Raw genomic sequence first — 60,948 nt, forward strand, 5'->3', positions numbered from 1 at the left:
CCCCACATGAGATCCTCCTATCATATCCAATCACCAATCAATACCACTAATATCTGCACATCCCCTCCCCCACATGAGATCCTCCTATCATATCCAATCACCAATCAATACCAGTAATATCTGCACATGTAATTGTATGAAATCTTTATGGAATATTGCGTGTTCCTTGCAGGGCGAAGGGGGTGTACCAGCCTGTGAAGTCCTTCTTCCATGACATCCTCCACACTCCGTATCGAGCGGCCACAGATGTCTACGCTCTCATGTTCCTGGCCGATGTGGTGGACTTTGTCATCATCGTCTTTGGCTTTTGGGCCTTTGGGGTAAGTGACCTAAGGGATGGAGAAGAATAATTGTTGCCCATAGCAACCAGGCAGACAGTGCAAGTCAAAAAACAAGTGCTTCCATGATATGGATTGTAAGTTCCTCGTGGGCGTGTCTGAAGGCGGGTGTCCTCACTTTTGCTCTGTGTGAATGTAGAAGGCCTCCTTCTCCTCGGTGCCTTCTGTCCTGACCTCCTATATTGTGTCCCTTGTCCTAGAAACACTCGGCGGCTGCGGACATCACCTCCTCGCTGTCTGACGATCAGGTCCCCGAAGCTTTCCTGGTTATGCTCCTCATCCAGTTCTCCACCATGGTGATCGACCGCGCCTTGTACCTCCGCAAAACCGTCCTGGGGAAGCTGATTTTCCAGGTGATCCTGGTGATCGGGATTCACGTCTGGATGTTCTTCATCCTTCCAGCGGTGACTGAGAGGTGAGGAAGAGCGGAGGACCCCGATGACTCTATCCTACGTATATGGGCCGAGTCCCGGGACTCTATCCTACGTATATGGGCCGAGTCCCGGGACTCTATGCTACGTATATGGGCCGAGTCCCGGGACTCTATGCTACGTATATGGGCCGAGTCCCGGGACTCTATCCTACGGATATGGGCCGAGTCCCGGGACTCTATCCTACGGATATGGGCCGAGTCCCGGGACTCTATCCTACGGATATGGGCCGAGCCCCGGGACTCTATCCTACGGATATGGGCCGAGTCCCGGGACTCTATCCTACGGATATGGGCCGAGTCCCGGGACTCTATCCTACGGATATGGGCCGAGTCCCGGGACTCTATCCTACGGATATGGGCCGAGTCCCGGGACTCTATCCTACGGATATGGGCCGAGTCCCGGGACTCTATCCTACGGATATGGGCCGAGTCCCGGGACTCTATCCTACGGATATGGGCCGAGTCCCGGGACTCTATCCTACGGATATGGGCCGAGTCCCGGGACTCTATCCTACGGATATGGGCCGAGTCCCGGGACTCTATCCTACGTATATGGGCCGAGTCCCGGGACTCTATCCTACGTATATGGGCCGAGTCCCGGGACTCTATCCTACGTATATGGGCCGAGTCCCGGGACTCTATCCTACGTATATGGGCCGAGTCCCGGGACTCTATCCTACGTATATGGGCCGAGTCCCGGGACTCTATCCTACGTATATGGGCCGAGTCCCGGGACTCTATCCTACGTTTATGGGCCGAGGTCTAGGACTCTATCTTACGTATATGGGCCGAGGTCTAGGACTCTATCCTACGTATATGGGCCGAGTCCCGGGACTGATATTGTTTCTTTTCTCTGATTTTCAGGATGTTCAGCCAGAACACGGTGGCTCAGCTTTGGTATTTTGTAAAGTGCATCTACTTTGCTTTGTCGGCCTATCAGATCCGCTGTGGATACCCAACCCGCATTTTAGGCAACTTCCTGACCAAGAAATACAACCACGTCAACCTCTTCCTCTTCCAGGGGTGAGAAGATCGCGGGGCGTCTGATTTCATTATCATTGCAACCTCCGGCCTCTTCAGAGATGATGGTTTCAGGCCGGGGGAGGGGGGGGGGAGAGGGGATTACAGAGGACGGAAGGGTCACTTTGCTGGGACAGAAAATGACGTTTATTTCCCAGCAGCCTCCTGTGAAGTGTCATTACATCCGTGTTTGGGAAGTTGGATCATCTCTGTCTATTGTAATCCTTATCAATGGGGGGTCGGTTAAAGCTGCTACCTTGCTTAGGACCCCATTTTTGAGCATAGGTGTGCATTAAACCTCTAGAGGACCCCAGCCATGTGATGTAGTTGCCCCAGCCATGTGATGTAGTTGCCCCAGCCATGTGATGTAGTTGCCCCAGCCATGTGATGTAGTTGCCCCAGCCATGTGATGTAGCTGCCCCAGCCATGTGATGTAGCTGCCCCAGCCATGTGATGTAGCTGCCCCAGCCATGTGATGTAGCTGCCCCAGTCATGGTCTCTTTCCTTCTGTAGCATTAATTTGAGTCATTTCTGTAATATAAAAATAGATGAAATGTTAACTATTCGCATTCCCTTGGAATTGCTGGGAGTGGAGTGAGCTGTAAAGCCGCTCTGAGATTCAACCACCCGGCCCACACCCAAAGCTGAGAAATACGTGGCAGGTGGAGTGTTCCTTTAATTTTGCATCCTCGGTATATATGACAGTTGCTTGTATTATTGATGGTTTTCTAGATGGTTCTGATACTGTTTTTATGTTGCAGATTCCGGCTGGTCCCCTTCCTGGTGGAGCTGAGAGCCGTCATGGACTGGGTATGGACTGACACCACCCTTTCCCTTTCCAACTGGATGTGCGTGGAGGACATTTATGCCAACATCTTTATTATCAAGTGTAGCCGGGAGACAGAGAAGGTAGGAAAATGTCTCTGACACCCGGAAAAGTAAAGAGGGCGACCATCCTCTACACAGGCAGAAGCTACATATAGTTACATAGTCAGTCAGGTTGAATAATGACACAAGTCCATCTAGCTTGACACAAGTCCATCTAGCTGAACCCACGTCCACAAACCCACGTCCACAAACCCACGTCCACAATCCCACGTCCACAATCCCACGTCCACAATCCCATATCCACATATGATCCAGAGGAAGGCAAAGCATGATCCAACCTGCTACAGCAGGGGAAGAAATTCCTTCCTGATCCCCCCGAGAGGCAATCAGATTTTTGCTGGATCACCTTTACCTATAAATGTCAGTACCCATATATTGTATACAATGTATATAATGTATACCCGTTTATATTATGTGTATCTAGGAAAGAATCCCGACCTTTCTTATAGAAATCTCCTGATCTGGTCAGAACCTCCTCTGCAGGGAGTCTATTCCACATTTGCTCAGCTCTTACTGTGAAGAAACCTTCCTATGTGAGCTGAAGCTGTTTTTTGTTCTCTTTTTCAATCGTTTTTTATTGGAGTCTCCAAATAGGTAGTACGGAGAAAACTACCGCAGACAAGAAGAGAAGTACCACGTACATTATGTGCCCTCGGGTATATAACCACTTACCACAAACTACCACTAAAGAGGGAGGGGATCCGGCCATTATATCATTTCAGAAACATAATTCCATGAGAAGTGTGAGTTGTATGAGATCAGCCATCCTTGTCCCACCAATGATCATCTAATAACCCACCATATGCATTTGATGATCCCAACAACTAAAAAGGAATAGCGATAAGGTGCAGCAAGTCAGGTAGGGCACACCTCTCCTCATGTACCTAGAGGGAAAGCCTTCAGCTTGGATCTGATGGCCACATCATCGCTGTACCAGGAGATGGCTGAGGAGCCCATGGGAGGCGTCTGCTTCATGTCTTTATCACACGGCTTTCCTTCTTACAGAAATATCCTCAGCCCAAAGGTCAGAAGAAGAAGAAGATGGTGAAATATGGGATGGGCGGTCTGATTATCGTCTTCCTCATCTGCATCATTTGGTTCCCTTTGCTCTTTATGTCCTTGGTGCGCTCTGTGGTAGGCGTGGTTAACCATCCTATTGATGTGACCGTGACCTTCAAGTTGGGAGGATATGAGGTAAGTAGGACAATAAGTGGGAAATCCTTATTTTTATATTGTCAGCCTTTCTTCAGCATTTACCTCACCTCATGGTATGTTCTTCCAGCCTCTGTTCACCATGAGTGCCCAGCAGCATTCCATCCAGCCCTTCACCCAGCAACAGTATGAGGACCTCACCTATGAATTCGAGAGACAGCCAGTAAGTACCTGATAGAGAATGAAAGGGACACAACGGCTGCTGATCACCAGAACATTCACCACATAGAGGCCAAACACACTTCCTGATCAGGTCTGATGATGAGGAGACACGTGAGGGTCGGATGATGAGGAGACATGTGAGGGTGTGATGATGAGGGACACGTGAGGGTGTGATGATGAGGAGACACGTGAGGGTCTGATGATGAGGAGACACGTGAGGGTCGGATGATGAGGAAACATGTGAGGGTCGGATGATGAGGGACACGTGAGGGTCGGATGATGAGGAGACACGTGAGGGTTTGATGATGAGGAGACACGTGAGGGTGTGATGATGAGGGACACGTGAGGGTGTGATGATGAGGGACACGTGAGGGTGTGATGATGAGGAGACACGTGAGGGTCTGATGATGAGGAGACACGTGAGGGTCGGATGATGAGGAGACACGTGAAGGTGTGATGATGAGGGACACGTGAGGGTGTGATGATGAGGAGACACGTGAGGGTCTGATGATGAGACATGTGAGGGTCTGATGATGAGGGACACGTGAGGGTCGGATGATGAGGAGACACGTGAGGGTCTGATGATGAGGAGACACGTGAGGGTGTGATGATGAGGAGACACGTGAGGGTCAAAGGGTGAGGAGACACGTGAGGGTGTGATGATGAGGAGACATGTGAGGGTCTGATGAGGAGACACGTGAGGGTCTGATGATGAGGAGACACGTGAGGGTCTGATGATGAGGAGACACGTGAGGGTCTGATGATGAGGAGACACGTGAGGGTGTGATGATGAGGAGACACGTGAGGGTGTGATGATGAGGAGACACGTGAGGGTGTGATGATGAGGAGACACGTGAGGGTGTGATGATGAGGAGACACGTGAGGATCTGATGATGAGGAGACACGTGAGGGTCAAAGGGTGAGGAGACACGTGAGGGTGTGATGATGATGAGGAGACACGTGAGGGTGTGATGATGATGAGGAGACACGTGAGGGTGTGATGATGAGGAGACACGTGAGGGTGTGATGATGAGGAGACACGTGAGGGTGTGATGATGAGGAGACACGTGAGGGTGTGATGATGAGGAGACACGTGAGGGTTGGAGGGTGAGGAGACACGTGAGGGTGTGATGAGGAGACACGTGAGGGTCTGATCATGAGGAGACACGTGAGGGTTGGAGGGTGAGGAGACATGTGAGGGTCTGATGATGAGGGACACGTGGGGGTCTGATGATGAGGAGACACGTGAGGGTCTGATGGTGAGGAGACACGTGAGGGTCTGATGGTGAGGAGACACGTGAGGGTGTGATGGTGAGGAGACACGTGAGGGTGTGATGGTGAGGAGACACGTGAGGGTGTGATGATGATGAGGAGACACGTGAGGGTGTGATGATGAGGAGACACGTGAGGGTCTGACGACGAGGAGACACGTGAGGGTCTGACGACGAGGAGACACGTGAGGGTCTGACGACGAGGAGACACGTGAGGGTCTGACGACGAGGAGACACGTGAGGGTCTGACGACGAGGAGACACGTGAGGGTCTGACGACGAGGAGACACGTGAGGGTCTGACGATGAGGAGACACGTGAGGGTGTGATGATGAGGAGACACGTGAGGGTGTGATGATGAGACACGTGAGGGTCTGATGATGAGGAGGCACGTGCGGGTGTGATGATGAGGAGACACGTGAGGGTGTGATGATGAGGAGACACGTGAGGGTGTGATGATGAGGAGACACGTGAGGGTGTGATGATGAGGAGACACGTGAGGGTCAAAGGGTGAGGAGACACGTGAGGGTGTGATGATGAGGAGACACGTGAGGGTCTGATGAGGAGACACGTGAGGGTCTGATGATGAGGAGACACGTGAGGGTCTGATGATGAGGAGACACGTGAGGGTGTGATGATGAGGAGACACGTGAGGGTGTGATGATGAGGAGACACGTGAGGGTGTGATGATGAGGAGACACGTGAGGGTGTGATGATGAGGAGACACGTGAGGATCTGATGATGAGGAGACACGTGAGGGTCAAAGGGTGAGGAGACACGTGAGGGTGTGATGATGATGAGGAGACACGTGAGGGTGTGATGATGAGGAGACACGTGAGGGTGTGATGATGAGGAGACACGTGAGGGTGTGATGATGAGGAGACACGTGAGGGTGTGATGATGAGGAGACACGTGAGGGTGTGATGATGAGGAGACACGTGAGGGTTGGAGGGTGAGGAGACACGTGAGGGTGTGATGAGGAGACACGTGAGGGTCTGATCATGAGGAGACGCGTGAGGGTGAGGAGACACGTGAGGGTTGGAGGGTGAGGAGACACGTGAGGGTCTGATGATGAGGGACACGTGGGGGTCTGATGATGAGGAGACACGTGAGGGTCTGATGGTGAGGAGACACGTGAGGGTCTGATGGTGAGGAGACACGTGAGGGTGTGATGGTGAGGAGACACGTGAGGGTGTGATGGTGAGGAGACACGTGAGGGTGTGATGATGATGAGGAGACACGTGAGGGTGTGATGATGAGGAGACACGTGAGGGTCTGACGATGATGAGGAGACACGTGAGGGTGTGATGGTGAGGAGACACGTGAGGGTGTGATGATGATGAGGAGACACGTGAGGGTGTGACGATGATGAGGAGACACGTGAGGGTCTGACGATGATGAGGAGACACGTGAGGGTCTGACGATGATGAGGAGACACGTGAGGGTCTGACGATGATGAGGAGACACGTGAGGGTGTGATGAGGAGACACGTGAGGGTGTGATGAGGAGACACGTGAGGGTGTGATGAGGAGACACGTGAGGGTGTGATGATGAGGAGGCACGTGAGGGTGTGATGATGAGGAGGCACGTGAGGGTGTGATGATGAGGAGGCACGTGAGGGTGTGATGATGAGGAGGCACGTGAGGGTGTGATGGTGAGGAGACACGTGAGGGTGTGATGGTGAGGAGACACGTGAGGGTCTGATGGTGAGGAGACACGTGAGGGTCTGATGGTGAGGAGACACGTGAGGGTGTGATGGTGAGGAGGCACGTGAGGGTGTGATGGTGAGGAGACACGTGAGGGTGTGATGGTGAGGAGACACGTGAGGGTGTGATGGTGAGGAGACACATGAGGGTCTGATGGTGAGGAGACACGTGAGGGTCTGATGATGAGGAGACACGTGAGGGTCTGATGATGAGGAGACACGTGAGGGTCTGATGATGAGGAGACACGTGAGGGTCTTTCTAACCCTAGGACTGCGCCTTCCTTTAACACTAAAGCTGGCCATAGACGGTGTGACTTTCTTTCCTGCGACCCGTAAATCACTCGGTGTTGATGGGGGAATCAGTGATCATTGCGCGTGGCTACATTCTCCAGCAATAATCGCATGAAAAATCTAACATGCCGGTTTGAACTTTCTATGGCCAGCTTTACACTGTGCCCTCCTAACCCTTACACTATACCCAACACTCCAACCCTATCCTTCCCTATAACCCAAATTTTACCCCAAACACTAAACTTCCTTGTAATCCCAAATCTTCTACGGACCTTCCTATCCCCTTTTTTTCCTTACATCTCTCATGCCCAAAGACTAATCCCCAATAATCCCACCACCAGAATGGACGGTCGTCTCTACCATGGGCATATAACGGGGTCATGTTGGGCTGTTTTGTATGTTACCAGGAAGCTGTAGTGGGTGCAAAATGCTTCTCCCCTCCCTGCAGTTGTGATTGCTGTTGGTTTTTATGGACACTTTTATAATAAAGGTGGTTACAGGAGTGCGAATATCTGGGGTGAATGTAATCCATGCACAATTCATCCACAAGGGGGCGCTATCCTTTGTCTGACATAGAAAAGTGTGTATATTATTGGATGAGATTACTTGTCATGTTGTTTCTTTGTAGACGGCGATGCAATTCATCACTCTGTACAGTTATGAGGACATTGTGACGGCGAGAATAGAGGGCAACTCGGGATCTATATGGGGAATCAGTCCTCCCAGCCGGGATCAGATGAGGGATGAGCTGAGGAATGGATCTTCGGAGATTACACTTCGACTCACCTGGAACTTCCAGAGGTCAGAAAATGTCTGAGAAATAAATAATAAAAATATATAAATGATTGTAACATTTGGAGTGTTTTCTTGTAGCATTCTGAGAAATCCGCTGACCACCAAAATCGCTGCAAATCTCTGTATTAGGTAACGATTCTACAGCGATCGCCGCTGGGTGCCCTTCCCATGCTGAGTGGCTGCGCTGCTGCATTGTGAACACAGGAGGTCGTTCACTCGGTACGGTGCCATTTGGAGAACAATGAATACAAAGTGTTCTCTGTATGAGGTAGAGGGGTGGAGGACGATGATGTCATGATCTCCACCTGGTCCAGGAAAACACTCTGCGTTCAGTAAATGGTGCCCCTTGGGTGGGGGGAGGGGGAGGACAGATAATGTTTATTGATCTATTTGATCATTGATTATTTGTAGATTGCATGCAATGTTCTGTTTGATGGCCGCCACACATTTCATACAATGGCTGACATCTACCACTGCCTGTAATGTCCGTGTACCCAGACTCCCTTGTGTCCAGAGTCAGTCAGTTGTTGTGTTTCTGGTATTGTCGTTCCCCGTAGGGTATTGTTGTGTTTCTGGTATCGTTTTTCTGGTATTGTCGTTCCCCGTAGGGTATTGTTGTGTTTCTGGTATCGTTTTTCTGGTATTGTCGTTCCTCGTAGGGTATTGTTGTGTTTCTGGTATTGTCGTTCCCCGTAGGGTATTGTTGTGTTTCTGGTATTGTCGTTCCCCGTACAGTATTGTTGTGTTTCTGGTATTGTCGTTCCTCGTAGGGTATTGTTGTGTTTCTGGTATTGTCGTTCCCCGTAGGGTATTGTTGTGTTTCTGGTATCGTTTTTCTGGTATTGTCGTTCCCCGTACAGTATTGTTGTGTTTCTGGTATTGTCGTTCCTCGTAGGGTATTGTTGTGTTTCTGGTATTGTCGTTCCTCGTAGGGTATTGTTGTGTTTCTGGTATTGTCGTTCCCCGTAGGGTATTGTTGTGTTTCTGGTATTGTTTTTCTGGTATTGTCGTTCCCCGTACAGTATTGTTGTGTTTCTGGTATTGTCGTTCCTCGTAGGGTATTGTTGTGTTTCTGGTATTGTCGTTCCTCGTAGGGTATTGTTGTGTTTCTGGTATTGTCGTTCCTCGTAGGGTATTGTTGTGTTTCTGGTATTGTCGTTCCCCGTAGGGTATTGTTGTGTTTCTGGTATCGTTTTTCTGGTATTGTCGTTCCCCGTACAGTATTGTTGTGTTTCTGGTATTGTCGTTCCTCGTAGGGTATTGTTGTGTTTCTGGTATTGTCGTTCCCCGTAGGGTATTGTTGTGTTTCTGGTATTGTTTTTCTGGTATTGTCGTTCCCCGTACAGTATTGTTGTGTTTCTGGTATTGTCGTTCCTCGTAGGGTATTGTTGTGTTTCTGGTATTGTCGTTCCCCGTAGGGTATTGTTGTGTTTCTGGTATTGTTTTTCTGGTATTGTCGTTCCCCGTACAGTATTGTTGTGTTTCTGGTATTGTCGTTCCTCGTAGGGTATTGTTGTGTTTCTGGTATTGTCGTTCCTCGTAGGGTATTGTTGTGTTTCTGGTATTGTCGTTCCCCGTAGGGTATTGTTGTGTTTCTGGTATCGTTTTTCTGGTATTGTCGTTCCCCGTACAGTATTGTTGTGTTTCTGGTATTCTCATTCCTCGTAGGGTATTGTTGTGTTTCTGGTATTGTCGTTCCCCGTACGGTATCGTTGTGTGTTTTGGAACATTAGATTGCACGGTTTGTTGCTTGTACCGCATTCATTGTCCTGAATGGACTCACATGTAACTCGGCCTTCAACTTCAAGTCATGAATGTTTGAATTGTGATGATTTTGTTCCATTGATATTATTGTGTCCGGACTTCTCCTATAATAATCTCTTGGTTGGGTCGAACGTTTACCTGATAGTTACAATGTCAATGCTGGTACCCCCTGAGAGCGTCCTATTGGATGAAATGAGGGGGGGGGGGGCGGGGGGATGCATTCGGGATCAATACAGATATTGGTGGCCGTAGAATTTCCACATGCGTGTTCCTCATGGATTATTTTGCCACAGATTGAGTTCTGTATCTTTGGGGTTTTATTCTCTGCAGAGTGATTGGTGAATTTGTCAGAATGCTACAAAAAGAGCTTTTGAAGTCTCATTCCAAGCGCTGCAATTGTCTATATAGTTATGTAGAGGATTGCATGCTGCTATTATATATATATGAAATCGGCTCCGGCTTTTCTGGATTTGTATTTTTCTGTTTAGTGAATAGGCTGCTCGGTGTCCGGTGATGTATCTTCCCTCGTGCCGCATACATAAGGATGAGAAGTGCAATGTGTGTGTATAAAGTATATAATGTGTGTATATAAAGTGTATATAGTGTAGGACACGTTTACTAACATGTAACTTATATATACAATAAGGGAAAAGGATCGAATGTAACACATGTGATGGATAAACTAGTCATTGTGTCTTTTGGTTATTTTAGGGATTTGTCTAAAGGGGGCACTGTGGAGAACACGTTTGAGAAGCACACCAAGGATCTGGAGCCGGGAAGTGAGGTGCGGATGCAGCTGGCTGATCTTCTGGAAGGGAAACGTTCGGCCCCAGTGTGAGTTCCTCTACTTCTGTCCTCGCCTGTCCTGTACGCATCACCCTGAATGTATTCCATGTGATCAATGTGGGTGACAACCCTGCGAGGTCACTGCATGCGTGATCAGTGAGGGTGACAACCCTCTGGGGTCACTGCATACGTGATCAGTGTGGGTGACAACCCTCTGGGGTCACTGCATACGTGATCAGTGTGGGTGACAACCCTGCGGGGTCACTGCATACGTGATCAGTGTGGGTGACAACCCTGCGGGGTCACTGCATACGTGATCAATGTGGGTGACAACCCTGCGGGGTCACTGCTTACGTGATCAGTGTGGGTGACAACCCTGTGGGGTCACTGCATACGTGATCAATGTGGGTGACAACCCTGCGGGGTCACTGCTTACATGATCAGTGTGGGTGACAACCCTGTGGGGTCACTGCATACGTGATCAATGTGGGTGACAACCCTGCGGGGTCACTGCATGCGTGATCAGTGTGGGTGACAACCCTGTGGGGTCACTGCATACGTGATCAGTGTGGGTGACAACCCTGTGGGGTCACTGCATGCGTGATCAATGTGGGTGACAACCCTGTGGGGTCACTGTATATTCTACAAGAAGAGCACAGGACACAATGAGGACTGGATAGAAGGACCCCGGAATAGTCTGGGGGACTTCTCTGGACCCGCTCAGACTTGCTGCTGTTTGAATATCGGCGCAGCAATAACATTTGGTAACGAATGCTAATTAACCACTTGCTAACCAGCCGCTGTCGCTGTCATACTGAGGCAGGTCGGCTCGATCCCACGAATTGCTGCAGCTGTACATCACTCTGATGTACAACTAAAGCAAGCACACGTGGGGGAGCTGATGTGCGTGGCCACTATGTCCACCTATCACCCGCGATCGTGGCGCCAGAATGGGGATCTGTCAATGTAAACAAACAGATCCCTGTTCTGACAGAGGAGGGAGAGATATTGGTTGGTACATATTGGTATACGTATCGGCCTAAACTGGCTAGGGGGAGTAGAAAATGTCCCGGCATCAGTGCCCCTTCATTGGTTTTAATGGAAGGAATAGTGACCCATTGATGGGGTTGGTTGGGGGAATGGTGACCCATTGATGGGGTTGGTTGGGGGAATGTGTGACCCATTGATGGGGTTGGTTGGGGGAATGGTGACCCATTGATGGGGTTGATTGGGGGAATGGTGACCCATTGATGGGGTTGGTTGGGGGAATGGTGACCCATTGATGGGGTTGGTTGGGGGAATGGTGACCCATTGATGGGGTTGGTTGGGGGAATGGTGACCCATTGATGGGGTTGATTGGGGGAATGGTGACCTATTGATGGGGTTGGTTGGGGGAATGGTGACCCATTGATGGGGTTGGTTGGGGGAATGGTGACCCATTGATGGGGTTGGTTGGGGGAATGGTGACCCATTGATGGGGTTGGTTGGGGGAATGGTGACCCATTGATGGGGTTGGTTGGGGGGAATGGTGACCCATTGATGGGGTTGGTAGGGGGAATAGTGACCCATTGATGGGGTTGATTGGGGGAATGGTGACCTATTGATGGGGTTGGTTGGGGGAATGGTGACCCATTGATGGGGTTGGTTGGGGGAATGGTGACCCATTGATGGGGTTGGTTGGGGGGAATGGTGACCCATTGATGGGGTTGGTTGGGGGGAATGGTGACCCATTGATGGGGTTGGTTGGGGGACCCATTGATGGGGTTGGTAGGGGGAATGGCGACCCATTGATGGGGTTGGTTGGGGGAATGGGGGACCCATTGATGGGGTTGGTAGGGGGAATGGGGGACCCATTGATGGGGTTGGTAGGGGGAATGGTAACCCATTGATGGGGTTGGTAGGGGGAATGGTAACCCATTGATGGGGTTGGTAGGGGGAATGGTGACCCATTGATGGGGTTGGTAGGGGGAATAGTGACCCATTGATGGGGTTGGTTGGGGGAATGTGTGACCCATTGATGGGGATGGTAGGGGGAATGGGGGACCCATTGATGGGGTTGGTAGGGGGAATGGTAACCCATTGATGGGGTTGGTAGGGGGAATGGTAACCCATTGATGGGGTTGGTAGGGGGAATGGTAACCCATTGATGGGGTTGGTTGGGGGAATGGTGACCCATTGATGGGGTTGGTTGGGGGAATGGGTGACCCATTGATGGGGTTGGTTGGGGGAATGGGTGACCCAGGGGCCAGATGAAGTCAAGCAAAGGGCCACATTCGGCCCCTTGGCCACCGCTTTAGGGCATTTTATTTATTTAGAACATGCAAGTTTTTGAATCTTTCGGGTGCAATGTATTCTGGGTATTGGTCACATGATTCTGTTTGTTTTACAGCTGCGTCTCACACTTATTTCCAAAATATATTCGTGCCCCCAATGGCCCGGAAGCCAACCCTGTGAAGCAGCTGCAGCCAGGTACAGTCAGAATCTTTCATTTCACTTTCCTCCCATGTTGTGATGTTTTTGTTGTGTTTGAAGCAGTTTGTGACCCAATATTGCTTTAGATTGACATCCCATAATGCTCCTCCACCTTCCATTTGAGGATGTCCCACAGATGATCAATAGGGTTTAGGTCTGGAGACATGCTTGGCCAGTCCATCACCTTCACCCTCAGCTTCTTTAGCAAGGCAGTGGTGGTGTTGGAGGTGTGTTTGGGGTGGTTATCATGCTGGAATACTGCCCTGCGGTCCAGTCTCTGAAGGGAGGGGATCATGCTCTGCTTCAGTATGTCACAGTACATGTTGGCATTCATGGTCCCCTCAATGATCTGTAGCCCCCCAGTGCCGGCAGCACTCATGCAGCCCCAGACCATGACACCCCCACCACCATGCCTGACTGTAGACAAGACACACTTGTCTTTGTCCTCCTCACCTGGTTGCCCCCACACACGCCTGTCACCATCTGACACCAAATACCTTTATCTTGGTCTCATCAGACCACAGGACATGGTTCCAGTAATCCATCTCCTTAGTCTGCTTGTCCTCAGCAAACTGTTTGTGGTCTTTCTTGTGCATCATCTTTAGAAGAGGCTTCCTTCTGGGATGACAGCCATGCAGACCAATTTGATGCAGTGTGCGGCGTATGGTCTGAGCACTGACAGGATGACCCCCCCCACCCCTACAACCTCTGCAGCAATGCTGGCAGCACTCATACGTCTATTTCCCAAAGACAACCTCTGGATATGACGCTGAGCACGTGACCTCAACTTCTTTGGTGGACCATGGCGAGGCCTGTTCTGAGGGGAACCTGTCCTGTTATACCGCTGTATGGTCTTGGCCACCGTGCTGCAGATCAGTCTCAGGGTCTTGGCAATCTTCTTATAGCCTAGACCATCTTTATGTAGAGCAACAATTCTTTTTTTTTTCAGATCCTCAGAGAGTTCTTTGCCATGAGGTGCCATGTTGTACTTCCAGTGACCAGTATGAGAGAGGGAGAGCGATAAGACCAAATTTAACACACCTGCTCCCCATTCACACCTGAGACCTTGTAACACTAACGAGTCACATGACACCGGGGAGGGAAAATGGCTAATTGGGCCCAATTTGGACATTTTCACTTAGGGGTGTACTGACTTTTGTTACCAGCGGTTTAGACATTAATGGCTGTGTGTTGAGTTATTTTGAGAGGACAGGAAATTTACACTGTTATACAAGCTGTACACTCACTACTTTACATTGTAGACAAGTGTCATTTCTTCAGTGTTGTCACATGACAAGATTTACACAAATGTCACTGAGCGGTGTACTTACTTTTGTCAGATACTGTATATCTGACAATCCACCAATCCTGATATACTGGCGGCCTGAAAACACCAGGACAATAGAAATTCCCCCGAATGACCCCTTTTTGGAAAGTGGACAGTCCGAGGTGTTTAGTAAGAGGCATGGGGAGCTTTTTGAAGTTGTATTTTTTCCACCACAATTTTTTAATAGAGAAATTTTAAAGTTCACAATTTTATTTTATTTTTTTACACCCTGTCATCATATAACTGGTGTGATGGTGATCAAGATTACTAACTGCGACCAGAGCAATACAGTGTTGCCATAGTAACAATGTCCTATAGGAAGTGATCAGGATTTTTAAACTTAAAGCGGGAGTCCGCCGGGACTCCGCGTTTTTTTTTTTTTTTTTTTTTTTTTTTTAAGTCAGCAGCTACAAATACTGCAGCTGCTGACTTTTAAAATAGTGACACTTACCTGTCCAGCGCGCCCGCGATGTCGGCACCCGAAGCCGATCTCTCGATCGACACTCGAGTGCTGCCGCCGCCATCTTGGGTATGGGAATCAGGAATTGGAGCCTTTCGTCTTCATTTCCCGGTTCCCTACTGCGCATGCAGGTCCCCGCTGCCTCTGGGATCTGTGTGTTTCCCAGCAGGCAGCGGGGCACTTGCGGAAAGGGGGCGGGCACTTGCGGAAAGGGGCGTAATGTACGCCCCTTTCCGCAGAGAGCTAGCCCGGAAGTGGGTGCAGTTACCTGGATTATCCAGGTAACTGCACCCCCCTCCCCCCTGAAAGGTGCCAATTGTGGCGCCAGAGGGGGGGAGGAATCCGATGAGCGGAAGGTCCATTTTAGGGTGGACCTCCGCTTTAATTTTTTTTTTGCACATTATGATGCTTATACCACTGAACTTCACCGCCATAAACCACCGTTTTTTCTGAGTGAAATTGATTCATTCAGTGCGTATTTTTGTGATTGGTCCTGTCTGTACCATGCGATCACTGTGACCAATCACAACTAGCAACACAATTGTACACAATGAATGACGTGGTCATAGCGATCACATGGTACCGGCACAGGGATCTGTCATTAGACACGACTGGTAACCGATCGTTCTGGGAGGATGTCATATGATGTCCACCCAGAATGGTGAAGGTCCTGTCTGGGCCTCATCTGACTATAGACTGGGCGGGAACTGCTAGAAGAGAACATCGCTAAAAGTCAAGTTATCCTTAAACTGCAGTCAGAACAACTGAAATTTGATTGGGTCCCACGGATTACCTGTTCCTTGTATACATTCAGGACAATTTTATTTTCTCATACATGTATTAATAATGCTGTTATTTTCTTTGTGTTGGGCAGATGAGGAAGAGAGTTACCTCAATGTGACCGTTCAGCTGAATCGCAAGCTTATAGGAGATGGAAGGGACAACAGCAGCTTCTTGGAGTGGTGGGTCATCCACCTGGAAGGGTGCAAGAAAGACTGTGACATCCTTCCCATGGTCATATTTAATGACAAAGTCAGTCCCCCAAGTCTGGGCTTCCTGGCGGGATATGGGTCAGTACACAATTGTCGTCATACCTTTTATTAACATTTTAATTTACAGTTTGTTTATTGTAACTTCTTCCATGCTTTATTGGATACCAATATTCACATTAGGAGGGGCTCAGCAGGGCTTGGCTTCTATAAAGCACAGGCTTCCCTCCCAGGTTCCCCTCTTAGGTTTCTCCTCCTAGGTTCCCCTCCCCCCTCCTAAGTTCTCCTCTTAGGAGGGGAGGAGAACTTAGGAGGGGGGGAACCTAAGAGGAGAACTTAGGAGGGGGGGAACCTAAGAGGAGAACTTAGGAGGGGGGGAACCTAAGTTCTCCTCCTAAGTTCCCCTCTTAGGTCCCCCCCCTAAGTTCTCCTCTTAGGTTCCCCCCCCCCTCCTAAGTTCTCCTCTTAGGTTCCCCCCCCTCCTAAGTTCTCCTCCTAGGTTCCCCCCCTCCTAAGTTCTCCTCCTAGGTTCCCCCCCCTCCTAAGTTCTCCTCTTAGGTTCCCCCCCCCCTCCTAAGTTCTCCTCTTAGGTTCCCCCCCCCCTCCTAAGTTCTCCTCTTAGGTTCCCCCCCTCCTAAATTCTCCTCTTAGGTTCCCCCCCCCCTCCTAAATTCTCCTCTTAGGTTCCCCCCCTCCTAAATTCTCCTCTTAGGTCCCCCCCCTCCTAAGTTCTCCTCTTAGGTTCCCCCCCCAAGTTCTCCTCTTAGGGTTATCTTCTTAAGTTTCCCCCTCCTAGGTTCCCCTCTTTGGTTTCCCCCTCCTAGGTTCCCCTCTTTGGTTTCCCCCTCCTAGGTTCCCCTCTTTGGTTTCCCCCTCCTAGGTTCCCCTCTTTGGTTTCCCCCTCCTAGGTTCTCCTCTTTGGTTTCCCCCTCCTAGGTTCTCCTCTTTGGTTTCCCCCTCCTAGGTTCTCCTCTTTGGTTTCCCCCTCCTAGGTTCTCCTCTTTGGTTTCCCCCTCCTAGGTTCACCTGGTTCTCTTCTTTGGTTTCCCCCTCCTAGGTTGGACATGGGGGGGGGGGGGGGAGAGAGAGAGAGAGTGTGGACATGATGGAGGGGGGGTGGCTGTGGACAGGATGATTTGTTGAGAAGACAATACCAAACTGGGAAGATGTTGCATGAGGCTGGTAGAGATCAATGTTCCCATTACAGAGTGCTGAGGGCCATTATATATACTGAAGGGCCACATAAGTCCCTCAGGGTGCAGGTTGGGCACCAGGGGTCTAGATTGTTTATGGGGTCAGAGGGTAAGAGATTGTGAAGATTCGAGCAGCAAAGCTGACGGTGAAGGTCGCCCGGTACACGTCGGTGACACGACGCTCAGAATTATACACTTGGTACATGAAGTGGTCATGGGACCAAACCATTTTTCCCCACATATGTAAGATTGTTGAAATCATGGGGGGGAAATGTATTTTTTAATGTGATTAGATATGCAATGTTCAGCAAAGTCGGTCTAAGTTTAACCCTCGTGGTCTTGCAGTCCGGATATTTTTCATTGTAGATGGGGTTTACTTTGTTGCTTGTACCACATTTTAGGTCCAGAATTCCACCTTCTGCTCTCACAGATCGGTAAAGAATTCTTAAAGCCCAAACAAAGGCTTTCCCCAATATGAGCGATATTTGAGAATAGTTACCTTTTTGCTGCTGTTGCCCTGATGGGGAGGTTCGTCTCACTTTTTGGGTGGTTGCCTGGACAGGAAGTGAAGGCCAATCTCTCCAATAGGGACACACAGAAGTAAAATAAGTAACTGAAGTGCCGGCACCTCTCTACCTATACAAATCATGGGCAAGGTGAGATTTTGGGTTTCCAGCCAAGTGTATGAATGGACTCCCTTTCACGTAGTGATGTCCTCTCAGCCTGGCCAATAAAAATGGCCAAATATGAGTACCCAGAAGCAGACCTTAGGAAGATGTGGGTTGGGTGCGGGAAACTGCAGCGCTGGAGTGAAGGTGAGTAGTTTGTTGTATACTTTGAGTGTATAGCCAATGGCATCCTATTGTCAGGCAGGCTGCGTAGTTAGAATTGAAAATACTGAGTTTCTACCTTTTGTTTTCTGCACAGGATTATGGGACTTTACGTTTCCATTGTCCTCGTCATTGGGAAGTTTGTGAGGGGCTTCTTCAGCGAGATCTCCCATTCCATCATGTTTGAGGAGCTGCCGTGTGTGGATAATATTCTCAAGCTGTGCCAGGACATCTACGTGGTGCGTGAGCGTGGCGAGCTGGAGCTGGAGGAAGAGCTCTACGCCAAGCTCATCTTCCTGTATCGCTCACCAGAGACAATGATCAAATGGACTGTGGAGAAGGACTAAGAAGGTGCTAAGCAAGTATTGGAGCAATAATTGTGCTGGATCTGAGATGCTGGAGCTGCCTGGAAGCCGGAGCAAGTGACATGAAGTAAGAGGAGGATCACACGTCCTCCCAGGACTAGAATTATTTATGATGTTTGCAGAATGAAGACACTACCGAGTCGGTGGAAGGAACGCTACGGGTGAAGTCACGGTAAATGTTTCTTCCGGAAGCACTGACAGGATCCGTGTGTCTGAAATGTAAATCCTTCACCAGAAAAGTACTGGAGCCAACTAGAGACCTTCTAATAAGGATCTCCTGGAACCTCCTCTCTACAATGCTGCTCAATTCTGACAAGTTACACCGCAAGTCTTAATGGGATCAGAACATCGCTGAGGCGATACCTCATACACATGATTATTTTTAATTTAAAGAAAAAGTAAAGTTTGGAACTTCCAATCAAAGTTCTGGTTAGTGGAGATCAAACAGCTTCTATTTATATACTGTTACAATGTTGACTTTAGTGACTGTGGAAGATGCCTTGGTGTGTAAAGTGCTGTGTACACTACCGAGAGGGCGGGGCCAACCCATCAGAGGGGGAGGAGGCCTCTCACCAACTGTGCTGATCTGATACTGTACCGGAGAGCGGCTCCTGATGTGCAATAATGCAGCGCAGGAAGACCGCCAATAACGCCCGCCAAGGTTTCTCTTCTGTTTTCTGAACAAAACCAAAAAAGTGCATTTTCAAAAGCAATTTTTTACTATTAAAAAGTCATCTGTGAAATAAAACTTCTTAGTAACTCGTAATTTCTGATTAAGAAAAGTCCAATGTGGTTCGGGAAATATTTCATTGCCATTGATTATCTCTCCTGAAAAGGTAAAATGTCTTTCTGATGTACAGACCGGCCACATCGGCGCTCACCGATACCGACTGACTACCGGAACGTTTGTCCAACTCCACAATGATAAATTCCTTCAGATAGAACATATCCAACCTTCTAGATCTGATCACCATTCAGTGATCCTCTGAGACACCCCATAGGGCTCCTCTTCTCTCCTTCCCACACACGGTCAGACATTCCGACAACAAAATCCGAAACTTGTGTTGCATACACACGGGTTGGACAAAGTTGTTGGAAAATCCGATCGTACATAACGTGATGGCGTTATTTTGTTACGACGGGACTACGTTCAGGCTAGTAGCCAATAGCTTTGGTCTAGGAATTTGATCTGAGCATGCGTGGCACTTTGTCCCATCGGAATTCTCTACACACAATCAGACAAAGTCAGATCGGATCATGTTGTTGGAAAGTTTTATAGCCAAGCTCTAAAACTTTGTCCGTCGGATATTCAGACGGAAACAGTCCGATGGAGCCCACACACGGTCGGATTATCCAACAACGCGGTCCAATCCGACATTTTCCATCGGAATGTCCGACCGTGTGTACGAGGGCTAACTCTCTATATTTATCCCATATGTCCATCAGGCCGCCGGGATTGGTGCCGGTCAGTTGGGGGGGTCTGGTGATACCATCCTTATGCTGAGTATTTTGCATTTTCACCTATTTATAAACCTACTGCATAAAGTAAACGCTCCATTGTTGTCATATGTTTAGCGGTCCTTGCTCTCGGTCACTATGTAATCTGGATTCCCTCAATCAGAGCCTTATGAATAATACATTGTGCCGAATCTGAAACGTACACACCATATTCTGCTTAGTCTGTTTTATTGCATCTGATTTTTATCTGCTTCACATGCAATGTTAGAGTCAGGTTGAAAAAAATAAAAAAGTCCATCTAGTTCAGCCAAAAAAAAAAGAGAAATCCTACAATCCCATATACACAATTCTATACCCACAGTTGATCCAGAGGAAAGTGAAAAACCCCAGCAGAACATGATCCAATTTGCTCGAGCAGGGGCAAAAATTCCTTCCTGATCCCCCGAGAGGCAATCAGATTTTCTCTGGATCAACATTACCTATAAATGTCACCCAGTTATATTCTGTACATTTAGGAAAGACTCCAGACCTTTCTCATAGCAATCCACTGAGCCGGACAGATCCACCTCTGCAGGGAGTCTATTCCACATTTTCACAGCTCTTACTGTGGAGAAATCTTTCCATATTTGGAGATGAAATCTCTTTTCCTCTAGATGTAAAGAGTCCCCCTTGTCCTCTGTGATGACAGACTCAACACCAAGTTCACTATATGACAATAAAAATGCTAGTGCTCAGGATATTGGTATAAATAGTGGACAATAAAAGGACAATTATTCTAGAAAGTCGGGGGCGAGGGGTTTAAGATCAAATGAAGAGGGAGACGCACACTGAGGGCGCAGCTTTACTCTGAGTGAAGCTCTGAGTTACAACATAAGAAAACCCAGAGAAGCATCTCTGAGTGGAATGTTTAACCCCCCCCCCCCCCCCAGCGGTAATCCTGAGTCTGGCTCGGGTTAGGAATTTACCGATAGGAGCGGTAACCCCGAGCCAGACTCGGGATCGCTTCGCTGGATGCAAGGAGGACACAGTGAGACTTACTTACCTTGTCCCCTGGATCCAGCGATGTCCCCCACGCTGTGTGATCGAGTTGTCCTCCGCTCGATTCACAGTGCCAAATGCCGCCGAGCTCTGTTCCCTGCGACGTTGCGGCGCACGGGAGCGGAGAACGGCGCCAAATTCAAAAAAGTAAAAGTACACAAAACACACACAGCACTGTAATCTTACAGATTACTGTATTAAAAAATACACACACCCTTTGTCCCTAGTGGTCTGTGCCGTGCCCTGCATACACTTTTATATTATAAATACTGTTTTTTCTGCCTGGAATTTGGAAATTGTCCATAGCAACCAAAAACTGTCTTTTTCAGAGTCTGCTAGACTCTGGTTTGAACATATTTAAGAGAGTTATTCCTAAGAATTACAGGACTACAATATAAGACGCCAAATTTCCATGCAAAATAATTGGACCGCTTTCAGCACCTAAATCCAGAACTAATCATCCCGTCAGGGAGGTTAATGTACAATAAGAGGTAGTTATAAAACACTTCCATAAAAGGGAAGATTGGCTCATCTGGGGCTGAGACCCTCCGGGGCGAATCTTCAGCACGTCCTGTATGAGGACGAACCCGCCACGGTGACTCAGGAAAGCAGCAAGAAAGTCCCGCGTTGTTCCAGGAATGCCCGATGGAACCTGCTCGGAGCGCAGTGCCAATAGGCGCGCAACATCACCGGGGTGAGGAGAGAATGCTGCGCTCGGAGCACATTCCATCGAGAATACCTGGAAACAGCACGGGACTTTCCTGGGTCACCGCGGCGGGTACGCCCTCATACAGGAGGTGCTGAAGATTCTCCCCGGAGGATCTCAGCCCCGGATGAGCCAATCTTCCCTTTTATGGAAGTGTTTTATAACTACCTCTTATTATACATAAAACATTCCACTCCAAGGTGGTTTATTATATGGAATCTCTGAATGTAATAAAATAATTCACAAGAAAGCAGGTCCTCGCCCCAAAGTCCATACCAAATCCTTAGCCAAGCATGCAGCCTGAGGTCAGGAAAGCAAGTGACCACCCACATCTCTCACCCCCTCCACCACCATACCAAGCTGCATGCCCTCAACATGGGGGGGCGCTTTGGGACTCTTCGCTCCCGCCCCCCCAAAAAGCACCTTGTTCCCAATGGGAACAAGAGCCTCTCCCTGACAGCCCTGACCAATGGTTGGCTGGTGCCTTTTTTTTTTTTTAAATAAAAATAAAAAACCCAGAAGATCAAACACCACCAAAAGAAATCTCTGTAGGGAAAATAAAATGTAGGTTCTATTCGGGTCTCACACCCCTGCAATTGTCAGTTAAACGCAGTGCCGTATCACAAAAAAAAGCCTGGTCATGGAGGGGGGGGGGTAAATCTTCTGGAGCTGAAGTGGTTAATAGGAACAAGTTGTAAAATGAACTTTATTCTGGAAGGTACAGAACACGATAAAAGGTTACAATGAGTCTATAAATAAATATCTAATTAAAATAGAAACACATTTTTATCTTGGCCAACGTCTTTAAAAGTAATAAATGTGTGCAGATGGAGGAGAGTGGACCCTGGGGGGAGGGGAGCCTCACATGACGGGAACGTCTCCGGGGTCGTCATCCAGCAGAAACTCTTCGATCGATTTTCTTATATCCAGTCTGGACAGGCAGATAGTCAAGGAAACAAAACAAATGGAAAAGCAATGAGGCTCTGCCTGGATTGGATGATCCCTGCCTAGCGGGGGAGGGGCACTATATCACATCAGATTGGGACAGCAGTTGGGGGTTTGTGGTGAACAAATAATCAGGGAAAAGTGACTGAATATTACTGGGAATAAATAGAATAAAATATATAAAATGTCACTACAAGCTGACCAGACCGTCCCATTGGAAAGAATAGATTCCGATATTTTTACAGGAGAGCGCCAAATCTGATGCAGCTCTGCATGGGAGCCAATCAGCTTCCAGGATTTATTATCAGCTTCACTGAAGAAGCTGATTGGCCGCCATGCACACCAGATTCTGCACTCTCCTGTTTTAGTAAATCTCCCCCTTTAAGTCTACAAATCTGCCCCAAAGCCCCCCCATCTGACATGGATGATGCTGTACCTGCGACTCCGGAGTTCTCCCTCCTGTAAGATGTAATTGGGCAACTTATCCACAGAATTCTGTCAGGAGAAGAAGATTTACCATCAATTGCCAGCAAAGGATTGTGTGCGACACAGACAGGCAGAGAAAACTTCATCATCGGTTAAAAAAAATAAAATAAAAAATCTGCCTAGACTTTGCTTAGAACCCGGACCGGTGACTGGATCCGCCCGGACCGGATCCGAGTGACGAAATGATTGCTCACCAGATCTTTGATGGTCAGTCTACAGCTGTAGCAGAGGAGAGGCACGAGGTCCGGGGTGTCCGTAATCCTGAGAGGGAAATAAAGAGCGTGGTTATCATCCATCTGTACAGAGACCGGGGGGAGGGGCAAACATGAGGTGAACCCAAATTCAAAATGTAAAGAGTAACTCCACTTCCCCCTCCCCCTCTGGATGATCTCTGTACATTGCAGGGAATAAACCCATCCCCCCTCTGGGTGGGGAAGGTGTGGGGCGGGTCTCATCCCCACCCCCTCGGGGGAGGGTGTTCTGGGACAGAATGATGAAGGTAGCAGACAATACGATCGTTACCTGTGTGTGGGGGAAGCCGCTTCCTCACTGCACTGCCCTCTGCCGCAGCACGGCTTCCCAGAATCCTTTGCAGGAAGGACACATCCCGAGGATTTCTTCCCGGACAATCGCTCAGACACTTGTGTAGCGGAGAAGGCGGAGGAGGGGCCTGTCATAACGAGAGATCTGAAAGTCACCATTTATAAAATGCTGAGTTCTCAGAATAACGAAATCCGAACTCATCATAAGGAAATAAATCCCGACCCCCAGCGGGCGGAAATATCCCGCGCTCTATACAACCATAGAATAGAACCTTCATAAATGTGCTATGAAAATATAATAGTAAATATCAGTGAAATACAAGACAAGACTTCAGGGAGTGACCTGAGGAGAGAAAACAATTCATTAGAAAATAACACAAAAATCAAATCCAAAGTATAAAGAGAGAAGGGATGGGGGGATGGGTGGAAAAAATCTGCAGTGTAAATAAACATCAACCCCTTTTGGGAGGAGCCGGTGATGTCACTTCTAATCGAGGCCGAGACCCGGACGTTCTGATATCGATCGATGCGGATTGTTCTGTATCTGAATGAGAGAGGAGAGATCGCACTCGGGGGGGAGGGGGGGGGGGAGGAGAGATCGCACTCGGGGGGGAGGGGGGGGGAGAGGAGAGATCGCACTCGGGGGGGAGGGGGGGGGGGAGGAGAGATCACACTCGGGGGGGAGGAGAGATCACACTCGGGGGGGAGGAGAGATCACCACACTCGGGGGGGGGGGAGAGATCACCACACTCGGGGGGGGGGGGGAGAGATCACACTCGGGGGGGGGGAGTTGAGGCACCATTTTCAGAGTTAAAATGCCTGGAAAGAGCCTCGTGTGAAAGGGGTCCCAATTAAGAAGATTTCTGGACTTTATATTCTGGTTCTGTATACAGCACAGGATATTTCTGATCACTGCTCATCATGAGAAGTTAGTATTTCCTTATCAAAAAGGTTTATTGATTACACAATAAAATGAAAGCCCAGTCCTTACATGTACAAGGCTGCAGTGAACAATAATATATATTAGGTGTATATAGGTCGGGTACAATAATATATATTAGGTGTACGGGTCGGGTGATTGATAAGTTGTATTTCTATTCTCAGCACTCGGTGAGAATTCGGTTGTATTTCGGGACACATCGGAGGGTCCGGTTGCCACTTTGTTTCTTTATTATTTTTACAGATGTGTTGTTTGTGCACAAATTATCCTTTTCCTGAACATCGATCATTTCTACTCATCTGATCGTATCGCCTTGTAGTACTAGCGGCAGGCATAGGCCGTCCTTTATTATATAGAATTATGGACCAACTGCTGTAAGCCGGGAAGATATTGAGGGTGGGGGAAGGGGTGCTCAACCTTTTGAAGAGCGAAGGGCCACCTAAATGATTTGGTAACCGGGGTGTGGGCGACAATGAACTGTGTGGTTTTACTGCCCCCCAAACTGCAAAGGAGTCCCTACTGTCCTGCGCCCACTATAAGATGAGATGCAGTTTACCTGAACCACACCTATGACTTTCCTTCCACTTATCTGCATTTGCCAAAGATTTCTATCCTGTGGCTGTGCTTCTCTTTCTGAAAGCCAGCAGATATAATAGAGGTCTATGGACAAGTGCAGAATAGAGGTCTATGGACAAGTGCAGAATAGAGGTCTATGGACAAGTGCAGAATAGAGGTCTATGGACAAGTGCAGCAATCCTGCAGGATACAACAGAAGTCTATGGATAAGTGTAGCAAAGCTGCAGGAGTACTGCGCTGCACCTGCGGGTCAGTGTGAAAGCAGCCGGAGCCTCCGCTCACAATCGGGCTGATTTGAGATGCCAAATCGGAGCCCAATGCCGGCAATGGCACCATCCGACTTTGCGGTGCTGCACCGATTCCCAAAAGTAGTTCCTGTAGTACTTTTGGTGACTTCGGAGGCGATTTCAATAGAGATCTGTGCAGGAACCCGCCCACATGTCTCTGAAATCGCTCCCTGAAATGCGGGTTTGAATTCGGGGAGTTCCGCTGAACACGATTTCAAACTCGCCCTCAGTGTGAGCCCAGCCTCCTAGTTGGCACTTTTATAGGTTCCACTTTCCCCATTACACAAGCTATGAAGCCCAGCGCATGTTTATTACACGGACCTCCTCCTGCTGCTGCCGGGATCGCTCTCCAGGCTGCAATGAAGAATTAGAGGCGGAGGACATTTGGTATTACTCTGGGATAAGAGGAAGAATCGGATTATAAGGCCCCCGGCTCCCTCTGCTGCCGGCACTCTGATGTTCTGGGATGGAGAGTCAGCAAGATTGTGATCAGCGGGTTTCTGCCCCCAGGCATGCACTTCCATGGTATGAGGTCGGGGGCCACAGGTTAAGCACCCCTGTATTAGGGCAAGAAGGCAGTAATAAAATGTATACCCTTTATGCACACGGACATTGACAGACACTAATGAAGGAGCGTGGCCTGTGCAGACCCGACGAGGAGCGCACAGTGACGTCACTGCAGGATGGGAATACAAATCTACAAATTTGTATGTGTGTGTACACACACACACACACACACACACACACACACACCTATATACAAATGGGGGAGATTTCTTGTCACACAACAAAACCAGATCTGTGAAATGATGAATAGCAATCATCCGGTATGAATCTCACCCGTGTGCGTGTCCAATGTGCACATACACAGCACACATCTCTCCTCCCGGATCTGCTCCCGCCTGGCGTCTGTCCTGGAGGGGTGGAGCTTCTCGCTGGTCCTAAGGTGGTTACATCCAATAGAGAACGGTCAGGTGGTTATATTGTATGTAGGGACAGTTGTGCTCATAAGTTGATAATAAACGGCTTCAGCCGAACACCAACCATGAGAGAAAGAAAAGATTTTGTGTTACCATTTATATTCTCTGAAAAATGGCCAAGAAATCATCAGTCCTGCCAGGGTATGTAAACTTATGAGCACAGCTGTATGGTATGTATGATATGACACGACACGTGGTAAATGCCCCCCCCCCCCCCCCCCCCCTCACCTGTACAGTGTGCTGACTGTGGAGGGGAAGTCGGCTTGTAGTTTGGTGATGAAGGATTCGGACAGATTCTGGATGCTGCTCTGCGGAGCCTGGAGAGAAAACCGAGGAATTAAACTAAAACCTTGTTTATTACCCAAAACCCCCAAACCAGATCCCCTCCCCCACCCCACATGGAATGGAGAAGAGATTCTTGAGAGGGGATATGATTTCAATATATAAAATACCGAACTGGTGACCCCACAATATACAAATACCGGACTGGTGACCCCACAATATACAAATACCGGACTGGTGACCCCACAATATACAAATACCGGACTGGTGACCCCACAATATATAAAATACCGGACTGGTGACCCCCACAATATATAAAATACCGGACTGGTGACCCCACAATATATAAATAACCGGACTGGTGACCCCACAATATACAAATACCGGACTGGTGACCCCACCATATATAAATAACCGGACTGGTGACCCCACAATATATAAATACCGGACTGGTGACCCCACAATATACAAATACCGGACTGGTGACCCCACAATATATAAATACCGGACTGGTGACCCCACAATATATAAATACCGGACTGGTGACCCCCACAATATACAAATACCGGACTGGTGACCCCACAATATATAAATACCGGACTGGTGACCCCACAATATATAAATACCGGACTGGTGACCCCACAATATACAAATACCGGACTGGTGACCCCACAATATATAAAATACCGGACTGGTGACCCCCACAATATATAAAATACCGGACTGGTGACCCCACAATATATAAATAACCGGACTGGTGACCCCACAATATACAAATACCGGACTGGTGACCCCACAATATATAAAATACCGGACTGGTGACCCCCACAATATATAAAATACCGGACTGGTGACCCCACAATATATAAATAACCGGACTGGTGACCCCACAATATACAAATACCGGACTGGTGACCCCACCATATATAAATAACAGGACTGGTGACCCCACAATATATAAATACCGGACTGGTGACCCCACAATATACAAATACCGGACTGGTGACCCCACAATATATATAAATACCGGACTGGTGACCCCCACAATATACAAATACCGGACTGGTGACCCCACAATATATAAATACCGGACTGGTGACCCCACAATATACAAATACCGGACTGGTGACCCCACAATATACAAATACCGGACTGGTGACGCCACAATATACAAATACCGGACTGGTGACCCCACAATATATAAAATACCGGACTGGTGACCCCCACAATATATAAAATACCGGACTGGTGACCCCACAATATATAAATAACCGGACTGGTGACCCCACAATATACAAATACCGGACTGGTGACCCCACCATATAAAAATAACCGGACTGGTGACCCCACAATATATAAATACCGGACTGGTGACCCCACAATATACAAATACCGGACTGGTGACCCCACAATATATAAATACCGGACTGGTGACCCCCACAATATACAAATACCGGACTGGTGACCCCACAATATACAAATACCGGACTGGTGACCCCACAATATACAAATACCGGACTGGTGACCCCACAATATATAAAATACCGGACTGGTGACCCCCACAATATATAAAATACCGGACTGGTGACCCCCACAATATATAAAATACCAGACTGGTGACCCCACAATATATAAATACCAGACTGGTGACCCCACAATATATAAATACCAGACTGGTGACCCCACAATATATAAATACCAGACTGGTGACCCCACAATAGGGAGGACATTTTTTTGCAGAAGGGAGTTTAACAAGACTCGTTGCCACTCATTAAAATTAGAAGAAAAGGAGGTTTAACCTTAAAAAGGGTTGTAAAGGTTTTTTTTATTTTCTAAATAGGTTCCTTTAAGTTAGTGCATTGTTGGTTCTCTTAACTTTTCCTTTAATTTCCCTTCTAAATGTTTTTTTTCTTTGTCTGAATTTCTCACTTCCTGTTCCTCCTCAGTAAGCTGTTCTGGGTGACTAAACACCTCTCGGATGATGGTGTGAAGTTTACTGAGGAGGAACAGGAAGTGAGAAATTTAGACAAAGAAAAAAAAACATTTAGAAGGGAAATTGAAGGAAAAGGTAAGTGAACCAACAATGCACTCGCTTAACCACTTTGCACCGGGTGGACGTCCTAGACTTTCAGTGGTTATATCTGAATGATGCCTGAGGTTACAGACGTCATTCAGATATCGGCATTTTCAGCCAGCGATTCCCTGCGGCATAAGAACGATCATAGCGGCAGTTCCACTGCTTGATCGTTCTTACGGGCGGAGGGAGGGGACGCCCCCCCTCCCGTCACCCTCCGGTGCTTCTAACGACTCAACGCTTCCATCGGTGAGTCGGTCACAGGATCCGCCGGCCCCCAGATGATACCATAGAGATTTCCGGCGGACCAGATGGTCCCCGGAGTCTCTATGATCGTTCGGAGACCGGGCGCGATGTTATGACGTCACTCCCCGGCCTCTGCATTCAAAACAACGGCGCCACCTTGGCTGGGAAGCCAGGATCGTTTTTTTATTTTATTTTATTCTTCCCAGCCTAGAGGTGAGATGTGGGGTCTTATTGACCCCCCATATCTCACTGTAATATGTCCGATCATGCCATATTCCTATTACAAGGGATGTTTACATTCCTTGTAATAGGAATAAAAGTCATCAATTTTTTTTTTTTCTTTTTTTTTTTTTGTGTGTCAAACTAAAAAAATAAAAGTAAAATTTACAATTAAAAAAAAAAAAAAAAAAAATGTAAAGCGCCCCTGTCCCCGTGAGCTCATACACAGAAGCGAACGCATACGCAAGTCCCGCCCACATATTAAAACGGTGTGCAAACCACACATGTGAGGTATCATCACAAACGTTAGAGTGAGAGCAATAATTCTAGCCCTAGACCTCCTCTGTAATGCAAGACATGTAACCAGTAAAATGTTTTAAAGCGTCAACTATGGGAATTTTTCAATACCAAAGTTTGGCGCCATTCTACGAGCGCGTGCAATTTTGAAGCGTGACATTTTGGGTATCCATTTACTCTGCGTATCTTCATCTATCACATTATGCAAAAAAAAAAAAAAATTGGGCTACCTTTACTGTTCTGTTTTTTGTTTTTTAAGCATGAAACTGTTTTTTTTCTGAAAAAAAAAAAAAAACGCAGTCGAAAAATTGCTGCGCAAATACCGTGTGAGATAAAAAGTTGCAACAACCGCCATTGTATTCTCTAGGGTCTTTAAAAAAAAAAACATATATAATGTTTGGGGGTTCTATGTAATTTTCTAGCAAAAAAAATTAGGAATTTTACATATAGGAGAGAAATGTCAGAATTGGCCTGGGCGCGGATTGGTTAAAGGAACCTATTTAGAAAATAAAAAACGAACCTTTACAACCCCTTTAAACTATGTAGAGGGTTCTTTAGGCCGGATTCACAGCTTTTGGCCTTTTTTGTGCTTTTTGCACTACAGATCGTGTTCCATAGGAAACCATGCTGAATAAGACCGTTTTTGGAAGCAACTTCAGATATCGGGACGTGGAACATTGTATTATGTATTGTATCCACAGTACCGCTCTGTGTTTGATGCGACATTCTTTTTTTTTTTTAAATAACCAAAGGAAACCATGTTAAATGGACCGTAGCGCAAATCTGTAAAATGCAAAAAGCACTAAAACTGCCATAGGTGCGAATCCAGCCTTACTGTAAGAGCGGTAAGGATGTGGAATTCCCTTCCACAGGCGGTGGTCTCAGCGGGGGGCATCGATCATTTCAAGATATTATTAGATAATCACCTGACCGACCACAACATACATGATATACAATGTAACACTGACATATGAAAGTCATGCTTCACCTTCCTAGAACTTCCTAGGTAGATCCAAACTAATAGACAAACTTTTTTCTACAGAAATGATCTCTTACACCCCCCCCCCCCCCCGGATCCTTCAGGGGAAAGCAAAAAGTCATTTGGATCTCTCCTATTTCTGGGGGGGGAGGGGGGGTCTCGGTATTCTATACCATGTCTGTACCTTGGTGTCCAGCGCTGGGATGAAGACAGACGGTACATTGAAAAGTCGGTTATAGAAGGAAATTTCTTTTAAGGAATATTCTCTCATTGGACGGACGACAACAACATCCCCATAACGATGATCAGAAAAGCCCTGAGTGGAGGAGGGGAAAACCAGGTGAGTGATGATCATATACGATACAAAATTATATCTCATTATATAGAAAACTTCCTACAGTCAGCATTTTACTTCAATATATAAAACGATCTACAACTCCAGAGAAGCCGCCAGTCCCAGCATGAGATCCCATTCCGGCTCTATGATGGGCTCAGACCTGCCATAGGATCCCATATTCTCCCAATCACTTGTGAGGTGATGTGACCCCCCCAATTTCCAGGAGACACCAAGATCCGACAAGGGAGCAGAACCCTCATCATGGCTGTACTGTGTCTCCCCCACCCCACCAATACCAGTCAGGAGGAGCCCCCCCTTCCCCCAATACTACCAGTCAGGAGGAGCCCCCCCCCCCCCCCAATACCAGTCATGAGGTGCCCCCCCCCATCCCAGTCAGGAGGAGCCACCCTCCCCCCCCCCAATATCAGTCAGGAGGAGCCCCCCCATACCAGTCAGGAGGAGCCCCCCCATTCATCCACCAATACCAGTCAGGAGGAGCCCCCCCTTCCCCCACCAATACCAGTCAGGAGGAACACACACACACACACACGTCAGGAGGACCATTTTGGATAGAGCAAGGGAGGGATTATAACCCCCATCAGATTTATTTCCCATTTTGCCAATTTCCCTTCACTTTCTGTCCCCGTCACTAAACAGGAAGTGAGAGGAAATCTCTGCACATTCAAATAATTCCTTGGGGCCCCCCCAAATCACCAGAACTAGTGTCCCCATCTGAAGATTTCCCCTCCATTACTTTGCTGGGCACAACCCAAAATGTGGGATTTTCTTTTACTTTCAATAATGGTAACCAGGAGAACAAGAGAGGAAGAATCTCCCTTATGGAGGAGCAGAGAGCAATAAAAACCTGACAGGGGATCTCATCCCTCCCCCTATGAAGAAGAAAGAAGAAGAGAGAAGACGACGTTTTGCCTCCAGTTATACTTTTTACAGTCTAAATCAGCGATTCCCAACCCCCGTCCTCAACTACCCCAACAGGCCGCTCCGGGAATTTCTCTTCCATAAAATAGCCGTACAAAATACCAAACCACCGACTCCGATATAAAGCACGACAAGAACTTTGTAAGTAAAATGATCAGAAATAAGAATATTTCTCCCTCAGACCCCCAAATTTCACCCACACCTCCAGGAGACCCCCAAATCTCACCCACACTTCCAGGAGACCCCCAAATCTCAGCCACACCTCCAGGGATCAGAATTTTAGTTTCTGTGTTGAGAGAGAGAGAGAATATATATATCTGAGTAAGGGGCCCATTCTCCCCACCGACCTCCACCATCGGGGGCCCATTCTCCCCACCGACCGCCACCATCGGGGGCCCATTCTCCCCACCGACCGCCACCATCGGGGGCCCATTCTCCCCACCGACCGCCACCATCGGGGGCCCATTCTCCCCACCAACCGCCACCATCGGGGGCCCATTCTCCCCACCAACCGCCACCATCGGGGGCCCATTCTCCCCACCGACCCCTAATGGAACAGTTTTAGCAGGGATTTCCCCAAGACCTGTAAATGATTGTATGGGTTTCTTCTGGGGTGAAAGGTTGAGATTTGGCATCAGACTGAACAGACTGGAGATTCCGGCTTTCTCTTCACGAGGAAGAAAAGGTAAAGCGTTACTCTTATGCCGCGTACACACGACCGGACATGCCGACAGACGAGGTCCGACAGAATCAGTCCGTCCTGTGTGGGTTAATCTGATCGTTTTTCATCTCAAAAATCCGACGGACCTAGAAATAGAACGTTTCAAATCTGTCCGACTGACTCAATTCCTATCGGGAAAACCTTTCTTCTGTGTGCTGGTCCAACGGACCGAATAGGACACAAGGGCAGCGATTGAACTTCCTTTTTTTAGTCTCGTCATCACATTCAAATCGAACGGACTTTTGAATGGGGGACAATGCTGTCCCTTGGGGTTCTGTGTAATGGGGGGGACAATGCTGTCCCTTGGGGTTCTGTGTAATGGGGGACAATGCTGTCCCTTGGGGTTCTGTGTAATGGGGGACAATGCTGTCCCTTGGGGTTCTGTGTAATGGGGGACAATGCTGTCCCTTGGGGTTCTGTGTAATGGGGGACAATGCTGTCCCTTGGGGTTCTGTATAATGGGGGACAATGCTGTCCCTTGGGGTTCTGTGTAATGGGGGACAATGCTGTCACTTGGGGTTCTGTGTCCGTTCATATGTGGGCAAGTCAGTTCGTTCGGAAGTACCGTCGGGAAGACCGTAGGACCTAGTCTGCCGGAAAGTCCGGTCGTGTGTACGCGGCATTAGTGTTCTCTGCATTCTAAAACAACTTTCTCCTCCGTCACAGAATGAAGTCTTCCCATTGGCCGGATATCTGGCAGGGGGTTCATATGTCTACTCCGTGTTACACAGACTGACCAGCAGAGGTCCCTCTAAATCACTTACTGTATCCAGAGGCAGAAAGGCTCCACGTCCCAGGGAAATATTGCTGAGCAGACGGACAGCCAGGCGGGTACAGCTCTCTCCACTCATCACCTTGGAGTACCCGTTCGATCGTGCCACATGCAGAATTAAATGGTTCCTGAAAAACACAAAATACTTGGAAAACCCAAATATTTACAGTATGAGTTAAGGGAATCTCCCTTCATTGTATAGGGGCCGTCTATTATGTGTCCCGGCAGGGGATGGCCTGTCCTTACAGATCCATGCATGGAATAAAGCTCAGCCATGGGATTGTACGGCGGGGGATGGGCAGCTCCCACTGAGCATCTCTGATTTAATAAATTGTATTTAATGTCACGAGTCCGGGCATAGGAGCACTTTAAAGGAGAAGTTCACCTTCTGTAACATGCTACACCCATATTCAGGATGTAACAAATGCTTCGGACAGGACAGGAGATCCCCAGACCCATACAATGTGTCAGGACAGGAGATCCCCGGAGCCATACAATGTGTCAGGACAGGAGATCCCCGGAGCCATACAATGTGTCAGGACAGGAGATCCCCGGAGCCATACAATGTGTCAGGACAGGAGATCCCCGGAGCCATACAATGTGTCAGGACAGGAGATCCACGGAGCCATACAATGTGTCAGGACAGGAGATCACCGGAGCCATACAATGTGTCAGGACAGGAGATCACCGGAGCCATACAATGTGTCAGGACAGGAGATCCCCGGAGCCATACAATGTGTCAGGACAGGAGATCCCCGGAGCCATACAATGTGTCAGGACAGGAGATCCCCGGAGCCATACAATGTGTCAGGACAGGAGATCCCCGGAGCCATACAATGTGTCAGGACAGGGAGATCCCCGGAGCCATACAATGTGTCAGGACAGGAGATCACCGGAGCCATACAATGTGTCAGGACAGGAGATCACCGGAGCCATACAATGTGTCAGGACAGGAGATCACCGGAGCCATACAATGTGTCAGGACAGGAGATCACCGGAGCCATACAATGTGTCAGGACAGGAGATCACCGGAGCCATACAATGTGTCAGGACAGGAGATCCCCGGAGCCATACAATGTGTCAGGACAGGAGATCCCCGGAGCCATACAATGTGTCAGGACAGGAGATCCCCGGAGCCATACAATGTGTCAGGACAGGAGATCCCCGGAGCCATACAATGTGTCAGGACAGGAGATCACCGGAGCCATACAATGTGTCAGGACAGGAGATCACCGGAGCCATACAATGTGTCAGGACAGGAGATCACCGGAGCCATACAATGTGTCAGGACAGGAGATCCCCGGAGCCATACAATGTGTCAGGACAGGAGATCCCCGGAGCCATACAATGTGTCAGGACAGGAGAACCCCGGAGCCATACAATGTGTCAGGACAGGAGATCACCGGAGCCATACAATGTGTCAGGACAGGAGATCACCGGAGCCATACAATGTGTCAGGACAGGAGATCACCGGAGCCATACACTGTGCCAGGACAGGAGATCACCGGAGCCATACAATGTGTCAGTATAGGAGATCACCGGAGCCATACAATGTGTCAGTATAGGAGATCACCGGAGCCATACAATGTGTCAGGACAGGAGATCACCGGAGCCATACAATGTGTCAGTATAGGAGATCACCGGAGCCATACAATGTGTCAGGACAGGAGATCACCGGAGTCATACAATGTGTCAGTATAGGAGATCACCGGAGCCATACAATGTGTCAGGACAGGAGATCACTGGAGCCATACAATGTGTCAGTATAGGAGATCACCGGAGCCATACACTGTGCCAGGACAGGAGATCACCGGAGCCATACACTGTGCCAGGACAGGGGGGTGGGGAGGTGCTCCAGTGTAAGTTCACCTCACAGATTTCCTGTAAAAGGTGAACTTACCCTTTAAGGATTGTCAGTGGTGACTATCTGTAGATGTGAAGCTCACCGGAGGGAATGCAGCAGCTCCTGCTTGGCGGTGAGTGTTGCGATGGAGGTGAACATGTCTCTCAGTGCTGCGGTGTGCTCTGCAGGGGGGCGGGTGAATATTGGGCATTCAGCCAATGGTATGTCAGCAGTTGGATTTGGTGTGACAGCCGCACAGGATATCCCATCCTCCGCCGGTCTTCTCTGCTGTCCCATAAAACTGCCCACCGCCTGCTTGTAGTTCCCGTCCTGCTGAGGGAGATTTGCCTGAAGTACGGATTCCGGCAGAGAGAAAACCTGCAAATAAGAGAAGAATAAACCGACCAATAAAATCATAAACCAATCGTTTCTTTGTCACAAAATTAGTAGCCAATCAAATACTTTTCCCCCTCACTGTATAAAGTGGGGGGGGTCCAGACTCACCTGCTCCATGCTCAGGATATGATATGGTAAGGAGGTTCCCTTCAGAATGTTCTCTATTTCAGACACGATCCGTTCTCGGTCCTCCCAGCTCTGGCCGCACACGGCACCTTCTATAGAGAGGAGACATCCTGAGTGCGGGGGTTGGGAGGGTTCATTTTATAACTGCCACTCACATACATCACAATACTGAAATCTGATTGGTTTGTACTAAAACTTCTATTCCTTCAGGAAGAAGACAGGGGAACTCTTTTCCCATCCCGGGGACACGGCGTGAAGAAAGGAAAACTTACAAAATGGGGACATTACCAGCCATGAACACCTTACAGAGAGTCCAACCCTCCCCCCCCCTCCACCAATCAGAGTGCAGAGATTGCTGTCAGTGACCCCGATGGAGAGATTCGGCTCTCTTCCTTTAATGTCTGGCTGCCGATTTCTCTGCTTACTGACCACAGAAGGAGAAGGGGGGGGGGGGGATGGGTTTATCTGTCTGAACTAAGAAGAGAGTCTTGTGATTCCTCTTATCTGCTTTCTTTACTTTGTATTTGCAGGATTTCCTTCATAGACGATCAGCCGAGTGAAACATGAAATAAAAATCCCGTCATTGTCACATTTCTGACGTCCCTTCTGAGCTCCGCTGACCAATGGCGGCGCTCTGAGAGTTCTCAGTGATCAATATTTTCCCGCTTAACCCAAAAAGAGGAGCGGCTGGTCTGTGACCGATCGATATTCCACCTACTCACCATCAATATATAGAATGGCGGGTATGAAGCGCAGCTTCTTAGGAGCATCGCGACTCCGCCCCTGGAAGATACAAACCGCGGTCAGCTGACAGACATTGTAAAGGGATTATTTCTATTATAAATATCAATCATACTTCCCGGCTCTGTGATGCAGCCCCAATCCTCCTCTTCTGGGGTCCCACGCCGGGGCTTCTGGCTCCTCCCCCTCACCAAGAGCCCACCATAGCAAGCCACGTGTGTGCTTGCTCCTCAGTGTGGCTTGGCCCCGCCCCATTCCCTCCTCATTGGCTGTGACTGACAGCAGCAGGACCCAACACATCCCACTGCTGCCTCTGAGCCAATGAGGAGGAGAGAGAGTAGTAAGGGACACCTTACTGGATGGAGATGGGGGATCAGGTAAGTATGGGGGTTGGGGCATACAGAAGTTTTTTTTAACTTAATGCATACAATGATTCTGACTTTGGAAAGATGGAGGAGGAGCGACATACACCGTGCAATGAACCTCCGTGTATTCTACATACAACCTACAGCAATGTAGACATGTCCCGGCCAGGACACGGATGATGAGATCACACACACGTCTCTAACCGATCCATCTACTCATGTTGGGGATATTCCCGATTTCTCATCTTCCTCGCTCTGTCCAAAGCTGCCCAGAGTTTCTTCACCTTCCCCAGGAAACGCCCTCTACAGATAAAAACCAGCTCTGTCCTCTCCTATGGGTGGAGCCTGACTGGAAAACCTCCCAGGGTGTAAGTCCGGCCCCCGGCCATTACTGATCACCGTCACAGGAGAGAAAGGGAGAGGAGTCAGAGAAACAGTGCCCCCCTGTGGTGGAGGAGGTGGAGCAGCAATGACTGGGCTTCACATCATCCTGGGAGGTAAATGGCTCCACCTATAGCCAGTAGGGATCGGGCAGGAGGGTTGGGACTAGGAACCCGAACACGCCGGAGCCCATCCCTACTCTGAGGAGGGGGGAAGGGCCGCACACCGGAACAAACAACCCCAGCATTAGGAGGGGGGCGCCATACACCTCACATGGTCTTCACACAAAAAGGATTTTTATGGTCATTTTACCTACAAAACGTCAGTTATTGGAGGGACACTTACCTCCTGAACCTGCTGGATCAGAGCGCTAGAGGACGGCCCGCCGGAATACGCCAAGAGAACCTGAAACCAGCAGAAGATCAGACAGCGCTCGATAAATTCCTGTCCTGGAGGATCGTATACTACAGATTGGGGGTGCACTGATAACGGGACTAAGGAGCGGAACCAGAATCGCTTCTCGTGCAAACGCTCCAATACACGACACCTCTCCTTCTCCCCACACCCAATCACTGGCCAAATCCTTCTGCCTCCTAACCTCCGCATCATCCCCAGAATTCCACCTTGCCGACTAATCACACCCCAGCAACTCCTTTACTACAACAACTCTCTCCTTATTGGCCGACCCTTACACAGGCTCCTCCCCTCTTCAGTCTATTACGAATGCTGCTGCCAGACTAATAAACCTCACTAATCGATCTGTGACTGCCACCCCTCTCTGCCAATCCCTTTCACTGGCTTCCCCTCCCCCACCGTATAGGATTCAAAATACGAACCATAACATACAAGGCCATCCACAACATTCCCCCCCCCCCCCAACATCACCAACCTCATCGCCCAAATCGTCCCCTTCGCTTCTCCCAGGACCTCCTGATCTCTAGCCCCCTTGTTACCTCCTCCCATGCTCGCCTTCAGGACTTCTCCAGAGCCTCTCCCATCCTCTGGAACTCCCTCCCCCGGTATATCCGATCAGCCCCTACCCTGTCCACCTCCAGGACTTCTCCAGAGCCTCTCACATCCTCTGGAACTCCCTCCCCCGGTATATCCGATCAGCCCCTACCCTGTCCACCTCCAGAGCCTCTCCCATCCTCTGGAGCTCCCTGCCCCAGTCTGTCCGATCAGCCCCTACCCTGTCCACCTCCAGGACTTCTCCAGAGCCTCTCCCATCCTCTGGAGCTCCCTCCCCCGGTATATATCCGATCAGCCCCTAACCTGTCCACATTTAGGAGATCCTTGAAAACTCATTTATTCAGGGAAGCCTCCCCACCCCCCACCTAACTGTCCTGAGCCACCCCCATCAGATCATCCCCCATATCTATTACCTTTTGTACCACCACCCCCTCCCTTTAGAATGTAAGCTCGAGGAGCCGGGCCCTGCAATTGCGTTATCCCCCCCTTTTCATTTTAAAGCGCTGTGTAAACTAGTGACGCTATATAAATTGTGTATAATAATAATAATAATAATAATAATAATAATAAAAAACAGATGCTGTCAGCGGGATTCCCCCATTGATGGCTGAAATGTAACAAAAAAAAAAAAAAAAAAACACCCCATCACCCAGCAATTATGGGGTGTGAAGGCCGCATTGCCCCTAACAACCAATGACTCAACAACAGCTGTCAGGGGGTTCACTGAAATCCTGGCAATTGGAGCTGCCAAAAAAAAAAAAAAAAAAAAAGGCGGATGAGAAATATCCATCAAGAAATGGAGAAAGGAGAAACATTGTTTTTTTTTTTTTTCGTATGTTTCCGTTTCTTCATCTACAGATCAAAGGGATGAACTTCAATCTGCAGATGAAGTCAGTTTAAAGCAACGTGACAAGTATACAATATTCCTGTTTAACCCCTTATTAACCCTTCATTTACTTGAATCAGCCCTAATTAACTCCTTATTCTCCTTCTCCATTTAATTATTTTCCTGAATTTTTTTTGTTCTTCACTTCCATTTTATAAACTATTAATAAATTAAAAAAATTTTTGCTTGCTTTCATCAATAATATTTTTACACCTTAACATATATTTACATGTTTCACATTTTAAAAATAAAGTGCAAAATGGAGAGGAAAAAAAACAAAAAAAAACAAAAAAAAAAGGGTGGGGGGGGGGGGGGGGGGTATTGGTGTGTGCCTAACTACAGATACTACATGGCAGCAGTTCTACACTGGCCAGCCCTGTGGCTGGATCCTAGACCATGGGAACACCGGCTGCTGGTGACCTGTCAGAAAGCCGCTACCCGTCAGAAAATGTAACGGGTATGGAGTTCAGTTGTGGCCATCTTGGTACACCTCACACTTGCCTGCAGTAAGCCTACAGTCTGAAGGTGGCAAGTGGCCATCTTGTTACACCCACCGGAGTTTTGTATTTCACACTTATTTTTACCAGTAAGCTGACCTTATATAGTGATATACAGGATTTAGAAATCCATGAGACTGTTTTGATGTTGAGTTTTTAAAGCAACGACGAGCCTTCTGATCTCACAGAACACCGCTGATTTTATAATTCAACATCAAAACAGACGGGTTTCTAAATCCTGAATATCACTATATAAGGTCAGCTTACTGGTAAAAATAAGTGTGAAAAGCCAGACTCCGGTGGGTGTAACAAGATGTCCGCCTTGTGACCTCAGGCATTACGATTACTGCAGACGAGTGCGGGTGTACCAAGATGGCCACAATGGAACATCACTTCAGTTGCACTTTCTGATAGAACACCGGCAATGGGCTGAGCAAAAGCATTCAGTAGCAAAAAGAGGCTGAAACTAGACATGGGGGGACGGGGGGGGGTGGGGGGTCCTCATACCGGGACTTCTACACAGCGACTGAGAAAAGCTTTACTCTCCTGCAGGATTTTATTATTGATGGAATTGTGCTGTGAGCCACCTTATCCCAGCCCTGGGAGCCTCAGTGATCTTCTCTTCCTGTGATTGGCTCAGCAGTCTCCCCAATACACCCCACAATCTGCATCCAATGATAACCTAGCGTCTCCGCTCACCTTCTCTCCCGGGAACACCACTCTGTTCTTCCCCAACGCGGCTCGGAATTTGTGCACAAAGTATTCTTTGAAGCATGACCTGGAGAAAGAGAGATTTACTGACACAGAACAATCAGAATTGTGATATCGAATTAAATCATTAATCATCAAATCTGACTGTGGAAAATGTTGCATTTCATTTGAAAAATCGCAGGCCCAGAGTCTGGAGGAGGAGTGGCGAAGGCCCAGAGTCTGGAGGAGGAGTGGCGAAGGCCCAGAGTCTGGAGGAGGAGTGGCGAAGGCCCAGAATCCAAGTTGCATGAGGTCCAGTGTGAAGTTTCCACAGTCGGTGATGATTTGGGGAGTCGTGTCCTCTGCTGGTGTTGGTCCTCTGTGTTTTATTAAGTCCAAAGTCAGAGCGGACCTCCACCAGGAAATTCTAGAGCTCCTCATACTTCTCTCGGCTGACCAGCTTTATGGAGATGCCAATTAAATTTTCCAGCAGGACTCCCACACTGCCAACACTACCAATACCTGCTCACATGATCATGGTATCACTGTGCCTGATTGGCCAGCAAACTCGCCTGACCTGAACCCCATAGAGAATCTGTGGAGGAAGATGACCCAACAATACAGAGGAGGTGAAGGACCTGGACTTCCATAACACCTCAGCAGTGCCACAGGCTGATCCCCCTCCGTGCCACACCGCACTGATGCTGCAATTCATGCAAAAGGAGCCCCCCGACCAAGTACTGAGTGCATACCAGGGTGGATGTAAATCAATGGTTCATAAAAAATAAAAAAATAAAGTTTATCTTTTATTTTTATCCAATTTATTTAAATAAAATGCATTTGAAGTAAAAATAGATCTACAGATAGTTTTCTAGTTAAGATACATTAATAATTTAGTTTATTCAGCATGAAATGGAGCTTAGTTATGTAGCATGAGGCTGTATATTCTGCAATATTTACATTTTCCATAAACTCATTCAATGAATCCAAGCTCTGCAGGGTGAGATAACATGCACTGCATTCACACAATGTCACAGTAACCATGAGATAAACCCAAGTTCAGGAATATTCCTCTCTGTACACTACAAACTGTATGATTCTGATGTCGCTGTTTTACTGACCTGACAGCTTATTATTGTAAATATGAAACCTTCATTTTGTTTGCAAATATTAACAGATTCTAATTACCAACAAGAATGAGTCCTCACATATAAAGAGCACCTGTCATGTCAGATCCATTATGGAAGCGCTTGTTAGCCGGCATCCAATCACCTACTGCCGCCACGTGCCTCCCCTAGTGTCACCACCCCATCACCAGCCATCCCATTAAAGTGAATGGGACTGGTGGTGAGTCACCAGCAGGGTCAGAGGAGGAGGAGGAGGGAGCCAACAGCGGCATCAGAGGAGAAGGAGGAGCCGGGAGCCAACAGCGGGGTCAGAGGAGAAGGAGGAGCCGGGAGCCAACAGCAGGGTCAGAGGAGAAGGAGGAGCCGGGAGCCAACAGCGGGGTCAGAGGAGAAGGAGGAGCCGGGAGCCAACAGCGGGGTCAGAGGAAGAGGAGGAGCCGGGAGCCAACAGCGGGGTCAGAGGAAGAGGAGGAGCCGGGAGCCAACAGCGGGGTCAGAGGAAGAGGAGGAGGGAGCCAACAGCGGGGTCAGAGGAGGAGGAGGAGGGAGCCAACAGCGGGGTCAGAGGAAGAGGAGGAGGGAGCCAACAGCGGGGTCAGAGGAGGAGGAGGAGGGAGCCAACAGCGGGGTCAGAGGAGGAGGGAGCCAACAGCGGGGTCAGAGGAGAAGGAGGAGCCGGGAGCCAACAGCGGGGTCAGAGGAGGAGGAGGAGGAGGGAGCCAACAGTGGGGGAAGAGGAGGAGCCGGGAGCCAACAGCGGGGTCAGAGGAAGAGGAGGAGGGAGCCAACAGCGGGGTCAGAGGAAGAGGAGGCGGGAGCCAACAGCGGGGTCAGAGGAAGAGGAGGCGGGAGCCAACAGCGGGGTCAGAGGAAGAGGAGGCGGGAGCCAACAGCGGGGTCAGAGGAAGAGGAGGCGGGAGCCAACAGCGGGGTCAGAGGAAGAGGAGGCGGGAGCCAACAGCGGGGTCAGAGGAAGAGGAGGCGGGAGCCAACAGCGGGGTCAGAGGAGGCGGGAGCCAACAGCGGGGTCAGAGGAGCCGGGAGCCAACAGCGGGGTCAGAGGAGCCGGGAGCCAACAGCGGGGTCAGAGGAGCCGGGAGCCAACAGCGGGGTCAGAGGAGCCGGGAGCCAACAGCGGGGTCAGAGGAGCCGGGAGCCAACAGCGGGGTCAGAGGAGCCGGGAGCCAACAGCGGGGTCAGAGGAGCCGGGAGCCAACAGCGGGGTCAGAGGAGCCGGGAGCCAACAGCGGGGTCAGAGGAGCCGGGAGCCAACAGCGGGGTCAGAGGAGGAGGAGCCGGGAGCCAACAGCGGGGTCAGAGGAGGAGGAGCCGGGACAGAGGACTGTTGGTACATACTACACAGACTTTTCACCAAGACAACATTTCTGTATTATTTATCGGTCTTGTGTAATATTCTCATTTTATGACATATTGATTTGCTGTAAGCCAAAATCATCAAAATTAAAAGAAAGAAATGCTTGAAATCTATCACTCTGTGTGTAATGAATCTATAATTACTGAAATAAATGAACGTTTTGATGATATTCTAATTTTCTGAGATGTACCTGTGTGTGGGACTTACTTGGCCAGTACAGAAATCCCTGTATACACACATCACTACTACTAAACTACTACCCCCAGTGATCTTCCCCTGCTTCTGTGCCCCATGCTGAGCGGCTGATCCTCTGCCTACTTCACACAGGAGGTCGGCTGCTCAGCGCCACCCAGAGTTCAGAGAGTGCTTTGCATTTCATGAATGAATGTAAAATGTTCTCCGATTGGATGAGGTGGAGCGATGGGGTGGTGATGTCACAGTATAAAATACCCGGAGGTGGAATTCTTCTCTATCACCCATGTAGTACATCTTTGGCTCATCAGGTCTTTTTTATGAGAACATCTGAAGAACAATTCTTTATTCCCCAAATCTGCCGTCACCGGCACAGCCGAGTTCAGGAAGGACACTGACCTGCAGAAGGCGTCTCCGACCCGGATGATGAGGACAGCGGGGGATTCCCGGCATTTCATACACCGCTCACCGACCCTGCAACCAAATCATTTACCAACAATTTACCTTTTCCATCTCACTGAACCCCGACTTCAAACCCCACCCCAATCCCAGCCTCCAATCCCCAACCCCACCCCAATGTCCAAACTCCACCCTGATTCCGCCCCAATCTTGACCTTGCCACCAAACCCTAACCCCACCCCAACCCACTACCCCAACTCCATCCCGAGTCTGCTCCAATCCCCCCGCCACCTCCAAACCCTAATCCCAATCCCCATCCCAATGTTAAAACTCCACCCTAATCCCACCCCAATCCCCCCACCAACTGCACCTCCAATGTCCAAACTCCACCCTAATTCTGCCCCAATCCCAACTCCGCCTCCAAACCCTAACCCCACCCCAACCCCCCCCACCAACGCCACCCCAATGTCCAAACTCCACCCTAATTCCAACCCTGCCCCTATCCCCCAACTTCATCTCCAAACCCAATCCTCCAACTCCACCCCGATTCTGCCCCATTCCCAACCCCGCCTTCAAACCCTAACCCCACCCCAATCCACTCCCCCAATCCACTCCCCCGATCCACTCCCCCGATCCACTCCCCCGATTTAACTCCAATCCCAACCCTGCCCCATTACCAAAAATACAAACCCCACCTTCACCCCACTCTCCCAACCCCCACACCAAGGAGTCCAAACTCCACCCCCAACCCAAACTTCACTCAACTGGAGGGCAGTGTGCTGGGTACAGCCCCTCCCCCTTTACTCTCTTTCCCCCTCCTCACCCGCACCTTCCAACTTTCTGAGATGGGAGATACTAAAAGTATGTAGGCATTGGACACACCCCCTTAAAGCAGAATCCCGCCCAAAAAGTGAACGTTCTGCTTTAAGGCCTCCTACCCGGCGTCTGTTTGTGAAACTGAACTTTTGGAGAGGGGGAGGAGCAAGAGGGAGGTTCAGCAAGGAGGAGAAGAAGATCGGGGAGGAGCGAGCAAGGGGGAGTAGAAGATCGGGGAGGAGCGAGCAAGGGGGAGAAGAAGATCGGGGAGGCGTGAGCAAGGGGGAGGGAGAGGATCGGGGAGAGCGAGCAAGGGGGAGGGAGAGGATCGGGGAGGAGCGAGCAAGGGGGAGGGAGAGGATCGGGGAGGAGCGAGCAAGGGGGAGGGAGAGGATCGGGGAGGAGCGAGCAAAGGGGAGGAGCGAGCAAAGGGGAGGAGCGAGCAAAGGGGAGGAGCGAGCAAAGGGGAGGGAGAGGATCGGGGAGGAGCGAGCAAAGGGGAGGGAGAGGATCGGGGAGGAGCGAGCAAAGGGGAGGGAAGAGGATCGGGGAGGAGCGAGCAAAGGGGAGGGAAGAGGATCGGGGAGGAGCGAGCAAAGGGGAGGGAAGAGGATCGGGGAGGAGCGAGAAAGGGGGGGGGAAGAGGATCGGGGAGGAGCGAGAAAGGGGGGGGGAAGAGGATCGGGGAGGAGCGAGAAAGGGGGGGGAAGAGGATCGGGGAGGAGCGAGAAAGGGGGCAGGAAGAGGATCGGGGGGAGAAGAAGATCGGGGGAGGAGCGAGCAAGGGGGAGAAGATCGGGGGAGGAGCGAGCAAGGGGGAGAAGATCGGGGGAGGAGCGAGCAAGGGGGAGAAGATCGGGGGAGGAGCGAGCAAGGGGGAGAAGATCGGGGGAGGAGCGAGCAAGGGGGAGAAGATCGGGGGAGGAGCGAGCAAGGGGGAGAAGATCGGGGGAGGAGCGAGCAAGGGGGAGAAGATCGGGGGAGGAGCGAGAAAGGGGGCAGGAAGAGGATCGGGGGGAGAAGAAGATCGGGGGAGGAGCGAGCAAGGGGGAGAAGATCGGGGGAGGAGCGAGCAAGGGGGAGAAGATCGGGGGAGGAGCGAGCAAGGGGGAGAAGATCGGGGGAGGAGCGAGCAAGGGGGAGAAGATCGGGGGAGGAGCGAGCAAGGGGGAGAAGATCGGGGGAGGAGCGAGCAAGGGGGAGAAGATCGGGGGAGGAGCGAGCAAGGGGGAGAAGATCGGGGGAGGAGCGAGCAAGGGGGAGAAGATCGGGGGAGGAGCGAGCAAGGGGGAGAAGATCGGGGGAGGAGCGAGCAAGGGGGAGAAGATCGGGGGAGGAGCGAGCAAGGGGGAGAAGATCGGGGGAGGAGCGAGCAAGGGGGAGAAGATCGGGGGAGGAGCGAGCAAGGGGGAGAGGATCGGGGGAGGAGCGAGCAAGGGGGAGAGGATCGGGGGAGGAGCGAGCAAGGGGGAGAGGATCGGGGGAGGAGCGAGCAAGGGGGAGAGGATCGGGGAGGAGCGAGCAAGGGGGAGAGGATCGGGGGAGGAGCGAGCAAGGGGGAGAGGATCGGGGAGGAGCGAGCAAGGGGGAGAAGATCTGGGAGGAGCGAGCAAGGGGGGAGGAGCGAGGAGGAGGGGTACCCGTTTCTGACAGGTACCCGCTCTCACTGTTGCAGTCACCTAAGGCGATCAGAAGTTCTCCATCCTCCTGAGTCTTCCGGGACACATGGCTGGTCCTTTGGGACCCGTCAGAGAGCAGCGCCTCTCATGCATGCGCAGCGGGCACCCGGCTGTGAAGCCAAAAGCTGTACCCATAGTAAAGTTGGCAGCGCCCCCCTGGGAGAGGGCGGTTCCCCGAGGAAGAAGGCTCCGCCCCTGAGGAAGAAGGCTCCGCCCCCGAGGGAAGAGGCGGCTGAGCGGAGAGCTGGGTCCCGGGGCAGTCACTGACAGAGGAGCGGACGTCCCCTGTGTAGGGGAAGTGATCGCTCCTCTATTATCTGTAATGAGGAGGAGGTGGATATACATACAGAGACTCTCTCACCTCCCGGCCGGCTCCTCTCTCTTCACCTCCCGGCATTCTCTCTCCTCCACCTCACACATTTCTTCCACAACCTGACGGCGACTTCCGGCCCGCTCTGATGACGTCCCCTCAGCCTGCGACACGCTGCGCTTTGATTGGTTGATGGGTGAAAGCAGGTCCCCGAATCTGACAGAAAACCTGTCAATCTTACACATCGGGGAGGAGCCGATCCACTGTGGGGAGGAGCTATCTCAGGGAGATGAAGAGACGGGCGGGGCTATAATAAAAATAAGGATATGGGCGGAGTCGGTTACGGAGGGCTTATCTCAATCAGATGAAGAGGTGGGTGGAGTTTAGAGGTGTTGGGGATAGAGGAGGGGTTATGTCTGAGAGGTTGGTGGAGTTTAGAGGTGTTGGGGATAGGGGAGGGGTTATGTCTGAGAAGTGGGTGGAGTTTAGAGGTGTTTGGCTAGGGGGGGGGTTATCAGAAAAGGGGGCGGTGGTTAGAGGAGGAGTTATCTCAGTGAGGTGGGTGGGGTTTATTAGAAGGCGATCTGTGAAATCTGAGCCGACCAATGAGAAATGAGTGTTGGCTGCGCCCCTCCCCCAACACGTATATAATAATATTAAAGGTCACAGGTCGGATCACATTTCGGGGCTTCCAATAACCCAAATAAAGAGATTCCGATCATCCCGTGTATTGATAATCATTGAAGAAAAAAAAAAGAGTTTGTGACTTTATATGAGATGTGAGAAAACAGCTTGAAATAGATAAATGTGAGAACATTTCACATACAGCAGTGGGTGATAAATATATATATATACACATTTATCACCTGGTGTTCTGCGGAGAACTGACCCCTAGGGTGACCACATTTCCATTCAGGGCCCAGAGCTCTGTGTATTATGAAGTCCTGTGCCCAGCGCTATGTGTATTATGAAGTCCTGTGCCCAGCGCTCTGTGTATTATGAAGTCCTGTGCCCAGCGCTCTGTGTGTTATGAAGTCCTGTGACCAGCGCTATGTGTATTATGAAGTCCTGTGACCAGCGCTCTGTGTATTATGAAGTCCTGTGCCCAGCGCTCTGTGTATTATGAAGTCCTGTGACCAGCGCTATGTGTATTATGAAGTCCTGTGACCAGCGCTCTGTGTATTATGAAGTCCTGTGCCCAGCGCTCTGTGTATTATGAAGTCCTGTGACCAGCGCTATGTGTATTATGAAGTCCTGTGACCAGCGCTCTGTGTATTATGAAGTCCTGTGCCCAGCGCTCTGTGTATTATGAAGTCCTGTGACCAGCGCTATGTGTATTATGAAGTCCTGTGCCCAGCGCTCTGTGTATTATGAAGTCCTGTGCCCAGCGCTCTGTGTATTATGAGGTCCTGTGCCCAGCGCTCTGAGTATTATGAAGTCCTGTGCCCAGCGATCTGTGTATTATGAAGTCCTGTACCCAGCGCTCTGTGTATTATATAGTCCTGTGCCCAGCGCTCTGTGTATTATGAAGTTCTGTGCCCAGCGCTCTGTGTATTATATAGTCCTGTGCCCAGCGCTCTGTGTATTATGAAGTCCTGTGCCCAGCGCTCTGTGTATTATGAAGTCCTGTGCCCAGCGCTCTGTGTATTATGAAGTCCTGTGCCCAGCAATCTGTGTATTATGAAGTTCTGTGCCCAGCGCTCTGTGTATTATATAGTCCTGTGCCCAGCGCTCTGTGTATTATGAAGTCCTGTGACCAGCGCTCTGTGTGTTATGAAGTCCTGTGCCCAGCGCTCTGTGTATTATGAAGTCCTGTGACCAGCGCTCTGTGTGTTATGAAGTCCTGTGCCCAGTGCTCTGTGTATTATGAAGTCCTGTGCCCAGAGCTCTGTGTGTTATGAAGTCCTGTGCCCAGAGCTCTGTGTGTTATGAAGTCCTGTGCCCAGCGCTCTGTGTGTTATGAAGTCCTGTGCCCAGTGCTCTGTGTATTATGAAGTCCTGTGCCCAGCGCTCTGTGTATTATGAAGTCCTGTGCCCAGCGCTCTGTGTATTATGAAGTTCTGTGCCCAGCGTTCTGTTTATTATGAAGTCCAGTGCCCAGCGCTCTGTGTATTATGAAGTCCTGTGCCCAGCGCTCTGTGTATTATGAAGTCCTGTGCCCAGCGCTCTGTGTATTATGAAGTCCTGTGCCCAGCGCTCTGTGTATTATGAAGTCCTGTGCCCAGCGCTCTGTGTATTATGAAGTTCTGTGCCCAGCGCTCTGTGTATTATGAAGTCCCGTGCCCAGCGCTCTGTGTATTATGAAGTCCTGTGCCCAGCGCTCTGTGTATTATGAAGTCCTGTGCCCAGCGCTCTGTGTATTATGAAGTCCTGTGACCAGCGCTCTGTGTATTATGAAGTCCTGTGCCCAGCGCTCTGTGTATTATGAAGTCCTGTGCCCAGCGCTCTGTGTATTATGAAGTCCTGTGCCCAGCGCTCTGTGTATTATGAAGTCCTGTGACCAGCGTTCTGTGTATTATATAGTCCTGTGCCCAGCGCTCTGTGTATTATGAAGTCCTGTGCCCAGCGCTCTGTGTATTATGAAGTCCTGTGCCCAGCAATCTGTGTATTATGAAGTTCTGTGCCCAGCGCTCTGTGTATTATGAAGTCCTGTGCCCAGCGCTCTGTGTATTATGAAGTCCTGTGCCCAGCGCTCTGTGTATTATGAAGTCCTGTGACCAGCGTTCTGTGTATTATATAGTCCTGTGCCCAGCGTTCTGTGTATTATGAAGTCCTGTGCCCAGCGCTCTGTGTATTATGAAGTCCTGTGCCCAGCGCTCTGTGTATTATGAGGTCCTGTGCCCAGCGCTCTGAGTATTATGAAGTCCTGTGCCCAGCGATCTGTGTATTATGAAGTCCTGTACCCAGCGCTCTGTGTATTATATAGTCCTGTGCCCAGCGCTCTGTGTATTATGAAGTTCTGTGCCCAGCGCTCTGTGTATTATATAGTCCTGTGCCCAGCGCTCTGTGTATTATGAAGTCCTGTGCCCAGCGCTCTGTGTATTATGAAGTCCTGTGCCCAGCGCTCTGTGTATTATGAAGTCCTGTGCCCAGCAATCTGTGTATTATGAAGTTCTGTGCCCAGCGCTCTGTGTATTATATAGTCCTGTGCCCAGCGCTCTGTGTATTATGAAGTCCTGTGACCAGCGCTCTGTGTGTTATGAAGTCCTGTGCCCAGCGCTCTGTGTATTATGAAGTCCTGTGACCAGCGCTCTGTGTGTTATGAAGTCCTGTGCCCAGTGCTCTGTGTATTATGAAGTCCTGTGCCCAGAGCTCTGTGTGTTATGAAGTCCTGTGCCCAGAGCTCTGTGTGTTATGAAGTCCTGTGCCCAGCGCTCTGTGTGTTATGAAGTCCTGTGCCCAGTGCTCTGTGTATTATGAAGTCCTGTGCCCAGCGCTCTGTGTATTATGAAGTCCTGTGCCCAGCGCTCTGTGTATTATGAAGTTCTGTGCCCAGCGTTCTGTTTATTATGAAGTCCAGTGCCCAGCGCTCTGTGTATTATGAAGTCCTGTGCCCAGCGCTCTGTGTATTATGAAGTCCTGTGCCCAGCGCTCTGTGTATTATGAAGTCCTGTGCCCAGCGCTCTGTGTATTATGAAGTCCTGTGCCCAGCGCTCTGTGTATTATGAAGTTCTGTGCCCAGCGCTCTGTGTATTATGAAGTCCCGTGCCCAGCGCTCTGTGTATTATGAAGTCCTGTGCCCAGCGCTCTGTGTATTATGAAGTCCTGTGCCCAGCGCTCTGTGTATTATGAAGTCCTGTGACCAGCGCTCTGTGTATTATGAAGTCCTGTGCCCAGCGCTCTGTGTATTATGAAGTCCTGTGCCCAGCGCTCTGTGTATTATGAAGTCCTGTGCCCAGCGCTCTGTGTATTATGAAGTCCTGTGACCAGCGTTCTGTGTATTATATAGTCCTGTGCCCAGCGCTCTGTGTATTATGAAGTCCTGTGCCCAGCGCTCTGTGTATTATGAAGTCCTGTGCCCAGCAATCTGTGTATTATGAAGTTCTGTGCCCAGCGCTCTGTGTATTATGAAGTCCTGTGCCCAGCGCTCTGTGTATTATGAAGTCCTGTGCCCAGTGCTCTGTGTATTATGATGAAATCCTGTGTCCAGCGCTCTGTGTATTATGAAGTTCTGTGACCAGCGCTCTGTGTATTATGAAGTCCTGTGCCCAGCGCTCTGTGTATTATGAAGTCCTGTGCCCAGCGCTCTGTGTATTATGAAGTCCTGTGCCCAGCGCTCTGTGTATTATGAAGTCCTGTGCCCAGTGCTCTGTGTATTATGAAGTCCTGTGCCCAGCGCTCTGTGTATTATGAAGTCCTGTACCCAGCGCTCTGTGTATTATATAGTCCTGTGCCCAGCGCTCTGTGTATTATGAAGTTCTGTGCCCAGCGCTCTGTGTATTATATAGTCCTGTGCCCAGCGCTCTGTGTATTATGAAGTCCTGTGCCCAGCGCTCTGTGTATTATGAAGTCCTGTGCCCAGCGCTCTGTGTATTATGAAGTCCTGTGCCCAGCAATCTGTGTATTATGAAGTTCTGTGCCCAGCGCTCTGTGTATTATATAGTCCTGTGCCCAGCGCTCTGTGTATTATGAAGTCCTGTGACCAGCGCTCTGTGTGTTATGAAGTCCTGTGCCCAGCGCTCTGTGTATTATGAAGTCCTGTGACCAGCGCTCTGTGTGTTATGAAGTCCTGTGCCCAGTGCTCTGTGTATTATGAAGTCCTGTGCCCAGAGCTCTGTGTGTTATGAAGTCCTGTGCCCAGAGCTCTGTGTGTTATGAAGTCCTGTGCCCAGCGCTCTGTGTGTTATGAAGTCCTGTGCCCAGTGCTCTGTGTATTATGAAGTCCTGTGCCCAGCGCTCTGTGTATTATGAAGTCCTGTGCCCAGCGCTCTGTGTATTATGAAGTTCTGTGCCCAGCGTTCTGTTTATTATGAAGTCCAGTGCCCAGCGCTCTGTGTATTATGAAGTCCTGTGCCCAGCGCTCTGTGTATTATGAAGTCCTGTGCCCAGCGCTCTGTGTATTATGAAGTCCTGTGCCCAGCGCTCTGTGTATTATGAAGTCCTGTGCCCAGCGCTCTGTGTATTATGAAGTTCTGTGCCCAGCGCTCTGTGTATTATGAAGTCCCGTGCCCAGCGCTCTGTGTATTATGAAGTCCTGTGCCCAGCGCTCTGTGTATTATGAAGTCCTGTGCCCAGCGCTCTGTGTATTATGAAGTCCTGTGACCAGCGCTCTGTGTATTATGAAGTCCTGTGCCCAGCGCTCTGTGTATTATGAAGTCCTGTGCCCAGCGCTCTGTGTATTATGAAGTCCTGTGCCCAGCGCTCTGTGTATTATGAAGTCCTGTGACCAGCGTTCTGTGTATTATATAGTCCTGTGCCCAGCGCTCTGTGTATTATGAAGTCCTGTGCCCAGCGCTCTGTGTATTATGAAGTCCTGTGCCCAGCAATCTGTGTATTATGAAGTTCTGTGCCCAGCGCTCTGTGTATTATGAAGTCCTGTGCCCAGCGCTCTGTGTATTATGAAGTCCTGTGCCCAGCGCTCTGTGTATTATGAAGTCCTGTGACCAGCGTTCTGTGTATTATATAGTCCTGTGCCCAGCGTTCTGTGTATTATGAAGTCCTGTGCCCAGCGCTCTGTGTATTATGAAGTCCTGTGCCCAGCGCTCTGTGTATTATGAGGTCCTGTGCCCAGCGCTCTGAGTATTATGAAGTCCTGTGCCCAGCGATCTGTGTATTATGAAGTCCTGTACCCAGCGCTCTGTGTATTATATAGTCCTGTGCCCAGCGCTCTGTGTATTATGAAGTTCTGTGCCCAGCGCTCTGTGTATTATATAGTCCTGTGCCCAGCGCTCTGTGTATTATGAAGTCCTGTGCCCAGCGCTCTGTGTATTATGAAGTCCTGTGCCCAGCGCTCTGTGTATTATGAAGTCCTGTGCCCAGCAATCTGTGTATTATGAAGTTCTGTGCCCAGCGCTCTGTGTATTATATAGTCCTGTGCCCAGCGCTCTGTGTATTATGAAGTCCTGTGACCAGCGCTCTGTGTGTTATGAAGTCCTGTGCCCAGCGCTCTGTGTATTATGAAGTCCTGTGACCAGCGCTCTGTGTGTTATGAAGTCCTGTGCCCAGTGCTCTGTGTATTATGAAGTCCTGTGCCCAGAGCTCTGTGTGTTATGAAGTCCTGTGCCCAGAGCTCTGTGTGTTATGAAGTCCTGTGCCCAGCGCTCTGTGTGTTATGAAGTCCTGTGCCCAGTGCTCTGTGTATTATGAAGTCCTGTGCCCAGCGCTCTGTGTATTATGAAGTCCTGTGCCCAGCGCTCTGTGTATTATGAAGTTCTGTGCCCAGCGTTCTGTTTATTATGAAGTCCAGTGCCCAGCGCTCTGTGTATTATGAAGTCCTGTGCCCAGCGCTCTGTGTATTATGAAGTCCTGTGCCCAGCGCTCTGTGTATTATGAAGTCCTGTGCCCAGCGCTCTGTGTATTATGAAGTCCTGTGCCCAGCGCTCTGTGTATTATGAAGTTCTGTGCCCAGCGCTCTGTGTATTATGAAGTCCCGTGCCCAGCGCTCTGTGTATTATGAAGTCCTGTGCCCAGCGCTCTGTGTATTATGAAGTCCTGTGCCCAGCGCTCTGTGTATTATGAAGTCCTGTGACCAGCGCTCTGTGTATTATGAAGTCCTGTGCCCAGCGCTCTGTGTATTATGAAGTCCTGTGCCCAGCGCTCTGTGTATTATGAAGTCCTGTGCCCAGCGCTCTGTGTATTATGAAGTCCTGTGACCAGCGTTCTGTGTATTATATAGTCCTGTGCCCAGCGCTCTGTGTATTATGAAGTCCTGTGCCCAGCGCTCTGTGTATTATGAAGTCCTGTGCCCAGCAATCTGTGTATTATGAAGTTCAGTGCCCAGCGCTCTGTGTATTATGAAGTCCTGTGCCCAGCGCTCTGTGTATTATGAAGTCCTGTGCCCAGTGCTCTGTGTATTATGATGAAATCCTGTGTCCAGCGCTCTGTGTATTATGAAGTTCTGTGACCAGCGCTCTGTGTATTATGAAGTCCTGTGCCCAGCGCTCTGTGTATTATGAAGTCCTGTGCCCAGCGCTCTGTGTATTATGAAGTCCTGTGCCCAGCGCTCTGTGTATTATGAAGTCCTGTGCCCAGTGCTCTGTGTATTATGAAGTCCTGTGCCCAGCGCTCTGTGTATTATGAAGTCCTGTACCCAGCGCTCTGTGTATTATATAGTCCTGTGCCCAGCGCTCTGTGTATTATGAAGTTCTGTGCCCAGCGCTCTGTGTATTATATAGTCCTGTGCCCAGCGCTCTGTGTATTATGAAGTCCTGTGCCCAGCGCTCTGTGTATTATGAAGTCCTGTGCCCAGCGCTCTGTGTATTATGAAGTCCTGTGCCCAGCAATCTGTGTATTATGAAGTTCTGTGCCCAGCGCTCTGTGTATTATATAGTCCTGTGCCCAGCGCTCTGTGTATTATGAAGTCCTGTGACCAGCGCTCTGTGTGTTATGAAGTCCTGTGCCCAGCGCTCTGTGTATTATGAAGTCCTGTGACCAGCGCTCTGTGTGTTATGAAGTCCTGTGCCCAGTGCTCTGTGTATTATGAAGTCCTGTGCCCAGAGCTCTGTGTGTTATGAAGTCCTGTGCCCAGAGCTCTGTGTGTTATGAAGTCCTGTGCCCAGCGCTCTGTGTGTTATGAAGTCCTGTGCCCAGTGCTCTGTGTATTATGAAGTCCTGTGCCCAGCGCTCTGTGTATTATGAAGTCCTGTGCCCAGCGCTCTGTGTATTATGAAGTTCTGTGCCCAGCGTTCTGTTTATTATGAAGTCCAGTGCCCAGCGCTCTGTGTATTATGAAGTCCTGTGCCCAGCGCTCTGTGTATTATGAAGTCCTGTGCCCAGCGCTCTGTGTATTATGAAGTCCTGTGCCCAGCGCTCTGTGTATTATGAAGTCCTGTGCCCAGCGCTCTGTGTATTATGAAGTTCTGTGCCCAGCGCTCTGTGTATTATGAAGTCCCGTGCCCAGCGCTCTGTGTATTATGAAGTCCTGTGCCCAGCGCTCTGTGTATTATGAAGTCCTGTGCCCAGCGCTCTGTGTATTATGAAGTCCTGTGACCAGCGCTCTGTGTATTATGAAGTCCTGTGCCCAGCGCTCTGTGTATTATGAAGTCCTGTGCCCAGCGCTCTGTGTATTATGAAGTCCTGTGCCCAGCGCTCTGTGTATTATGAAGTCCTGTGACCAGCGTTCTGTGTATTATATAGTCCTGTGCCCAGCGCTCTGTGTATTATGAAGTCCTGTGCCCAGCGCTCTGTGTATTATGAAGTCCTGTGCCCAGCAATCTGTGTATTATGAAGTTCTGTGCCCAGCGCTCTGTGTATTATGAAGTCCTGTGCCCAGCGCTCTGTGTATTATGAAGTCCTGTGCCCAGTGCTCTGTGTATTATGATGAAATCCTGTGTCCAGCGCTCTGTGTATTATGAAGTTCTGTGACCAGCGCTCTGTGTATTATGAAGTCCTGTGCCCAGCGCTCTGTGTATTATGAAGTCCTGTGCCCAGCGCTCTGTGTATTATGAAGTCCTGTGCCCAGCGCTCTGTGTATTATGAAGTCCTGTGCCCAGAGCTCTGTGTATTATGAAGTCCTGTGCCCAGTGCTCTGTGTATTATGAGGTGATGTGCCCAGCGCTCTGTGTATTATGAAGTCCTGTGCCCAGCGCTCTGTGTATTATGAAGTCCTGTGCTGGGTACTGGGGATCTCCTTTTCTGTATTGGGGATCTCCGGTCGTTGTCCGGCTTCCCCGGTGTGGCTGATTTTTAAACAGTAAAGCAAAAGGGAGGAAAAGATGTTGCACAAAATATCAGAATTTTTAACAATTGTTCTTTATTTTTAGTTTTGGATAAATTTGGTCGGAGTGGAACTTTCGGTTTTCATTCCTGTCTGTGACTCCATTGGAGGATTTCCCGTCACTCCCTCTGACAGCCGGACAGCAGAGCACCTCTTACCGGGACAAGAAGACACAGATGGTAAAAATTACCTAATAAAGGTACTTAATGTGATTGTAGCCGTATTAGTGCAATTGTGACAGAGAAAATTGAGTACTGTCCGTGATACTTTTTTTATTTGCACTAACATACAATTTTTCAGGACAAGCTTTCGGGGTATGTCCCCTTCTTCAAGGTCCAAGCAGTACTCGAAGCTTGTCCTGAAAAATTGTATGTTAGTGCAAATAAAAAAAGTATCACGGACAGTACTCAATTTTCTCTAATAAAGGTAGGAACCCTTCCCCTGCGTTACTGGAAACCGTCTTCTTTTCTGCCTCTCACCCACCTCAACATGTACAATATAATCGATAAAAATCCCCCCTCCACCAAATGATTTGGGCCAGTGCACAAAGAAAGGTTCATAAAGACATGGATGGGCAAGTTTGGGGTGAAGAAACTTGATTGGCCTGCACAGAGTCCTGACCTCAGCCCGATAGAGCACCGTTGGGTTGAGTTAGAGTGAAGACTGTGAGCCAGGCCTTCTCGTCCAACATCAGTGCCTGACCTCACAAATGTGCTTCTGGAAGAATGGTCAAACATTCCCATAGACACCCTCCTAAACCTTGTGGACGGCCTTTCCAGAAGAGGTGAACCTGTTATAGATGCAAAGGGCCAACTCAATATTGAACCCTCTGGACTAAGACTGGGATGTCATTAGAGGTTATGTGTAGTGATGGCCGAACGGTTCGCCCGGCGGTCGTTTCGCGGCGAATTTCCGACTTTCGCCGTCCGCGGGTTCGAACGCCTTTTTCCGTCGTTCGCCCCGGCGGACTTACGTGTTTAATGTATACAAGAACTTTAACCTTTCGTGACACGTTTATCATGTGTTACAGGACAACCAATTGAGACATGACAGCTCATGGACACTTGGACATTCCCCCTAACCTATAAATACACCCGATCCGGTGGCCATTTTACATTCTTTCTTCTGTCACTGTAGGGAAAGGATCCTGTGTGGAGTAGGGACAGAGAAAACGCTAGCTATTTGGTACACAAAAGTTCTTTTCAGGACTGGTATAGGTGTTAGGTCAGCAGCCTGAGTTTCTTTTGTCAGTTTAGATAAAGGGACAGAGCGCTGTATGCTGCTATTTTAGGGACAGCTCAGCCAGATTAGTCTTTCTTCATCATCATCATCATCATCATCATTAGCTGTTACTATCAGGTCCACAAAAGAGCTGTTCCAGCTAATCGTTCCAGCCTACTCTTTTTTGCCAATTTGTATAGGGACAGGCAGGAAGCAGTGTGTCAGGCAGTGAGGATAATTTTAAAGACTTGCTGTTACTATTAGTTCCACAAAGGTTCTTTTCAGGACTGGTATCAGTGGTACGGTAATAGGCTTGTACACGTATAATATTCTTTCTTCCAAATATAGAAAGAATATTATACTTGACTGCTGCCCTTCTGCTGCAGTCTGCTAATCATTCACAACTCACTTGTTCCACAAAGCTCTTTATCAGGACTGGTAACTTGGTCTGTCTAGGGTGCTACGGTACATAGGCTTGGGTGCGGTACAGTCTGCTGTTCTGTAAGGACCGCTATCGGTCCACAATACATAGGGTTGCCGTGCACTACTGCTGACCGCTGCCCTATACTGCAGCAGTCCTTCAGCGGTATAGGGACTGACGCACAGTCTGCTAAACACTAATACACAACCTGCTTGGTCCACAAAAGTTCTTATAAGGACTGGTAACTTGGTATAGGGTGCTACGGTACATAGGCCTGAGTGCAGTACAGTCTGCTGTTCTGTAAGGACCGCTATCGGTCCACAATACATAGGGTTGCCGTGCACTACTGCTGACCGCTGCCCTATACTGCAGCAGTCCTTCATTGGTATAGGGACTGACGTACAGTCTGCTAATCACTAACACACAACCTGCTTGGTCCACAAAAGTTCTTATAAGGACTGGTAACTTGGTATAGGGTGCTACGGTACATAGGCCTGAGTGCAGTACAGTCTGCTGTTCTGTAAGGACCGCTATCGGTCCACAATACATAGGGTTGCCGTGCACTACTGCTGACCGCTGCCCTATACTGCAGCAGTCCTTCATTGGTATAGGGACTGACGTACAGTCTGCTAATCACTAACACACAACCTGCTTGGTCCACAAAAGTTCTTATAAGGACTGGTAACTTGGTATAGGGTGCTACGGTACATAGGCCTGAGTGCGTTACAGTCTGCTGTTCTGTAAGGACCGCTATCGGTCCACAATACATAGGGTTGCCGTGCACTACTGCTGACCGCTGCCCTATACTGCAGCAGTCCTTCAGCGGTATAGGGACTGACGCACAGTCTGCTAAACACTAACACACAACCTGCTTGGTCCACAAAAGTTTTTATAAGGACTGGTAACTTGGTATAGGGTGCTACGGTACATAGGCCTGAGTGCAGTACAGTCTGCTGTTCTGTAAGGACCGCTATCGGTCCACAATACATAGGGTTGCCGTGCACTACTGCTGACCGCTGCCCTATACTGCAGCAGTCCTTCATTGGTATAGGGACTGACGTACAGTCTGCTAATCACTAACACACAACCTGCTTGGTCCACAAAAGTTCTTATAAGGACTGGTAACTTGGTATAGGGTGCTACGGTACATAGGCCTGAGTGCGTTACAGTCTGCTGTTCTGTAAGGACCGCTATCGGTCCACAATACATAGGGTTGCCGTGCACTACTGCTGACCGCTGCCCTATACTGCAGCAGTCCTTCATTGGTATAGGGACTGACGTACAGTCTGCTAATCACTAACACACAACCTGCTTGTTCCACAAAAGTTCTTATAAGGACTGGTAACTTGGTATAGGGTGCTACGGTACATAGGCCTGAGTGCGGTACAGTCTGCTGTTCTGTAAGGACCGCTATCGGTCCACAATAGATAGGGTTGACGTGCACCACTGCTGACCGCTGCCCTATACTGCAGCAGTCCTTCAGCGGTATAGGGACTGACGTACAGTCTGCTAATCACTAACACACAACCTGCTTGGTCCACAAAAGTTCTTATAAGGACTGGTAACTTGGTATAGGGTGCTACGGTACATAGGCTTGAGTGCGGTACAGTCTGCTGTTCTGTAAGGACCGCTATCGGTCCACAATACATAGGGTTGCCGTGCACTACTGCTGACCGCTGCCCTATACTGCAGCAGTCCTTCAGCGGTATAGGGACTGACGTACAGTCTGCTAAACACTAATACACAACCTGCTTGGTCCACAAAAGTTCTTATAAGGACTGGTAACTTGGTATAGGGTGCTACGGTACATAGGCTTGAGTGCGGTACAGTCTGCTGTTCTGTAAGGACCGCTATCGGTCCACAATAGATAGGGTTGACGTGCACCACTGCTGACCGCTGCCCTATACTGCAGCAGTCCTTCAGCGGTATAGGGACTGACGTACAGTCTGCTAAACACTAATACACAACCTGCTTGGTCCACAAAAGTTCTTATAAGGACTGGTAACTTGGTATAGGGTGCTACGGTACATAGGCTTGAGTGCGGTACAGTCTGCTGTTCTGTAAGGACCGCTATCGGTCCACAATAGATAGGGTTGACGTGCACCACTGCTGACCGCTCACCTATACTGCAGCAGTCCTTCAGCGGTATAGGGACTGACGTACAGTCTGCTAATCACTAACACACAACCTGCTTGTTCCACAAAAGTTCTTATAAGGACTGGTAACTTGGTATAGGGTGCTACGGTACATAGGCTTGAGTGCGGTACAGTCTGCTGTTCTGTAAGGACCGCTATCGGTCCACAATAGATAGGGTTGACGTGCACCACTGCTGACCGCTGCCCTATACTGCAGCAGTCCTTCAGCGGTATAGGGACTGACGTACAGTCTGCTAAACACTAATACACAACCTGCTTGGTCCACAAAAGTTCTTATAAGGACTGGTAACTTGGTATAGGGTGCTACGGTACATAGGCTTGAGTGCGGTACAGTCTGCTGTTCTGTAAGGACCGCTATCGGTCCACAATAGATAGGGTTGACGTGCACCACTGCTGACCGCTGCCCTATACTGCAGCAGTCCTTCAGCGGTATAGGGACTGACGTACAGTCTGCTAAACACTAATACACAACCTGCTTGGTCCACAAAAGTTCTTATAAGGACTGGTAACTTGGTATAGGGTGCTACGGTACATAGGCTTGAGTGCGGTACAGTCTGCTGTTCTGTAAGGACCGCTATCGGTCCACAATAGATAGGGTTGACGTGCACCACTGCTGACCGCTCACCTATACTGCAGCAGTCCTTCAGCGGTATAGGGACTAAGAGTTTTGTCACAGGGTCATTTAAAAAATGACATGCAGAGGAAGAGGCAGGCCCTTCCGCAGGGGTGGTAGGGGTAGGGCAGGAGCAACAGGCTTGAGCCAAAGTGGGAAGTTGCAGAAGGTGCGTTCAATTACTTTAAAGGATGCACCAGACTTGGTTGAGTGGCTCGCTCAGCCTTACTCTTCTGCACCCTCCTCATCCTCTCGATCTGCACCCTCTTCTTCACTCTCTGCTATGTGCACCCCCAAAGACACTACCACCAACAACACGACCACCACCACCACCACCACATACCTTCCGCTTGAGTCACTGGAATTATTTTCCGATCCATATCAAGAGGACATTTCTGATGCGCAGCCACTCTTGGTATTGGATCAGGAAGAGGAGGTAGCAACAAGCGCTACTCAGCAGTCTGACGCCAGTACCCAGATCAGCCCAAGGAGGAGGTTGGTCCCCGGTGTTGCTGCCTACTCTACTTATAGCGGTGGGGAAGGTGACGTTGATGATGACGTGTCTAGTGATGTCACGTGGGTGCCCACAAGAGAGGAAGAGGAGGGGAGTTCAGAGGGAGATATGGACCAGCAGATAGGGAGGAGAAGCAGCAATGACTTACATTGCACAGCAGGGACAAAGCAGACTGCAAATGTATCAGGAGCGAGTCATCGACCATGTACGGTCACATCTGGCGCTCCCAGGACACCGGCACATGGCTCCGCAGTGTGGGCTTTTTTTAACGTGTCCGCTGCTGACAATAGCGTTGCCATCTGCAATCTTTGCAGTCAACGCGTTAGTCGCGGTAAGCCCAATACTCACCTAGGGACGACCGCCTTAAGAAGGCACATGAGCAGCCATCACCGAGCCCAGTGGGAGCAACGGAACACACAAAGCCACACTGCAGGCTCTCACCGTCCAGCCTCGTCTTCTACTTCTCCTTCTCCTCTCTCCTCACAATTGTCCTCCACTCCACCTTCCATCACGCCAAGCTCACATTTTTCTGCAAAAAGGCAGGCTTCCGTGGGCCTAATGTTTGAGCGTAAAAAAATGATGACGCCGGATAACCCTCTTGCCCAACGGTTGGCGGCTGGCTTGTCAGAACTCATAGCCCGCCAACTACTGCCATATAAACTGGTGGACTCGGAGGCCTTTCGCAAATTTGTGGCCATTGGAACACCACAATGGAAGGTCCCAGGAAGGAAGTATTTCTCAGAGAAGGGCATCCCAGAGCTATATGGCCATGTTCAGCGGCAAGTGAATGTATCTCTGGCACACAGTGTCGGTGCCAAGATACATCTGACCACAGACACGTGGTCTAGCAAACACGGGCAGGGAAGGTATATCAGTTTTACTGCCCACTGGGTGAACCTTCTGACGGCCGTCAAGCATGTAACCCGTGGCACCCGTGTAGATTTGGTTTTACCGCCACGGATTGCATGCAGGCCTGACTCTTCTTCTCCTCCTCCTACTCCATCCTCCTCCCTCTCCTCCTCAGCTGCCTCCTCCTTTTCCGCTGCTAGCGTCTCTTCCACTGCACCGCCCAAGCTCCCCAGAACCTATTCCACATGCCAGGTGAGACGTTGCCATGCCGTGCTGCGTCTGTTGTGCCTGGAAGCAAAGAGCCACACTGGCCCGGCACTCCTTTCAGCTTTGCGTTCACAGGCAGATGAGTGGCTAACACCGCTCAATTTGACAGTTGGTAAA

General features: G+C 49.6%; 2 protein-coding genes across 7 annotated transcripts in view; one reads left to right on the forward strand and one right to left on the reverse strand.

Moving 5' to 3' along the window:
- PIEZO1 (piezo type mechanosensitive ion channel component 1 (Er blood group)) overlaps nucleotides 1-19,047 on the forward strand; it is a 204,499-nt gene extending 185,452 nt beyond the window's left edge. For all 5 annotated transcript variants that reach the window (XM_077450380.1, XM_077450398.1, XM_077450390.1 and 2 more), the window contains 11 exons: nucleotides 173-320; nucleotides 539-753; nucleotides 1,636-1,794; nucleotides 2,553-2,700; nucleotides 3,685-3,873; nucleotides 3,962-4,054; nucleotides 7,947-8,119; nucleotides 10,589-10,711; nucleotides 13,053-13,132; nucleotides 15,797-15,992; nucleotides 18,032-19,047. In XM_077450380.1, coding sequence (XP_077306506.1) covers nucleotides 173-320; nucleotides 539-753; nucleotides 1,636-1,794; nucleotides 2,553-2,700; nucleotides 3,685-3,873; nucleotides 3,962-4,054; nucleotides 7,947-8,119; nucleotides 10,589-10,711; nucleotides 13,053-13,132; nucleotides 15,797-15,992; nucleotides 18,032-18,281 — 1,774 coding nt within the window. In that variant the 3' untranslated portion in view covers nucleotides 18,282-19,047. The remainder of the gene's footprint in view (nucleotides 1-172; nucleotides 321-538; nucleotides 754-1,635; nucleotides 1,795-2,552; nucleotides 2,701-3,684; nucleotides 3,874-3,961; nucleotides 4,055-7,946; nucleotides 8,120-10,588; nucleotides 10,712-13,052; nucleotides 13,133-15,796; nucleotides 15,993-18,031) is intronic.
- A 3,142-nt stretch (nucleotides 19,048-22,189) lies between these two features.
- Nucleotides 22,190-46,175, reverse strand: CTU2 (cytosolic thiouridylase subunit 2). 2 transcript variants are annotated; one of them, XM_077450430.1, is made up of 15 exons: nucleotides 45,967-46,175; nucleotides 43,111-43,185; nucleotides 40,027-40,105; nucleotides 37,321-37,380; nucleotides 36,211-36,271; nucleotides 35,471-35,580; nucleotides 35,070-35,344; nucleotides 33,116-33,251; nucleotides 30,539-30,670; nucleotides 26,486-26,574; nucleotides 26,118-26,218; nucleotides 23,455-23,602; nucleotides 23,127-23,193; nucleotides 22,883-22,941; nucleotides 22,190-22,432 (listed from the first exon to the last, which is right to left on the reverse strand). In XM_077450430.1, the coding sequence occupies exons 1-15, from the start codon at nucleotides 46,158-46,160 to the stop codon at nucleotides 22,363-22,365; spliced, it is 1,656 nt and encodes a 551-aa protein (XP_077306556.1). In that variant the 5' UTR covers nucleotides 46,161-46,175; the 3' UTR covers nucleotides 22,190-22,362. The 2 variants fall into 2 exon arrangements, with proteins under 2 accessions (XP_077306556.1, XP_077306566.1); XM_077450440.1 differs by having other exon boundaries at nucleotides 45,953-46,093.
- Nucleotides 46,176-60,948: the final 14,773 nt, after the last annotated feature.

The sequence above is a fragment of the Lithobates pipiens genome, unplaced genomic scaffold (assembly GCF_037356315.1).
Source record: "Lithobates pipiens isolate NorthernLeopardFrog02 unplaced genomic scaffold, aLitPip1_a1.2 Scaffold_10, whole genome shotgun sequence".
Classification (NCBI taxonomy): domain Eukaryota; kingdom Metazoa; phylum Chordata; class Amphibia; order Anura; family Ranidae; genus Lithobates; species Lithobates pipiens.

Coding starts and splice junctions, on each gene's coding strand:
- CTU2 (XM_077450430.1), bottom strand. CDS start 46,160: ATGTGTAAGATTGACAGGTTTTCTGTCAGATTCGGGGACCTGCTTTCA. Junction 37,381..40,026: donor TGGTGTTCCCGGGAGAGAAG/GTGAGCGGAGAC, acceptor TGCTGGTTTCAG/GTTCTCTTGGCGTATTCCGG. Junction 26,575..30,538: donor TCCCAGCGCTGGACACCAAG/GTACAGACATGG, acceptor TTTTCTCTCCAG/GCTCCGCAGAGCAGCATCCA.